The 72,089-nt window shown below is 33.1% G+C and overlaps 5 protein-coding genes and 1 pseudogene across 7 annotated transcripts; 5 read left to right on the forward strand and 1 right to left on the reverse strand.

The window, feature by feature from the left end:
* The first annotated feature begins 6,771 nt into the window (after positions 1-6,771).
* On the forward strand, positions 6,772-15,370 carry LOC145117469 (isoleucine--tRNA ligase, cytoplasmic-like). The gene is made up of 27 exons (XM_079053759.1): positions 6,772-7,442; positions 7,595-7,660; positions 7,740-7,883; positions 7,964-8,154; positions 8,296-8,461; positions 8,549-8,662; positions 8,751-8,848; positions 8,974-9,052; positions 9,637-9,795; positions 9,904-9,993; positions 10,081-10,214; positions 10,347-10,506; positions 10,629-10,712; positions 10,821-11,033; positions 11,121-11,246; positions 11,357-11,494; positions 11,763-11,866; positions 11,962-12,025; positions 12,322-12,410; positions 13,016-13,157; positions 13,350-13,413; positions 13,528-13,595; positions 14,035-14,157; positions 14,267-14,332; positions 14,638-14,749; positions 14,864-14,955; positions 15,039-15,370. Exons 1-27 carry the CDS (start codon positions 6,909-6,911, stop codon positions 15,147-15,149), a joined length of 3,531 nt encoding a protein of 1,176 aa, XP_078909885.1. The 5' UTR covers positions 6,772-6,908; the 3' UTR covers positions 15,150-15,370.
* Positions 15,371-18,323: 2,953 nt separating this feature from the next.
* On the forward strand, positions 18,324-30,505 carry LOC145114672 (isoleucine--tRNA ligase, cytoplasmic-like). Of its 2 annotated transcripts, XM_079050740.1 has the most exons (29): positions 18,324-19,384; positions 19,951-20,038; positions 20,488-21,045; positions 21,198-21,263; positions 21,344-21,487; positions 21,569-21,759; positions 21,864-22,029; positions 22,106-22,219; positions 22,308-22,405; positions 22,523-22,601; positions 25,163-25,321; positions 25,443-25,532; positions 25,609-25,742; positions 25,952-26,111; positions 26,245-26,328; positions 26,435-26,647; positions 26,725-26,850; positions 26,937-27,074; positions 27,408-27,511; positions 27,609-27,672; positions 27,959-28,047; positions 28,506-28,647; positions 28,881-28,944; positions 29,048-29,115; positions 29,278-29,400; positions 29,504-29,569; positions 29,756-29,867; positions 29,982-30,073; positions 30,165-30,505. In XM_079050740.1, the coding sequence occupies exons 3-29, from the start codon at positions 20,512-20,514 to the stop codon at positions 30,270-30,272; spliced, it is 3,528 nt and encodes a 1,175-aa protein (XP_078906866.1). In that variant the 5' UTR covers positions 18,324-19,384; positions 19,951-20,038; positions 20,488-20,511; the 3' UTR covers positions 30,273-30,505. The 2 variants fall into 2 exon arrangements, with proteins under 2 accessions (XP_078906866.1, XP_078906865.1); XM_079050739.1 differs by lacking the exons at positions 18,324-19,384; positions 19,951-20,038 and having other exon boundaries at positions 20,352-21,045.
* A 1,818-nt stretch (positions 30,506-32,323) lies between these two features.
* On the forward strand, positions 32,324-34,280 carry LOC145112491 (uncharacterized). Its single transcript, XM_079048659.1, has 3 exons — positions 32,324-33,145; positions 33,415-33,674; positions 33,827-34,280. Exons 1-3 carry the CDS (start codon positions 32,324-32,326, stop codon positions 34,278-34,280), a joined length of 1,536 nt encoding a protein of 511 aa, XP_078904785.1.
* Positions 34,281-38,488: 4,208 nt separating this feature from the next.
* On the reverse strand, positions 38,489-38,833 carry LOC145112492 (uncharacterized). Its single transcript, XM_079048660.1, has one exon. The coding sequence runs from the start codon at positions 38,831-38,833 to the stop codon at positions 38,489-38,491; it is 345 nt and encodes a 114-aa protein (XP_078904786.1).
* Positions 38,834-45,700: 6,867 nt separating this feature from the next.
* Positions 45,701-48,403, forward strand: LOC145116164 (isoleucine--tRNA ligase, cytoplasmic-like). Its single transcript, XM_079052511.1, has 9 exons — positions 45,701-45,811; positions 45,928-46,001; positions 46,638-46,678; positions 46,770-46,837; positions 47,254-47,376; positions 47,454-47,519; positions 47,649-47,760; positions 47,907-47,998; positions 48,093-48,403. Exons 3-9 carry the CDS (start codon positions 46,645-46,647, stop codon positions 48,255-48,257), a joined length of 660 nt encoding a protein of 219 aa, XP_078908637.1. The 5' UTR covers positions 45,701-45,811; positions 45,928-46,001; positions 46,638-46,644; the 3' UTR covers positions 48,258-48,403.
* Positions 48,404-55,908: 7,505 nt separating this feature from the next.
* Positions 55,909-62,649, forward strand: LOC145114671 (isoleucine--tRNA ligase, cytoplasmic-like; annotated as a pseudogene). The gene is made up of 27 exons (XR_013711138.1): positions 55,909-56,554; positions 56,662-56,727; positions 56,813-56,956; positions 57,043-57,251; positions 57,420-57,585; positions 57,673-57,786; positions 57,882-57,979; positions 58,112-58,190; positions 58,287-58,445; positions 58,525-58,614; positions 58,702-58,835; positions 58,968-59,127; positions 59,222-59,305; positions 59,408-59,620; positions 59,692-59,817; positions 59,901-60,038; positions 60,140-60,243; positions 60,332-60,395; positions 60,488-60,576; positions 60,668-60,809; positions 60,961-61,024; positions 61,122-61,189; positions 61,297-61,419; positions 61,506-61,571; positions 61,851-61,963; positions 62,219-62,310; positions 62,393-62,649. The product of XR_013711138.1 is annotated as an isoleucine--tRNA ligase, cytoplasmic-like (transcript).
* The last annotated feature ends 9,440 nt before the right edge of the window (positions 62,650-72,089 follow it).

The raw sequence follows: 72,089 nt of genomic DNA on the forward strand, positions 1-72,089 counted from the left end.
GTCAGATTTTGACGTTCTTTTTATGAAAGTTCTCGGTTTAACATAAACTACAACTTTTAGTTAGATTGTTAAGGCTAAAAAGCCTTTTATTGAAAATTCAGTTTTTATACTGAACAGTGTTTTGCCGGTTTTGTCGCGGATCTTCGATTGGTCATAACTTCTTCGTTATAACTCGGATTTTAGTGTTCTTTATGTTTTTGGAAACCTTGTTACAATCTCTATCACTTGGTTCATCCCAATCGAGATTGTTTAATAATTTATTTTTGATGGTCAATTATGTAAATATACACATTATGCTAAAATTTCTCTTTATTATTTAAAAAAAATACAAATTGACCTACATTATTACATAGGTTTGAAATAACGTTTTGTTACAGAGATGTGAGTCCATTTTTTTGTTTTATATTTTTAATTAATAAAAGATTAAAATGAATATGAAAAAAATACAAAAGAAGAAATAAAAATGACAAAATGGTCATTTTAAGTTTTTTAGAACCAAAACCATGAAAAATTCATGATTTTGGACCTTCCATGCAAGTTGAATTTTTTTTTTTGGACCTTATCCATAATTTTTACCAAATTACAAGGACCAATTTTACAGTTTTCTCTTAGGCTACGAGGAGTGGAGTCGATGCCATGCTCCTCAAGCTTCTCGCTAAAACAAGGAACACCTCCCCTGGCTCTCGCTAGGGGACTCGCCAAGGTAAAATCGCTACAGACGTAATGAGAGGAGAGAGAGGATGGATTGGTGGCTTTTGATTAGATCTTGGCTATTGTTTTCCCTTTTTCCTCCTCCGAAATCATCTCTATTAAATTAACACACAATCACTCCCTAACTTTTTTTTGTGAGACATGCTAAACCTACATAACATAAAAAAAGGGCAAAATACATAAAAGCACAACCATTTATCTATCAACATTCAGAAAAACCCTTATATTTTTTATATGCAGAAAAACCCTTACATTTTTAATTACCATTCATATTAACCTAAATATTCGGTTTTTTAAAGAAATTACCGGTTGTTTTGTGACATAACATTTATATTTTTGTTTTTAGGTTAACAAGGAAACATAAATAAACGAATTTGCCTCTTTTCTAAAGTAAAACGTGAGAAATACATAATTTACTCAACGACCACTTACTTAAGCAAATATAAGTTACATTGTTTATTTTTTCCATGTCAACCTAAAACTGAACAAGATAAATGTTATGTCAAAAACAACTCGATAACTTATAAAAAAACAGATATTTGGGTAAATCTGAATGGTAACTGAAAATGTAAGGGTTTTTCTAAATGCTAGTAGATAAATGGTTGTGCTTTTCTGTATTTTTCCAAAAAAAAACTAAAAAAACCTATGATAGCAACATGGTAAAATATGTTACCACTTCATTAAGCCTTCCTAAAATTTACTCATGTTTTAAAACAAGGGATAATATCACTGTAGCACATGAAACTTTTTACATTTGGCTAATTTGGTCATTAAAGTTTTTTTTTGGTACATTAGACCACTAAACTCCATTTTTACCTTTTAATTACACCATTATTTAAAAAATTAGAAGGTTTACCGGTTACAATGGTTATGTGGCAAGCTGATGTGTCCAATAAGCTTACGTGGGATACTGATGTGTCGAAGAAGTCGAGTTGTCGAACAAGCCTTATTAATTGAAACTTCATTTAAGTGTTTCTTACCCTTTTATGAAAAGTCAAATCCTCTCCCCCGACTTTTTCCGTCCTCAAGAACAATGTCTTCGAGCTCATCTACTTCAAGGAATCGGCTACAAGTGACTCATGTTCGGTCGCGAGAAGGGGTAAAGCTTTGTGATTGCGGCGTTCCAGCTAAAGAACGAACGTGTTGGAAGATAACAAACCCTGGGAGGCGTTTCTGGAATTATCAAAACAGTATGGTAGGTCTCGATACTCCTGATCTTGATAACTTAGTATTTTAGGGTTTACTGTGTTGTTTCTTCTTGTAAAGACGATCATGGTCGATTTGTATTTTGTAAAAAAAAAAACCTAATTTTACTTTCTTCTTGACGATTATTTGTGATTGTGAATCAAACCCATTTCGTTAGTACATTAAAGGTAGCTGATTTTCTTAATCTTTAATTACTATCCAAATCAAAGCATTTTCATTTATTGATGCATTGGCTTTTTACAGACTAGGTTGAAGAAATGTAGCTTCTTTGAATTGGAAAGACGAAGAACAAGCAGAATGGTACTACAAAAACCTTATATATTCTCTGAAGCAGAAACTGGATGCTAAAGAGGATCTGTTTGAGATGAACAATTTGAGGAGAAGGATTGCTGAAGTGGAGTTCCTGCTGTCACAGGAGCAGTATAAGGTGGCAAAGAGTGAGAAAGAAGTTTATGATGCAAGGATGGAAATAGGCAGGTACAGGATGATAGTTGCCTTGTTGTTTGCTTGCTTGGTCATTTGTGTTTTGAAGTTAGGGGTGATTGTACTTAGTTAGGTTGGTTGTTTTAAGCTTTTTGTATTTTTTGTAAAGGCAGAACAGAAAGTCAGTAATGATGGGCATTTTGTATGTTTTGAAGCTGCTTTTTAGTTACAAGTTGGGGCTATCAACCTTGATTTGTTGATGTTGTAAGGTGGTAAGTCCCTAATGAAAGGGCATATGATAACAAATGTAAAAAAATATTTAAAGTCCCAATTGTAGGGCATTTTGTATAATCAGATGTTGATGTTATTGAAACATATGCATGGCCTGTATTCCCAACAATTATATTTAATTAAATTGGTTGTTGTGCATGTTTTTATTTTAGGAACAAATTAGAAAGTGGTCCCTGTGGAAGTACGCTATATGTATGGGGACCATTTGTAGTTAGTAGTCAGTGGGTGTTTTTATAATGGAAAAATGGGACCTTTGAACCCGTTATAGAACCATATTCCTGACCATATAACACATTCACATGCATGCACATTATTCCAAATTTTCCCATGTAGAAATATTCAAAGCCATATGTCATGAGTTTACTTAAAAAGGAAACATACTTTCATAAGTGAGTAAAATATCATTTCATGTCATGAGTTAACTTAAAAAGGCACCATGCATACATAAATGACCAAAATACCCTTTTATGTCATGAGTGAACTTAAAAAGGCACCATGCATACATAAATGACCAAAATACTCTTTTATGTCATGAGTGAACTTAAAAGGCACCATACATACATAAATGATCACATCACATGTATCATCAACACCACATACTTTAAATCCAAATAACACAAAGTAAAAATTACCATCATCCTAACACACATACTTTAAATCCAAATTACCATCATCCTAACACACATACTTTAAATCCAAATAACACAAAGTACAAATCAACACTAATCAATTAGAAGAGCTTTTCTTTAGAATTTCCTGGATCATCAACACCACCAATTCTTTTGCCTAATTTCAGCTTCAAGATTCTCTCTGACTTTCTTCTCCTTATCCTCTTCAAAATATCTGAAATTGGCCTAACCCTTACCTGCTGAACCTGGATAACAGGAACAACCTCCTGAATTTGAACATTATTAACAACTTGGACATTAGGATTAACCTCATCATCATGAACATTACCACCCTCCTCAACTTCTTCACCCACAACAGTCTCCTCACCCACAACACCCTCATCACCTTCATAACTTCTAGGTGGAGTAAATTGCATAGTCTGACTAAAATCCCCTGCACTAATGGATTCAACATCAGTAGGGGTAACTTGCATATCATTTTGAGTAGTATCCATCTCAATTGGAGTCATTTCAACCTCTTCATGTTGTTGTGGTTCACTTGTACTACCCTATATGGCATGATATAATTATGTTAGTGGCAAATCATATGTAAATAAATTTAAATTTTAAATGGTTTTACCTGTCCTGCATTTTGCTTCACACAAACTTTTTGTTTCTTCTGTTTCTTCAAATTTAACTTTTGGGGCCTTCTCTATGGACAAGTGGCCTTGTTGTGACCTATCTCCTTGCATATACTACATCTAATTTTCTTTCCAGCCTTAGAAACCCTGTGTGTTCCTGTATTCTATGTAGTGGATTTCTTCCTCTTAGTAGCTGGCCTACTAGGCACCCTTATACTAATAGGAGGCAATGGTGGAGTCTAATTTGTCTCTGGCCACATGTCACTGCCATTCATGGGGGCAGTTTTGTAACTGTATGCCTTCCTAAATGTGGTTGTGCTAAACATGTTGTCTACATAGGCTTCTACATCCTATTAATAAAGGATATGCTAGCTACAGAATGAGCACATCCATATCCATTCAATTGCCACAACCTACATGAACATGTTTTCCTTTCTAAGTCCACCTCATATGCATCTGTTGCCCCCTTACCTCAAACTGGTTTAATCCACTAGGTAGTACATGATAATGCCTTTGAATTTTTTTAAGCAAATTCACCTTATCCCTTATCTCTGGACAAATATGATTTCCCCATTGCTGTCCCTTTAATTTCATGTTGTAGATTTTGTCCACCATGTATAATCTTAACTCCTCTAACATGGTTATTATGGGCTTCTTCCTAGCATCTACTATTACAACATTAAAACTTTCAGAGAAGCCATTTTCAATTGCATCACAACACCTTCCAACAGGATCTTTCTCCATGAGATATTGATGGGCATCTGGGTTCAATGTCTCAATTTCATTCATCACAACTTTAAAAGCATGCTCAGTTGTGGCTTTAGATGCTCTCCAAAACAAGGTATGATATATCGCACCAGTGAATCTCTTCTGCAAATTATGGCAAATATGTCTAGCACACCGCCTGTACTTTACATATGGAAGCAACTCTTTAACAGCCTCTATCAAACCCTGTATTAATAAAAAGGTTTAAATCAGATAGTATAAAATAAATATAAATGAATTTCTATGTAAATTACTAACGTTATGTTGGTCTAACATTAAACTGAAGCCATTGCCTAAATTCAAGTTTAGATCATCAATGAGAAGCTCTAAAAACCACTTTCAATTCTGCTTGTTCTCCACACTAACCACTGCCCAAGCAATAGGATATATCTTATCATTTGCATCCCTCCCAATAACACAAAGCAATTCCCCCTTACAAACACCTTTAAGAAAACATCCATCAAGACCTATTATCCTTCTACACCCTTCAATCTAACCTTGTTTAACTCCTTGAAAACAATCATAGAACTTGCTAAAATATTTCTTTCCATCTGGACCATCCTCCACATCTAGTTTCACAGTTGACCCAGGATTTGTCCTTAAAATCTCATGACCATATGACCATAGCTTACCATAATGTTCAACAAGGCTACCTTCAACAAGATTCCGTGCATACTTCTTTGCTCTCCTACACTGGCCCATACTAACTTAGATACCAAACTTGGTCGTTACCTTTACCCTAAGCTTCCTTACACTTATTTTCTGACTTTGTACAATCTCTTTGGTATAGTGACTCCCAATCCATGCATATGTCACCAATGATCCAAACTTGAAGTTCCTAGCACAATTATGATCAGCTTTTAGTGACTTGATTTGGAAACTCTCTTCATCACTCATCCAAGAAGTCCATAATCTAAATGTGCAAGCAACCCTGCTACACCTCACCAAAAGTCTTTTCCTATCATTTTTTTCAAAACACAATTGATATCCATTAGCTACAACATAGTTGCACAACATTGATTTTACTTGTCCTGGACCCTTAAATCTCATTCCTAGAATTGGTTTTTGTTTTTTCCAGTGTAATAGCTCATTAAATATGGAATGAGTTTGGATGTTAAGTTCAACTTCTCTCCCATTATCATCATCTACAATGTTGTTATCCTCCTCCTCATCAACACATAACTTACTCAAGAAATGAGCATTTGATGTCCTATTCATATGCACTACATCCTCATTAAATTCAAAGGCAACATTCCTAAGTTCATCTATGTTATCTTCATTTTCACCATCAATACAAGACTCATGTTCATCATCATCATTATCTTCATCATCAAGCCACCCATCAACACCAACCCCAATATGATCTACATAAACCGAAATTACACCATCTGTTCCATAAGCATCAAAAATAAAAGCAACATATTCCACATCTTCTGAAATGGGATTAAGCCCTTCCATCAGGGAATTGCCTGGTTCACAGTAGTAAAACTTTTTACACTCTTCATGCATGAAACGTTCGCAGAAGGTCACAAACTCAGAATAAGTCATAGAAGAAAAGTCGACATCAGTGAACATGGTTTTCACACCACCAGTGTAAGAGAAATGATTTCGATTAAATACCCCTTGGTAGTTGAGTTTCACCATCGCAAACACTCCATTAGGTTCCGATTGTGCCATTGCTGTGACTTCTTTTTTTCTTCAGCTCGATCACAGGAATGCTTCACAAACCCTAAATCAGTTTATTTTACAGCTGATAATGAAGACGAGTGAAGTTCGATAGCTGAAGACAAAAGGCTTTAAGCTTTGTATATCATTTATTGACGTGACATCTCACGTGGCATCGGATTAGCCAAAAAATATATATTAATTGATATATATAAAATGTCAATCGGGAAACCGTTTAAAAGTATGGAAAATGACTAAATTAATAGGTCATATACGAGTTTAGTGGTCTAATGTACAAAAAAAAAAAAACTTTAATGACCAAACGAGTTAAATATAAAAAGTCTCACATTATCCCTTAAAACAAATAGTCAAATACCAACCTTCTTAAAATTTCCTCATGTTTTAACAAAAATACCAAATTCGATGGTTTTTATGTGATTTTGGTATAAAGTCAAGTTACTACATCCTGTACCCTGGAACCAAAACCCTTAGCATACCACGCACACTTCTTCACAGTCCATCGTCTCTGTTGCCTTCTACCGATTACATTTCCCCTCATTTTTCTCTTCGGTAGGGTTTCGATCGCAATTCGCTAGCAATGGATGATGTATCCGAAGGCAAAGATTTCTCGTTCCCAAAACAAGAAGAGAAGATCTTAGAATGGTGGACTGAAGTCAAAGCATTTGAAACGCAGCTTGAAAAAACCAAAGACCTACCGGAATACATCTTCTACGATGGCCCTCCGTTTGCCACTGGTTTACCTCACTACGGCCACATCCTTGCTGGAACAATCAAGGACATCGTCACTCGGTACCAGACCATGACCGGCCACCACGTCACACGGCGGTTCGGTTGGGACTGCCATGGGTTGCCGGTGGAGCATGAGATTGACGTCAAGCTAGGGATTAAGACCAGAGAGGATGTGATTAAGATGGGGATTGGTAATTACAATGAGGAATGTAGGAGTATTGTTACTCGGTACGTTGGGGAATGGGAGAAGGTAATTACGAGGACGGGGAGGTGGATTGATTTTAAGAACGATTACAAAACGATGGATTTGAATTTCATGGAGAGTGTTTGGTGGGTGTTTTCTCAGTTATTTAAGAAAAACCTTGTTTACAGAGGGTTTAAGGTTAGTTCTTCATCAGATTTGTTTTGTTTATTTTACTTGCAAATAACTTCCTTCAATTCTGAATTTGGTAAACTGAACATTGTCAATTCGATACTCAATTTGCTCTACAAAATGTGTAATCCCTTGTTGTGGCGTTGCTGTTCATTTAACAGGTGATGCCCTACAGTACAGGTTGCAAGACTCCATTGTCAAATTTCGAGGCTAATTCCAACTACAAGGTTTGAATTGATTTTTTCCTCCTTGTTTCCATTTAAACCATTCTAAACTCTTTTGCATCACCTTTAATCTCTTGAGCAGGAAGTGCCTGATCCTGAAATAATGGTGACATTTCCAATCGTTGATGATCAAGATGGTGCTGCATTTGTTGCATGGACAACCACACCATGGACACTGCCTAGTAATCTTGCACTTTGTGTCAATTCTAATCTTGTATATGTGAAGGTTAGTCATCATAAAGTGTGGAGTTTTATTTGATTCATAAATTTAAATGACAAGTTGATGTTGAATCTAAATGGAACCAGGTGAAAAGCAAATCGAATGGAAAAATCTATGTAGTTGCCGAATCTCGATTATCAGAGCTTCCAGTAGAAAAGGCGAAAAAAGGAACACCTAATGGAGCTGTGGATGACAAGTCCAAGGGAAAAACTAAAAGCTCTGTTGTTGCTTATGAAGTGTTGGATAAATTTCCAGGATCTTCACTTGTGGGTAAAAAGTGAGTGTGTTTGTTCTCCCTTATCATGTGTGCAAAAGACGTAAATGTCCTCCTCATCCTTATCACCAAAGATTACCATATTCAATGTAGTCTTGTTTATTGGCACATTAATTAAATCTTGAATAATCCAATTTGTTGCAGGTATGTGCCATTATTTGATTATTTCAAAGAATTCTCAGATGTGGCATTCAGAGTTGTTGCGGATGATTATGTAACTTCAGATAGTGGAACTGGAATCGTGCACTGTGCTCCAGCATTTGGTGAAGACGATTATCGTGTTTGTTTGGAAAATCAAATTATTAATAAGGTCTGAAGTATGTTAATTACATATGCATTGTTTCTTTTATATATAATTTTTCAAATAACAAGATCTTACTTTTTCTTGTATATCCAGGGAGAAAATCTAGTTATGGCAGTTGATGATGATGGCTGCTTTACAGAAAGAATTACTGATTTCATTGGTCGATATGTCAAAGAGGCAGATAAAGATATCATTCAAGCAGTGAAGGCAAGAATAGTTGAATGTTATATGATTATAACACAGGGGCAAATGCGTAAAATAAATAATGATTCTTTTTGTTATGGATTTTGCACAGGACAAGGGCAGGCTGGTCAAGACTGGAAGCTTTACACATTCATATCCATTTTGTTGGAGATCTGATACCCCTCTTATCTACAGAGCAGTTCCCAGCTGGTACCCTATTTTTCCTTATCTCTTGTGCAAAAGACGTGAATGCCCTTCTCATCCTCATTATCTTTTTGGTTATTTAGTGGGATAAAGTGGTATCATGATTAGTTTATTCTTGTTTCGTGGTCAAGGTTTGTAGCAGTAGAGAAGTTGAAAGATCAATTGCTAGAGAACAATGAGAAAACAAAATGGGTTCCTGCTTTTGTGAAGGTATGTCAATTGTCTATTTTCAGTTGATTTTTTTGGAAAGAGCAAAAAAAAAAAATTTAATGTGTTCTAATGTGGTTAAAGGCATTGTTTTGTATGATGGAATCAAGTAATGAATGGAATTGCTCATTACATTGGAACTAATGGAATGAATTTGAATCCTTCCATTTTGTTACATTGCATTCCTTAGCCATGTGTTTTTCTTTCCATTCCATAATGGAATGAAAAATTGCAGTATGACCCATTTTTATTTATGTAATTTCTAATAACACATTTTTTTTGAAGGTATTTAACAATTTTAATTCAACTACTGTTTTATTATTCAAATTACTAGAAAATACATTTGAATTATAATCTAATTTCGGTTTTACATAGCTGTTACCATGTTCAACAGTTTATTTTTGTAATAAAAAAACTCATTAGATTTAGATATGATAATAAATAATTCATATGAACATTTATTTCATTTCTATATTCCAACCAAACATGATCATGGAATCATGGAATGTAACGACTAATTCCATTACCTTGCTTATTCCATAAGTCCATTCTGTTCATTTGTTATTCCATTCCATCTAATAATGCAGGAAAAAAGATTTCATAATTGGCTTGAAAATGCAAGAGATTGGGCCATTAGTAGAAGTAGATTTTGGGGCACTCCTCTTCCTATTTGGATCAGTGAAGATGGTGTAGATATTGAAGTTATTGGTTCAGTTGAAGAACTTGAAAAGCGTTCAGGGGTGAAAGTAAGTGCACATCTGTATTGGAATTTATATATATAATTGGAATGTACATTCCTTTCTTGTTTAAAGATGTTAAATTTCTGATTCCTCTTTCTGCTTCTCACATCACAGGTCATTGATTTACATCGTCACAAAATTGATCACATCACAATTCCTAGTCCACGTGGTGAAAAGTTTGGTGTGCTTCATCGTGTAGAAGATGTAAGAAAATCATAACAATAAAGAGCAATATTATTTTCTTGATTGATGAATTAATTGATCACAATATTATTTGTTGCATAAATTCAGGTATTTGACTGTTGGTTTGAGAGTGGGTCAATGCCATATGCATATATCCACTACCCATTTGAAAATGAAGAATTCTTCCAGAAGAATTTCCCTGGACATTTTGTTGCAGAGGGTTTAGATCAAACTCGTGGATGGTTTGTTTCTCTTCTCTTCTCTTCTTTCATTGTGATATAATTTCACTATATTTGAGAAACCTGTAACAAATGCTTCTTTCAAACAGACAAGCTCATTTCATGTCTCTTTATCTTTGAAACATAAAATGGCAGGTTTTACACTCTGATGGTGTTGTCAACTGCATTATTTGAGAAACCTGCATTTAGGAATCTGATCTGCAATGGCCTTGTTTTGGCTGAAGATGGTAAAAAGATGAGTAAAAGATTGAAGAACTATCCTTCTCCCATGGAAGTCATTGATGATTATGGAGCTGTAAGTTCTCCAATTTGGACTAGTTGAATATATATATATATATATATATATATATATATATATATATATAGATAGATAGATACAGAGATTATTTGACATTGTAATTTTGTATTGTTTAACAGGATGCACTACGATTATACATTATAAATTCTCCAGTAGTGCGTGCAGAACCTTTACGCTTCAAAAAGGAAGGAGTGTATGGTGTTGTGAGTAGACCTTAGTTACACCATAATATCTCTTAAACTTTCACCTTCCTTTTTTTTTTTTTTTTGTGATTTTGCTAATTTGAAAGCTGATTGATTACTTGTATGCAGGTGAAAGATGTATTTTTACCATGGTACAATGCGTATAGATTCCTTGTACAAAATGCAAAAAGACTTGAAGTTGAGGGGCTTCCACCATTAGTTCCTCATGATCCAGCCACTCTTCTCAACTCAGCTAATGTTCTTGATCAATGGATCAACTCAGCTACTCAGAGCCTTGTTCATTTTGTCAGACAAGAAATGGATGCTTATCGACTCTATACTGTAACCTTCCATTTCTCTTTAGTCTTTATATACACACATATTGTTACATATAAATATGTAAATACTTATATGATACTACTTTTGCAGGTGGTTCCTTATCTCTTAAAGTTCATTGACAATTTGACCAATATATACGTAAGATTTAATCGTAAAAGACTTAAAGGTCGCACTGGAGAAGATGACTGCAGAACTGCACTTTCAACTCTCTACCATGTATGCTTTTCATTTTAACATTCTTTCTTGTTTTTAAATGGTTTTTTGATTTAACATTTTTTTTTGTTTTTATTGGGTTTCTTAATTGGTTTATATTACATTCTTTTTAGGTGCTTTTAACTTCTTGTAAAGCAATGGCTCCATTTACACCCTTTTTCACTGAGGTTCTTTATCGTAACTTGCGTAAAGTATCGAATGGATCAGAGGAAAGCATTCACTTTTGCAGTTTCCCTCAAGTAGAAGGAAAGGTATTATTATTATTATTATTATTATTTTTGTTGCTTATGATAGCATCTTACTTTCAAATCATTTTATTACAACATTGTACTTTTAAACTTTTTCTTGATAAGCCATTGTACTTTGAAGTTTGAAAATTCTACCCTATTATAACAGTCTACTTTTTTCAAATAAAGGAAGAAATGAAAAGATTAATGCTATAATAAACAAATAAAGGAAAAGTACATTGCTTTTTCTTGCATTTTACTCTAAAACATTTGACAATTAATGATATTTCAGGGGGGAAGTCGTATTGAACAAAGTGTTAACAGAATGATGACAATTATCGATCTTGCACGTAATATTCGTGAACGCCACAATAAACCTCTCAAGACTCCACTTAGGTACACTGATTTTTTTTTTAACTCCTTTCTTTTATGACAATTTACATTATTGCCCTTTTCCTTGTAACTGAGACTGATTTATTACATGGTTTCAGGGAGATGATTGTTGTACACCCAGATGCCGAGTTTCTTAATGACATTGCTGGGAAACTGAAAGAGGTTAGTTTTGTATTATTTTGTTGATGTGGCATGTTTATTGAAATAAATTTATTAAGTAGTGGCCAAGTTTCAGTTTTTCTCCAATGTGAAGATACTGAAGGGATAATGTCACTAACTAGAGTAACCAAGTTTCAGAATTGTTTACTTGGATGGCAAATTGGGAATTAAATTAACCTTTCATCTTACACTTCAAACTTTTTGTTTTCTTCAGTGATAGAAAATGTCCTTTTCACCTTTGGATTTGCCATTTTTTGTTAATGTGATTAATTGGTTGAATTTGCATATGATAATGACAGTATGTGTTAGAGGAGCTGAATGTTAAATCTGTTGTTCCCTGCAATGATCCTTTGTTGTATGCTTCTTTACGCGCTGAACCTGATTTCAGGTACTTATATAAATCCTTCTATTATTTATTTATTTATTTATTTATATATTTATTTTTAGTTTTGTAGTGATCTCTTTTTTCTTGTTCTATTTTTCTTCTTGAAAGCACAACATACTTTTACCATCTTATTGGTTTAGCCACTTACGAATATTTCTTTTTGACCTTTTTAAAAAGAGCAAAATACAAAAAAGCACAGAATACTTTCAGTATTTTATCAATGTAGCCACTGAACTATTGATTATTTTACAAAACCGAGTAACTGGGGAAAATGTCTTTCTAAAAAGTCAAGAAAGCGTAATGGTTTAATTTTAACATTACAAAACTTAGTTAAGTGGCTTAATTGATAAAATGGTGAACATACTTTTTTTTTTCTTTCTGTATATTGCTTTAAAAAGTAAAGTCAAGTTGATGATAATGAAGAGGTAATAAATGGGCACCCAGTGTGTGGACTAATATAGACACATTAAGTAAAAACAACAGTATGATATAACTAGATTTTTTGCATTTTAGTGTGTATTTAATTATCTTTACATCTTCATTATGCATATTTTATCCTTACCTTTTAGTTTTAGATAGGTGCTTGATGTTGGTATTTAATTTTGTAGTGTGTTGGGAAAAAGACTGGGGAAGTCAATGCGAGTAGTTGCTGAAGCAGTGAAGGCAATGTCACAAGAAGAAATTTTAGCTTTTGAAAAATCAGGAGAAATTACTATTGCTACTCACTGCTTAAAGCTCTCTGATATCAAGGTAACTATTAAACAAACACACTGTTGCTATTAAGGGTAAATAAATGTAAGTAGGTTGTTGTTAACTTGTTATAGGTAAAATAAGAAAGTACATTAATGCCCATATTGTGATATTGGTAAAAAGACATTGCTATAATTATATATTTATTGTATTTTAAGTCACCATTTTTTAAATGGAATCTTGGCCTTGTAGATTGTGCGTGGCTTTAAACGACCCGATGGAGTGACTGAAGAGCAAATGGATGCATCTGGTGATGGTGAGGAAGCTCGACACCTTTTTTTTTTTTTTGTAATTATATTTTTGAATAAATAATTGTTTTTTTTTTTATTTTAATAACAAATTAATATTATTATTTATAACTTTTAATCAGGTGATGTGTTGGTAATATTGGACTTACGCCCTGATGACTCCTTGGTCGAAGCGGGTTTTGCACGTGAGGTATTATTAATTATCCTATTACAAATTAAAATTACAAGTACAACACTTTGCTTTTTTCAGACCCCCAATATTGAAAATTGAAATATACCATTTTTTATTGATTCAGCCTCTTAACTATGTTTCTGTAGTCATTAAACCGTTTTATACTTTTTTTTTTGACCCTTAAGAAGTCAATTCTTCCTGCTTGTCCTTTTTTCAAAAATCAAAACTGGGGAAGGAAATCATTTTCTTTTCAATGTTAAAAAAAAATATTATAATGGTTTAAGTAGTCAAATTAATCAATAAAATAGTGAAAGCATGTTGTCTTTTTCTATTTTTACTCTTAATTCAAACTCTGTTTACATGCCCAAGTAAAAGGGTATTTAAGTTTTAAGACATTTGGTAAATAACTATGCATTTAGAAATTATTTATTTGGTGATTTTGATTTTTTTTTTACAGGTGGTTAACCGTATCCAAAAATTACGTAAGAAATCTGCACTTGAGCCCACCGACATTGTGGAGGTCTACTTCAAGTCCTTGGATGAAGACAAATCAGTAACTGCCCAAATTTTAAAATCTCAGGTCAATTTTATTAAAAATATTATTATTATTATATTACACATCAGTATTGTATTGTATCGGATAAAATTAATTGTTGTTGTTTATGGTTTTTTATTTTCCTTTTATGCAGGAAGCATACATCAAAGAGGCGATAGGTTCTCCTTTACTAGACTCTACCCTCACTCCAGAACATGCTGTAAGATTTCACATACATGCTATATGTATTATCTATTGCTTGTGATGTTTTATTATAAATTAATTTGATATTAAACTATTATGTATATTGAATTCAATTTTTTTTATGTTTCAAATTTTTCTAAAAAAATGTAGCATAGCATTATTTAATAAGTATTTGTTTCTTGTGATGTTATATTGTAATTTTTTAAAAAGCTAATAAATAGAAAAAGGTTGTTATTGAAACTCTATAAAAGTTAAACAAAAAAAGGAATATTCCTTTTTTGTTTTCTAATAGTAATAGTATTTGTTGTTGGGAATTTGCAGGTAATGATTGCTGAGGAGACGTATCACAACATTTCAAATTGTGACTTTCAGATCACTTTGTCAAGACCAGCTTTAGCTTTTAACAATAAAGCAATTCTTGATTTATATTCAGGTTTGCTCCTTTTTTATATGAATTTCTTAGTAAACTTTTATATGTACTTTAAATATAATTATGAAACCATTTAAAAACAATGATAATAACAATATTAGTTTTTTTTGTGAATAGGGAATGCGAAATATGCAGAGGCGTTGAAGGTATATTTGTTGTCCAGGGACCACTTTAATCTCAAAACAGAATTTCTAGTGGGAATTAACCAGGTAGGTTTCTCTTCAAAAACACATTATTTTATTTAATTTTTATCAAATTCAAAAGAAATTGATCAGTTTTAATTGTGTTACAGATTAAAGTGGATTGCATTGAAAATCTGCCTACTGTTGATGTGGTGTTGGGAGAACACGTGTTCTTAACAGTTGGGGATTATTACTCCCAAACCACCGCCAACAATTCTTGAAGTAACTTTTACTATAATCATTAAGAGGTTTGTCAATTAAAAATGTTTTTTTTTTTAATGAAGAAAATGGAACAAGGAAGATAGACTTTATTATATAGACAGTTAGTATTGTTTGGTCCGTTTTTGTGAGTGATTTTGTTCATTGTATTTTTAGTAAGATGGTGTTTATTTTTATAGTTTATACACAATTTTTCATACAAAGCATTTCGTTTTTGGGTAAACCTAAACCAGTACCAGTAGTCATATAGTTGGTCATTATGTATCTGATGTTTATTTCAAATGTTTTCTTAGTTTAGAATTGCGTATGTTTATATGCTAAATCTTGTTTCACCTTCAAGAAAGGGGAAAACTAAAAAATATTGTTTTGATGTTTAAAAGTAGGATCTGATCCTGATGATGAATATTTTTTCATTTTTTGAATTCTGCCTATTCTACACATTTGTAGGATGTAGTTGTATGCCTACATAACCAAACATGTAGTTTACCCTACTTTTATCCATATGATGTTTTGCAAAGTAAGAGCATTTTGTGAATGGCCTTTATTTCATGTTTTTACATTCTTAAAGTATGTTATAGTTGGTTGATTATGTGTGTTTAGTTAATTAGGGTTATTTTTACAAGGCATCCCAAGACATCAAGAACAATATAGACATTGTATGCCATATATTTGATAAGTTAATGGCGATTAATGCTCATATGTGTTTGTTCATTGTCACAAGTTTTGCTATGTGGATGGATATCCAAAACTTTTTGTAAGATCCTCTAACATCTATACCCGAAAAAGGAGGAGATTTGGTTTTGTGTTGGAGTTTAGTCTTATTAGTTGATTTCGATTAAGTGGGGTTCCTAGATTAAGTGGGGTTCCTACATTAGACATTAGCCTGAATATGTTTTAAGACCCAAGTATTGCCTCATGGGGTTCCTACACTAGACTTTTATTAGGAGTATGTTAAAGACCTCAGTATTGCCTTGGATTCCTAAAGATAGGTCAATGAAGGCTCAATGAAGGCTTAGACTTACTTGATGTCGATGATTAGGATGTTTTGTCTAATATATTGGTAATTGAGTTTTTAGTTAGTACCTGGATTAAGTTTAGGAATTAGCAAGCTTTATGGACTCTTTTTATTTTCCAAGTCTCTTATTTAAATAGTATTTAGTGTTTGTTAAATTTTTATATTTTACCATTTTTCACGCTATGTACAAATTTTGAATTCTTAGTATATCATCAAAATCAAAGTATTTTTTTGCTTCAATCTATGGGCGTGTGTTACCTTGAAACAAGATACTGAGGCAATGGCAATGTTCCAAACCACACATCCCAAGATCTAATGGGATAATCCTGTAGAACTTTCTACGATCAAAAGAATATTAGAATGTTACAGAAATAGATGCACAATACCAACCAATAAAAAGAGAGAGAGAGACCCTTTATATATTAAATAATTATATTTAATTTTTTTTAAGTAAGACAAAACATCATAAATGGTCCATGTGGTAGTGAAATGACGAAAATGCCCTTCAATTAACAGACAAAACTTAACGGAGTTATCAAAAATGACCAATCGTCAAAAGTTTTGAAAGCACAGGGACCATCTATGATGTTTTTAAACCATGGGGACTAAACTTCAGATCTGAAGAAACCATAGAGACAATTTATGATGTTTTTTTCTATATTTTATCTTCTTTAACTTCCCTTGTAAGTACTTATGTTTTTCTATTGCTTGGTGAACATTTAAATAGAGAAAAACATCTTGAAAAATTTAAAGTTATAAGAGATGATAAAGTGAGTCAAAGCGTTGTTCATTTTGATACTTGGTTTATAAAGATATGTTCTTTTATTTTGGTTTCTTAACAAACATGAGAATGTGGTGATTTATTATTATTTTTTTAATTTTTAACTTTTTTTTTACTTTATTGTCTATGAGAATAAAGTATGAACTGTTGAACGTTTTAAATTTCATGATTATAGTTACGATTTTTAATATTTTTCAAATATTAAAAAATACAACAAACTTAATCATTTTTGTTAACAGTCTTATTATTAATGGTTATTTTAGGTAATATCTCTTAAAATAAACATAATTACATTTTGACTTAAATCAACTGTATGTCTAATTCTTTTTTTTTTTGGCAAATTTTTTTTCATCATTTTTAAATAAAGATAGATACCCAAATTTCTTAAAGTTGTAATCAAGATAAAACCATTTGTTCATAAACCGAAATCCAAGATCAAAAATATAAATAAACATAACGAAATCTCAAATCATAAACTGCTGATGTGTGTGTACAGTCGCACCTTCACCTTCCCACAATTCGAAGAAGTGTCTGAAATAATTTAATCTACAACGGTAAACCAAAACTTGGTGAGTTCCCCAAAATACCCCACATAACAATACACATACAATACATGCACACCAGACCTCTAACACAAGGTTGGACCGCCACCGGAGCCTACAACATCCAAGTCGGGCCGCTCCCCTTGGGCCTACAGGATAGACTGGACCACCTAGTCTCTTGACCTTCAACATACAGCCGGACCGCTTCAACCCAAACCGCCATATGTCAACACATGCAAATAAACAATAACAAGCAACCATATGTAATGATAGCAAATCTACTTGTCTAACATATCATTACAACATATAAACATCCTAAAAATCAAATGATACATACTGCAGTACAAAAATATAGCAAGAAATCTCATTTGAAACAACAAAACACATAATGAAACTACTGAAGTGGCTAAGATGGATTCCCAAATCTGTGTACACCTATAAGCATATTAATAATTATTACTTAGACCTCATCCTCCATGTTCTTATGTGATAAAACATATAAAATGATTGTGTGATCTATAAGAATTGATATCACAACTCTCCATATTTAACCATAGTCTTGACCAACAGTAAAACGTATCTCTTAAAACATAATTATTTAATCTCTAATTATACATTGTTATGTCTAATTAACCGTTCTTAATATAATTTACTATTCTTAAAGAAGCCCCACATTTGAATATTTCAAATCAATAGTTAATGTTTAAGTCGATATGATTGACTTCTCAATCTCATTTTGTCCAATAAGAAAATAAAATGCTTAAGTCCATCTAATTTAAAAGCCCAAATAATTCAGCCCCAACTATGTGACCTAATAGAAAGTCATGAGTACGCAAAATCAAAACTGATACCTCCTTCCAGATGTATCACGCCGACGTTGCACTTCCAGCCACCGGACTCAACATTGTCATCTCTTCCGACCAACAAGATTATACGTTGCTAAGCTAACACCACACGAGTTTAAATTGATGTCCGACTCTTACTCTGCCATCACCAGAAAAGCAACCTCCAAACAAATCCTGCTGGAGATGAAGCCATCAGATACTTCGGAAAATCCAATGAGAATCTCTCCATTTTCTCATTTTCGTTTCTCTTTCTAAAATCCCGTTTAATCTCGCTGGATATGCACGTCTAGCAACCTTCGTTGCTCACTGGTTCCTCCTGGTCTTAACCATTCTCATAACCTTCTTGCCATTTGGTTTCCACCCTTAGCTTTTCAATCAAATCTGAATACACTAAACTGAGATTATACTTTGTCTTTCATTCACTCACTGCATCAAGACCTAATCAGCTCTTTTTCGTATCCTCACAATCGACAAGCATTATAACATAACTACACTCTTAACATCTCATCAGAAATACAATGACATTTAACATCTCAACCATCTCTCTCTCTCTCTCTCTCTCTCTCTATTAGACATAGAAATGTACCTTTGGTTATTTTATGTACTTCTGTAATAGTTGAGGGTTAGATATGCAACTATGCTTCGGGTAGTTACTAGTCGTTATGAGTTGGTTAGAAGCTTGTATATAGCTGTAAGAGCTAAGGCTCATTTTCTTAATGAAATGATTCTTTCTTTCACTCATAATATGGTATCTTTTCTCCGATCAGCCATTCCTTTTGTGTCTTGACTGATTGTGCTGTTTCATCATGTCAACCAATTCTGGTTTTAGTTGTGCATCTATTCTATCACCCATCGATGATATAACACATCCTTATTATCTTCATCATTTCTAGTTTCACAATTGCTTACCGGTGAGAATTACAATTCTTGGAGCCAAGAAATGCAGATCGCCTTATCTGTGAAGAACAAAACCGGCTTTATCCATGGAACTCTTCCAAAACCAAGCTTATCTGAAGTTTCTAATCTCAATGCCTGGATGTGCAACAATAAATTGGTAATTTCTTGGATTTTGAATTTTGTTTCTATATATATATATATATATATATATATATATATATATATATATATATATATATATATGCCAGTATCATGTTTACTGAAACTGCTTTTTGGCGTTCTCCTTGTTTGTATAATCTGGTAGCAAAGAACATAGGTGTTTGGGATTTGCGTTATATATATATATATATATATATATATATATATATATATATATATATATATATATATATATATATGTGTGTGTGTCTTGGGGTTGCTGCTAAGAACCTAGAAAATCGAAGCTTTTTCATCCCAATAAGTGTGTTTGTCAGTGTTTTGTTGCATTGAGTGTTTATGTGTGGGTTTTGTTATTTTGGGTCACTCTTTGTATAAGATGAAAAGGAGAGAGAAAAAAAAAAAAGGCAATTGCCAAAATAGCAAAATGGTCATTTTAAGTTTTTGAGTACCAAAACCATGAAAAATTCCTAATTTTGGACCTTCCATGTAAGTTGAAATTTTTTTTTGGACCTTATCCATAATTTTTACGATATCACAAGGACTAATTTTGCAGTTTTCTCTTAGGCTATGAGAGTGGAGTCGTTACCATGCACACAAAGCTTCTCGAGACAATGAACACCACCCCCTAGCTCTTGCTAGGAGACTCGCCAAGGTAAGACCACTATAGACATAGCAAGAGGAGAGAGATGGTGGATTGGTGGCTTCTGATTGGTTGTTGGCTATTGTTTTCCTTTATTTTTTCCCGCCAAAATCGTATCTATTAAATTAGCACATTACCATTCTTTATCTTTTTTTGTGCCAGAGGTGCTAAACCTACGTGACATATAAAAAAAACTAAAAAAACCTACATGACAATATGCTAGAAGAATGTTACCGATCCTCTAGGCTTAAAATTTAATCATGTTTTAACAAAAATATACCAAAATCGATGGTTTTGATTGATGGAGTTTGGCCTCGAGGGTAATTTTGGTATAAAGTCAGTTTACTACATACTGTACACTGGAACCAAAACCCTTAGCATACCACGCACACTTCTTCACAGTTCATCCCTCTCTGTTGCCTTCTACCGATTACATTTCCCCTCATTTTTCTCTTCGGTAGGGTTTCGATCGCAATTCGCTAGCAATGGATGATGTATCCGAAGGCAAAGATTTCTCGTTCCCAAAACAAGAAGAGAAGATCTTAGAATGGTGGACTGAAGTCAAAGCATTTGAAACGCAGCTTGAAAAAACCAAAGACCTACCGGAATACATCTTCTACGATGGCCCTCCGTTTGCCACTGGTTTACCTCACTACGGCCACATCCTTGCTGGAACAATCAAGGACATCGTCACTCGGTACCAGACCATGACCGGCCACCACGTCACACGGCGGTTCGGTTGGGACTGCCATGGGTTGCCGGTGGAGCATGAGATTGACGTCAAGCTAGGGATTAAGACCAGAGAGGATGTGATTAAGATGGGGATTGGTAATTACAATGAGGAATGTAGGAGTATTGTTACTCGGTACGTTGGGGAATGGGAGAAGGTAATTACGAGGACGGGGAGGTGGATTGATTTTAAGAACGATTACAAAACGATGGATTTGAATTTCATGGAGAGTGTTTGGTGGGTGTTTTCTCAGTTATTTAAGAAAAACCTTGTTTACAGAGGGTTTAAGGTTAGTTCTTCATCAGATTTGTTTTGTTTATTTTACTTGCAAACAACTTCCTTCGATTGAGCATTTGGTAAACTGAACATTGTCAATTCAATACTCCATTTGCTCTAAAAAATGTGTAATACCTGCTTGTGGCGTTGCTATTAATTTAACAGGTGATGCCCTACAGTACAGGCTGCAAGACTCCATTGTCTAATTTCGAGACTAATTTAAACTACAAGGTTCGAATTGAATTTTTCTCTTGTTTTCCATTCAAACTATTCTAAACCCTTTTGCATCACCTTTAATCTGTTGAGATCAGGAAGTGCCTGATCCTGAAATAATGGTGACATTTCCAATCGTTGATGACCAAGATGGTGCTGCATTTGTTGCATGGACAACCACACCATGGACACTGCCTAGTAATCTTGCACTTTGTGTCAACTCTAATCTCGTATATTTCAAGGTTAGTCATCAGAAAGTGTGAAGTTTTATTTGATTTGATAAAGTTAAATGAATAGTTGATGTTGAATCTAAATACAACCAGGTGAAGAGCAAATCCAATGGAAAAATCTATGTAGTTGCTGAATCTCGATTATCAGAGCTTCCAGTAGAAAAGGCGAAAAAAGGAACACATAATGGAGCTGTGGATGACAAGTCCAAGAGAAAAACTAAAAACTCTGTGGTGGCTTATGAAGTGTTGGATAAATTTTCAGGATCTTCACTTGTGGGTAAAAAGTGAGTGTATTTGTCCTCATTCTTATCACCAAAGATTACCATACTCAATGTAGTCTTGTTTATTGGTACATTAATTAAATCTTGAATAATCCAATTTGTTGTAGATATGTGCCATTATTTGATTATTTCAAAGAATTCTCAGATGTGGCATTCAGAGTTGTTGCGGATGATTATGTAACTTCAGATAGTGGAACTGGAATTGTGCACTGTGCTCCAGCATTTGGTGAAGATGATTATCGTGTTTGTATGGAAAATCAAATCATTCATAAGGTCTGAAATATGTTGATCACATATGCATTGTAGCTTTTTTCCTATAACCAAATCATACTTTTTCTTGTATATCCAGGGAGAAAATCTAGTTATGGCAGTTGATGATGATGGCTGTTTTACAGAAAGAATTACTGATTTCATTGGTCGATATGTCAAAGAGGCAGATAAAGATATCATTCAAGCAGTGAAGGCAAGAATAGTTGAATGTTATATGATTATAAACAGGGGCAAATGCGTAAAATAAATAATGATTCTTTTTTGTTATGGATGGTGTACAGGATAAGGGCAGACTGGTCAAATCTGGAAGCTTTACACATTCATATCCTTTTTGTTGGAGATCTGATACCCCTCTTATTTACAGAGCAGTTCCCAGCTGGTACCCTATTTTTCCTTATCTCTTGTGCAAAAGACGTGAATGCCCTTCTTATCCTCATTATCTTTTTGGTTGGATAAAGTGGTATCATCATTAGTTTATCCTTGTTTCTTGGTCAAGGTTTGTAGCAGTAGAGAAGTTGAAAGATCAATTGCTAGAAAACAATGAGAAAACAAAATGGGTTCCTGCTTTTGTGAAGGTATATCATTTGTCTATTTTCAGTTGAGTTTTTTGGAAAGAGCAAAAAATGTTTCACTTGTTTCCTTACACCTAGATTGGTATAGGGACCCTTTTGAAGAGATCCAATATATTTAATGTATTCCAATCGCACCTAGTCTTCTGCTTCTCATCTCACCTGTTCTTCTTCCTAGCATTGCATCTGGTAATTCTTCCTCAATTGATGAAATTGATGTTCCATACATTCAATTGAGTCTACCAGATGTTGTTTGGACTTTGGATATCCAATTTCTTGATTCCGATACACATTCTGGCATAAATTGGAAGCATCGGACCAGAATTTGTAAAAATATATGTATATATGTTTGGACTCTTGGAGATTCAATTATATATTATTGTTGTTTCAATTATATGTTTAGTATTTTATTTTTTGTAAAATTTATAATTTTATGCTCGATTCCGTTCTTTTAAACTTTGCTAAGCGCTAAGTGAAAGCGCTTGCTTAGAGCACACGAATCTCCCGAATACATACATAAAACATTAACATGCAAGAGGTTACAAGCCAACATCAATTTAGCTTTGATTACATTGAATCTGTTTCATCTATATGTATTCATGATTTTCAGCTGCAATACATGAATGCATACTGATAAGCCCCATGGACTCTATTAGTTCAACTGCTCTGATACCAATTGATAGGCACTGATACATTCTTGAACAGAAAATCAAACTATGATAATATTAAGATAATGATACCATTCATTCGAGAGGAATGGAGCTCTCCAAGAAAGAATGGTATCATTATCTTAGCAAGGTGATATCCCCACTACTCTGTCTCACCACTAACTCTAAACTGCAAAATAAATAAAAGACCAAACTGCCCTCCATACACCAATTCTGGAAGTAGGCTGCAGAAGATTAGACTTTGGGTTTCCAAGCCCTTATACCATAAACTAATAGAGTCCATGGGGCTTATCACATACATAAACAAGAGAATCAAGATTAACATTTCACAAATAATACATGTTAGATACACATATTACATACAACATGTAACAAGAGAAGAGTAGAAGAAGAAGATCAGAATAGCAGAATTGGTGAAGTAGAATAAAGAACGTATCTAACTAGCGTGAATGAGAGAAGAGTAGAATTGGAGAATGATTTTACTCTTCATTTCTAAAGTTAACATTTAATTAAACCTACGTATTAATTAATTAAAACTAATCTAAACTTGGCCCATCAAAACTAATAGCCCATTATTCTTAATATCCCCTAAGCGTGATTCTAATGTGGTTAAGATAGTGTTTGGTATGATGGAATTAAGGAACGAATGGAATTGTTCATTGAACTAATGGAATGAATATGAATCCTTCCATTTTGTTACATTGCATTCCTTAGCCATGTGTTTTTCTTTCAATTCCATAATGGAATGAAAAATTGCAGTATGACCCATTTTTATTTATGTAATTTCTAATAATACAATTTTTTTTCTAGGTATTTAACAATTTTAATTTAACTACTGTTTTATTATTCAAATTACTAGAAAATACATTTGAATTATAATCTTACTAGTTGTGAGACCCATGTATTACATGGGTTAATTTAAAAAAAAGTTAAATATAAAGGTCAAAATATTTGAAAACTTTGAATTTATAAGAAAATAAGAAAAATAATGAATTATTATAATTGAAATGTTTTTTATCTTTTAAATTTAAACAAGTAATTTAAATAAAGAAAAGAAACTAATGAGCTTTAATTCTAGGAATTTTGAAATTAAAAGGTAAGTTTATTAATGAAATTGATATCTATTTATTAGTACATTTATTGCAATTGTTACATTAAAATATTATGTAGAATTTAATAAAATAGAAAACCTCATAAATTGACATGTGGAAAAAAAATTAATTCAAAATAACCATAAAATGACATTTGGCAAATTGAATGAGAGTGTGACAAGTGGCAAAAAAAACCTTCATTTATTAGAGAGAACTAGTTGTGAGACCCATGTATTACATTAGTTAATTTAAAAAAAAAGTTAAATAATGAGTTATTATAATGGAAATGTTTTTTATCTTTTAAATTTAAACAAATAATTTAAATAAATAAAAGAATCTAACGAGTTTTAATTTTGAAAAATTTGAAATTAAAAGGTAAATTCATTAATGAAATTGATATCAATTTATTAATAAGTTTATTACAATTATTACATTAAAATATTATGTGGAATTTAATAAAATAGAAAAACTCATAAAATGACATGTGGAAAAAAAATTAATTCAAAATAACCACAAAATTACATTTGGCAAATTGAATTAGAGTGTGACAAGTGGCAAAAAAAACCTTCATTTATTAGAGTAGATTTGGGTTTTAAATAGCTGTTACCATGTTCAACAGTTTATTTTTGTAATAAAAGAACTCATTAGATTTAGATATGATAATAAATAATTCATATGAACATTCATTTCATTTCTATATTTCAACCAAACATGATCATGGAATGTAACAACCCATTCCATTACCTTGCTTATTCCATAACCCTGTCCACTCTTTCATTCATTATTCCATTCCATCTTAAAAATACAGGAAAAACGGTTTCACAATTGGCTGGAAAATGCAAGAGATTGGGCCATTAGTAGAAGTAGATTTTGGGGTACTCCTCTTCCTATTTGGATCAGTGAAGATGGTGTAGATATTCAAGTTATTGGTTCTGTTGAACAACTTGAAAGACTTTCAGGGATCAAAGTAAGTGCACCTCATGTATTATATATATATATATATATATATATATATATATATATATACACACACACACACACACGCACACACACACACACATTCTGATTCCTCTTTCTCCTTCTCACAGGTCAGTGATTTACATCGCCACAAAATTGATCACATCACAATTCCTAGCCCACGTGGTGAAAAGTTTGGTGTGCTTCATCGTGTAGAAGATGTAAGAAAATCGTAACAATAAAGAGCAATATTATTTTCTTGATTGATGAATTAATTTATTTGTTGCATGATTTCAGGTATTTGATTGTTGGTTTGAGAGTGGGTCAATGCCATATGCATATATCCACTACCCGTTTGAAAATGAGGAAATTTTCCAGAAGAACTTCCCTGGACATTTTGTTGCAGAGGGCTTAGATCAAACTCGTGGATGGTTTGTTTCTCTTCTTTCATCTACTTTTATTGTGATATAAATTCACAATAAAGATCTATATTATATTCTTGATTCACCCTTCATCTAAAATAGCCCTACAAAGCAAAAATAAGTGTAACAAATGTTTTTTTCAAACAGAAAAGTTCCTTTGATGTCTCTTTATCTTTGAAATAAAAAGGGCAGGTTTTACAAAATGGTGAATGATGCAGGTTTTACACTCTGATGGTGTTGTCAACTGCATTATTTGAGAAACCTGCGTTTAGGAATCTGATCTGCAATGGCCTTGTTTTGGCTGAAGATGGTAAAAAGATGAGTAAAAGTCTGAAGAACTATCCTTCTCCTATGGAAGTCATTGATGATTATGGAGCTGTAAGTTCTCCAATTTGGACTAGTTGAATAACATATATATATATATATATATATATATATATATATATATATATATATATATATATATATATACAGAGATTATTGGACATTGTAATTTTGTATTGTTTAACAGGATGCACTACGATTATACATTATAAATTCTCCAGTAGTGCGTGCAGAACCTTTACGCTTCAAAAAGGAAGGAGTGTATGGTGTTGTGAGTAGACCTTAGTTACACCATAATATCTCTTAAACTTTCATCTTCCTTTTTTTTTTTTTTGTGATTTTGCTAATTTGAAAGCTGATTGATTACTTGTATGCAGGTGAAAGATGTATTTTTACCATGGTACAATGCGTATAGATTCCTTGTACAAAATGCAAAAAGACTTGAAGTTGAGGGGCTTCCACCATTAGTTCCTCATGATCCAGCCACTCTTCTCAACTCAGCTAATGTTCTTGATCAATGGATCAACTCAGCTACTCAGAGCCTTGTTCATTTTGTCAGACAAGAAATGGATGCTTATCGACTCTATACTGTAACCTTCCATTTCTCTTTATATATAATCCATATACATATACATATATGGATACTTATTTGTGAGTACTTTTGCAGGTGGTTCCTTATCTGTTGAAGTTCATTGACAATTTGACCAATATATATGTCAGATTCAATCGTAAGAGACTTAAAGGTCGCACTGGAGAAGAAGACTGCAGAATTGCACTTTCAACTCTCTACCATGTATGCTTTTGATTTAACATTCTTTTTTTTTTTTTTTAGTTTTTAATTGGGTTTCTTAATTGTGGTTTATATTACATTCTTTTTAGGTGCTTTTAACTTGTTGTAAAGCAATGGCTCCATTCACACCCTTCTTCACTGAGGTTCTTTATCGTAACTTGCGAAAAGTATCAAATGGTTCAGAGGAAAGCATTCACTTTTGCAGTTTCCCTCAAGTAGAAGGAAAGGTACTTTTTTTTTTGCTTGTGATAGCATTTTCTTTTTAAATCATTTTATTACAACATTGTACTTTCAAACTTTTTCTTGATAAGCCATTGTACCCTATTATAACAGTCTACTTTCATTTATTTTTCTTATTAGGACATTGTACTCTGAAAAATCTACCAAGTTATAGTAGTGAATACAGCTTATTGCTATAAGTTGGTAGATTTTTTGAAGTACAGTGTTTTAACAGGAAGAAATGAAAGCAGATTCATGCTATAATAAACAAATAAAGGAAAAGTACATTGCTGTTTCTTGCATTTTTACTCTAAAACATTTGACAATTAATGATGTTTCAGGGGGGAAGTCGTATCGAACAAAGTGTTAACAGAATGATGACAATTATCGATCTTGCACGTAATATTCGCGAACGCCACAATAAACCTCTCAAGACTCCACTTAGGTAGACTGATTTTTTTGATCTCTCTTTTATGACAATTTACAAGATTGCCCTTTTCTTTATAACTGAGAACTGAGACCGAGTTATTGCATGGTTTCAGGGAGATGATTGTTGTACATCCAGATGCCGAGTTTCTTGATGACATTGCTGGGAAACTGAAAGAGGTTAGTTTTGTAATTTTTTTTGATGTGGCATGTTTATTGAAACAAATTTATTAAATAATGACCAAGTTTCAGTTTTCTCCAATGTTAAAACACTAAAGGGATAGTGTCACTAACTAGAGTAACCAAGTTTCAAAATTGTTACCTGGATTCATGTCTTACTTGTATTCATATGTTTTATCTTCAAACTTTTTGTTTTCTTCAGTGATAGAAAATGTCCTTTTCACCTTTGGATTTGCTATTTTTGTTAATGTGATTAATTGGTTGAATTTGCATATGATAATGACAGTATGTGTTAGAGGAGCTGAATGTTAAATCTGTTGTTCCCTGTAATGATCCTTTGTTGTATGCTTCATTACGTGCTGAACCTGATTTCAGGTACTTATATATACCCTTCTATTATTTATATATTTATTTATTTATTTTTAGTTTTGTAGCAATCTCTTTTTTTCTTCACGTTCTCTGTGCGTTATGCATAATACCTTGGAAGGACATGTGCTACCATCTTTTCTTGAAAGGACAAAATACTTGTATTATCTTATTGGTTTAGCCACTTACCACTCTACCTTTTTGACCTTGTAAAGCTGGTCAAATTTTTTGCTTTAAAAACTAAACTCAAGTTGATGATTTTGAAGAGGTAATACACGGCTAGTCTCTGTGTGGAATAATATGGACACATTAAGTAAAAACAACAATAAGTAAGAACTAGGTTTTTGCATTTAGTGTGTATTTTATTATCTGTACATCTTCATTATGCAAACACACAGATAAATGCATATTTTATCCTTACCTTTTAGTTTTAGATAGGTGCTTGATGTTGGTATTTAATTTTGTAGTGTGTTGGGAAAAAGACTGGGGAAGTCAATGCGAGTAGTTGCTGAAGCAGTGAAGGCAATGTCACAAGAAGAAATTTTAGCTTTTGAAAAATCAGGAGAAATTACTATTGCTACTCACTGCTTAAAGCTCTCTGATATCAAGGTAACTATTAAACAAACACACTGTTGCTATTAAGGGTAAATAAATGTAAGTAAGTTGTTGTTAACTTGTTATAGGTAAAATAAGAAAGTACATTAATGCCCATATTGTGATATTGGTATAATTGTATATTTTTCAAAATAAAGTAGAATGGATTTTTCAAAATAAAGTACAATGGAAGTAGGTTACTATTTATTGTATTTCCCACTTTTTAAAATGGAATATTGGCCATGTAGATTGTGCATGGCTTTAAACGCCCTGATGGTGTGACTGAAGAGCAAATGGATGCATCTGGTGATGGTGAGGAAACTCCACACCTTTTTTGTAATTCCTTTTTTATTTTTATTTTAAATAAATAATGGGTTTTATTTAATAAGAAATATTATTTATAACTTTTAATCAGGTGATGTATTGGTAATATTGGACTTACGCCCTGATGACTCTTTGTTTGAGGCTGGTTTTGCACGTGAGGTATTATTAATTATCCTATTACAAATTCAAATTACAACTCTTTGCTTTTTTCAGACCCCTAATATTGAAAATTGTTATATACCATTTTTTTTTGATTTGGCCTCTTAACTATGCATTTTAAGTTATCTGTTTGGTGATTGATAAATAATTAAATATTAATAGGTGGTTAACCGTATCCAAAAATTACGTAAAAAATCTGCACTTGAGCCCACCGACATTGTGGAGGTTTACTTTAAGTCCTTGGATGAAGACACATCAGTAACTGCCCAAATCTTAAAATCTCAGGTCAATTCATTATTAAAATTATTATTGTATTGTATCGGAAAAAAAATACTAATTGTTATTGTTTATGGTTATTTATATCACATGCGATTTTCATTTTATGCAGGAAGCATACATCAAAGAGGCGATAGGTTCTCCTTTACTAGACTCTACCCTCACTCCAGAACATGCTGTAAGTAATATTTATGCTTCAAATCTTTCTATAAAAATGTAGCATGATTTTGATAAATATTAGTTTCTTGTGATGCTATATTGTAATTTGTACAAAGCTAATAAAAAAAGGAATATGCCTACTAGAATATTCCTTTTTTGTATCCAAATAGTAATAGTAATAGTATTTGTTGTTGGGAATTTGCAGGTAATGATTGCTGAGGAGACGTATCACAACATTTCAAATTGTGACTTTCAGATCACTTTGTCAAGACCAGCTTTAGCTTTTAACAATAAAGCAATTCTTGATTTATATTCAGGTTTGCTCCTTTTTTATATGAATTTCTTAGTAAACTTTTATATGTACTTTAAATATAATTATGAAACCATTTAAAAACAATGATAATAACAATATTAGTTTTTTTTGTGAATAGGGAATGCGAAATATGCAGAGGCGTTGAAGGTATATTTGTTGTCCAGGGACCACTTTAATCTCAAAACAGAATTTCTAGTGGGAATTAACCAGGTAGGTTTCTCTTCAAAAACACATTATTTTATTTATCTATTTTTTTTTTTCTAAATTTAAAAGCAATTAATCAGTTTTAATTGTGTTACAGATTAAAGTGGATTGCATTGACAATCAGCCCGCTGTCGATGTGGTGTTGGGAGAACATGTGTTCTTGACAGTTGGGGATTATTACTCCGCACCCACCAACAGTTCTTGAAATAACTATTAATTACTACAAATGATTAAGAGGTTTGTCAATTAAAAATGTTGTTTTTTTTTTTTTAATAAAGAAAATGGAACAAGGAAGATAGACTTTATTATATAGACAGTTAGTGTTGTTTGAACTGTTTTTGTGAGTGTTTTTGTTCATTGTATTTTTAGTAAGATGGTGTTTGTTTTTATAGCTTTATACAAAAATTTTCATACTAAAACATTTCCTTTTTGGGTAAACCTAAACCAGTATCAGTAGTCATATAGTTGGTCCTTATGTATCTGATGTTTATTTCAAATGTTTCTTAGTTTAGAATTGCGTATGTTTATATGCTAAATTTATTTTTGTTTCACCTTCAAGAAAGGGGAAAACTAAAAAATATTGTTTTGGGTTCTCAAGGTTTTGATGTTGATAATAAAAGTAGGATCTGATCCTGATGATGAAGATTTCACTAAATCCTAAGTCCGGTGCTTTTCATTTTTTGAATTCTGCCTATTCTACACATTTGTAGGATGTGGTCGTATGCCTAATTAACCAAACATGTAGTTTACGCTACTTTTATCTTTATGATGTTTTGGAAACTAAGAGCATTTCGTCAATGGCCTTTATTTCATGTTTTTACATTCTTAAAGTATGTTATAGTTGGTTGACTATGTGTGTTTAGTTGATTCGGGTTATTTTTACAAGGCATCCTTGAAGATCAAGCACAATATAGATATGTGTTTGTTCATTGACACAAGTTTTGCTATGTGGATGGATATCCAAAACTTTTTGTAAGATCCTCTAACATCTATACCCGAAAAATGAGAAGGAGATTTGGTTGTGTTGTAGTTTTGTCTTATTAGATTAAGTGGGGTTCCTACATTAGACATCACCATGAGTATGTTAAAGACCCAAGTATTGCCTTGGATTCCTAAAGATTGGTCAATGAAGGCTTAGACTTACTTGATGTCGATGATTAGGATGTTTTATCTAATATATTATTTGGTAATTGAGTTTTTAGTTAGTTTTCTGGATTAAATTTAGGGGTTGGCAAGTTTTTTTTTTTTTTTTTTTTTTTTTTTTTTTTTTTTTTTTTGACTCTTTCTATTTTCCAAGTCTTTAGTGTTTGTTAAATTTTAATATTTTACCATTTTTCAAGCTATGTACAAATTTTGAATTCTTAGTATATCATCAAAATCAAAGTATTTCATGCTTCAATCTATCAATGTGTGTTGCCTAGAAACAAAAAATATGGTATAAAAGGCTTCATTAAATCTGAACCTATGTATGTGTGTGTGAGGGGAGAAAAGCAAACAAGTGAAACTAGACAAGATAGTGAGACACATTGGCGGAATTAGCTGGTTGGTAGGGGTAGCGTGTGCTACCCCTCAATTAATCTCTAGAAATGTAAAAATAAAATTATATACCTAAGTGTAACTCTAAATAAATATGTGTAATACTCTTATATCCAACCTCAAGCACAAACCCCCGTTTACATTTAAAAGCAAAGTCCAATAGCCCACTAACTGGTAAAACTTGGCCCATTTACATATGACTGTTTTATGTAATTATATACAATATTACTTACGACATCAAACAAAAAAAAATGTTTTGAGTTTTCATCATCTCCTACGCCCCCTGCTTCACACCTTCTTAGTTTCAAGAGATGTCTAGTATCAATTTGGCTTTCTTCACCCATAGGCTCACTTGCGCATTCACATACTCATGAAACAATAATATTTTATATTTTATGATTTTGTTTAATTTAGTTGTCAATTTGAAAACCTAATTAGCCAATTAATTGTTTACTTGTGTTAGGTTTATATTTTCAATTATGAATTTTAAATATTTAATTGTGTTTGTAGGGTTTAATTGGAATTTTGTTTAAAAGAGCATTGGATGTTGGTAGTAGTGATGAAAGTGGTGGATGAAAAAGACCTCATCCTCATCCACAACCACAACCACAACCACAACCACAACTTATTCCACCAAGTTTTGATATTAATAATCTTCCTTTGGACCCGGCGGATAGACCAAGACTTACATCCTATCATCCAAATCAAAGGGATGAAATAATGAGAACATATTGGATTAAAGGACAATATCAACCAAAAGGTCATGATTTTCCATCAATAAAAATTGGTGATAAGAATACACGTTTTGTAAAGGAATGGTTTGATGAATTTAATTGGTTGAGTATAGCACAAAAGAAAACAAAGCTTATTGTTTATGTTGTTACTTGTTTGGAGACACTGTGGGGGCAACAAGGGGGGAGAGATGTATTTGTGACGGGAGGCTTTGACACTTGGAGTAAAAAGAAATCATTGAAAGATCATGTGGGTAAAGTTGATATTCATTACAACAAAGCAAAACAAAAGTGTGAAAATCTAGTACAGAAAAACCAATCTATTAGTGAAGCTTTTCATAAGCAAACTGAAGTTGAAGCGAGTAACTATCAAATTCGATTACGTGCTACAGTTGATACTTGTAGATTTTTATTGAAAAATATGTTACCATTTTGTGGCCATGATGAGTCAGACGAATCTCTTTCTAGGGGTCTTTTCATTGAACAATTATCATTCATTCGGGACCATAATGAAAGCATTTATAACGTTACTTTAGAAAATGCTCCAAAAAATGAAAAATTGACGTCTCCGAAGATTCAAAAAGAAATTGTTCAATGCTTTTCAAAAGAGATAATTAAGTCCATTTGTGAAGAAATTGGTAAGGATGTGTTTGCTATATTAGTAGACGAGTCTAGTGATGTATCAAAAAAGGAACAAAGGGCTATGGTTTTGCGATATGTTAATATCCTTGGAATTGTGAAGGAAAGATTTGTTGGAGTTGTTCACGTGAAGGATACAACTTCTTTAACTCTAAAAGAAGCCATTGATTCGGTATTTACCAACAATAACTTGAGTATATCTCAGGTGCGAAATCATGAATTCCTTTATTAGTATTTGAATTTTATCTATTTAATTTCTTATATATATATATATATATATATATATATATATATATATATATATATATATTGAAATAAGTAAGAGGGCAAGGATATGATGGAGCAAGTAATATGCACGGTGCATTTAACGGTTTGAAAGCATTGATATTGAAAGATAACCCTTCGGCATATTATATACATTGTTTTGCACACCAACTTCAGTTAGTGATTGTGGCTGTAGCAAAGAACCACGATGGTGCTGAAGATTTCTTTGAGCAATTAGCTTTGGTGGTTAATGTGGTGTGCGCTTCTTGTAAAAGAAAAGATATCATACAGGAGAGTTACAAGGAAAGGGTTCAAAAAGAAATTGTTAATGGTGAAACTGACACCAGAAGAGGTTTAAATCAAGAGATTTCTCTTGTTCGAGCCGGAGATACAAGATGGATCTCACATTATAAAACAATAACAAGTCTGAAGAATCTGTTTCCGGAGGTTGTCAAGGTTCTTAATTATGTTGAAGAGGAGGGATCTAGTTTACATAACCGAAATCAAGCGTACGGTATTTTTTCATATTTCAAGACGCTTGATTTTGCGTTTTATTTACACTTGATGTTGGAGATTTTTGGTATCACAGATACCTTGTCAAGACATCTTCAAAGAAAGGATCGAGATATTTTGGAAGCGGCTTCTTTGGTGAAAATGAAAATGAAAACGCTGAAACCGTAGGACCAAGATTACTAATCAACATCACTTTGAAGTTGATTTTTTTCAACACGGTTTTGGATATGCAAATTCAAGAGTTTGGGAACCGTTTTAGTGAAGTGAGCACTGATTTGCTAGAATACATGTCGGCTTTGAGTCCTTGTAATTTATTTTCTATGTTTGACAAATCAAAGTTGGTGAAGCTAAGTGAGTTGTATAAAACGAATTTTACTGATTTGGAAAGGGTGTATCTGGATGATCATCTTGAAACCCATTATCACTCTTTGATTGATGATGAGAAATTTGCTAATTTGAAGGGCATTACGGAACTTTCTCGTTTTGATGGTGGAAACTGGAAAACGTCGTTCTTTTCCTTTGGTTTATAGGTTATTAAAGTTGACTTTGGTTTTGCCCGTCGCAACTGTAACCGTTAAAAGATGTTTTTCCACAATGAAGCTCTTGAAAACCGACTTGCGTAATAAAATAGGTGATGATTTTATGAATGACGCTTTGATTTGTAGTGTAGAAAAAGAAACATTTGTGGATGTTAAGATCGAACGGGTGATGGAGCGCTTTCAAAAAATGGGTAAACGAAGAGGTCAACTTTGAAATGTAAGACTTTTGCAGTAGTTTGTTATTTCTATTAAAATTGTAATTTTTAAAAACTTATCTTAGTATCTTTTATCGAAGATTTTATTTTGTGTTACCCCTTGCAAAAGTTTATGGTTCCACCACTGATGAGACAATGTCGATGTGCCAATGTACAACTACACATCCCAAAATTTAATGGGATATTATCATCATTGGAGCCTAATCATGGAGAACTTTCTACCATCAAAATAATACCAACCAATAAGGATACGTAGTATGTACCACAAAAGAAAATCCTTTATAGACGGATGACCACAACAAAATTCACACATTCATGCACCACATGCACCATATATACCTAAGGGGCAAGTGCCCCCAACCTTTAACTTTAGGAAGCAAATACATTCTAAAATCACCACTTTTCAACCTTCTACTTTTAACTATGTTTCTAGACCTCAAAATTCAATTCACCCGCCCATACTACTAGGGGTGAGCGCGGTGCGGTTCGGTGCGGTTATTAGCCAAAACCTCACCACTAACCGCAAATGCGGTTAATCCATTTTTAAAACCGTTTGGTGCGGTTATTTTTGCGGTGCGGTTAGGCGGTTATTTTTGTGGTGCGGTTTTGTTTTTTCTGTGCTGCGGTTATTAACCGCATGTATTTGGTGTGGTTTTTAACCACAGTTTGGAGCTCAAACGGCTTTAAGAGTTCAAACATATTACTTGTAATAATAAAAAAACCGTAAGGTATAAGACAATTAACTTAAATCACAAACAACTAATATCTTAAAAACGTCAAATCAATAGTAATTAACAATAAATATCTTAAAAATGTCTAATTTCACCATTTTTCAAATTTAAACATCACAAAAAGCAACATTTTTGTCTTCTAGTATTTTATCAATCTTTCATCCATGAAACTTGTCTTATTTTTAATATTTAATATATTAATAATTAATAAAAAAATTGTATATAATATATGCGGTGCGGTGCGTTTTTTTGCGGTTTTTTGAAAACTAATAACCGCACCGCACCGCAAATTTGTGGTTTTTGAAAAACAGAAAACCTCAACATCGGTTTTTATTGCGGTTGCGGTTAATCGGTTGCGGTTTATACGGTTTTTGCGGTTAATTTTAGGTGCGGTGCGGTTTTTGCTCACCCCTACATACTACATACGAATGAATATGAAGTATGTAGAACTTTCCAACTTGGACATGCAACATGGACGACTTGTGCAATTCAACCTTTTCAACTTTAAATCTATGCAACATCTCAAATTTGATTTTACTTTAAATCAACCTAACAACGTTTCAACTTAAAATCAAAATGACAATGTTTCAACTAAAAAAATCAATATAACAATATTTGCACTTTCAAGCTAACATAATATTTCAAGTTTAAATGAAGATAACAACTTTATAATATTTCATCTTTAAAATAAGGGGTATTAAGTAAACTAACCATTGAAAAAGGTTGTTAAAAAAATAACTAAGCTTGCGTTTAGTTACGGAAAATCAGATTTTATTTTCCGTTTTTAGTTTTCATAAAAATGAAATATGTTTTCTTTTCAGTTTACTTTAGAAAATTTAGAAAACGTATTAAAATTTAGAAAACGCATTTAGTTAAAATTTATTCATATTTTATATTCTATTTTAGAAAATAAGAAAAAATGTGTTTAATTGTGTATATTTCCTATCGCTTTTCATTTTTATAAAACGGTAATGGTGATAAAGTGGGTCAAAGCGTTGTTGATTTTGATACTTGATTTATGAAGAATTGAAGATACGTTGTTTTATTTTGGTTTCTTAACAAACATGAGAATATGGTGACTTTTTTTTTAATCGTCTATAAGAATGAAGTATGTACTGTTGAACGTTTTAATTTTTATGATTATTGTTATGATTTTTTTTTATATTTTTCAAATATTAAAAAAACACAACAAACTTGGTCATTTTTGTTAACAACCTTATTCTTAATGGTTAGTTTAGGTAATATCATAATAACATTTTAACTTAAATCAACTTAACAATGTTTCATCTTTTAAATCAACATAATGACATTTTAACCTTTAAAATTCGCTATAACAATGTTTTGACATAGTTCAATTTCACAACGTTTCACTTTAGAACCGATACCCCATTTAAGCACTTTAAAATCAACTACATGCTTTGACTTTAAGTAAACTCGACATTTAAAGTTAAAGTCAACCCAACATATCAACTTAGTATATGTATGATCTTCATATTTTTAATATTTTTCAACTTACAAAATACATTGTTTAAGAGATAAATGTTCATAAAAAAACTACATACTATGTAACACCCGTTTCTTTTGGTACATGCGTTAAATAATAACGAATTTTATTTTGCGGCCTTTCTACAATAAAAATGTACTTTAGGTATATAACTAATAAATAAATAAATTAAGAGAGCTTGTTTGATATTTAAATTATTTAATGGTACTATTTGCCAAAACAAAAAACTTAAACACAATTTTTTTATTAGAACTGAAATATGATAAGTTGAGTAGGATGTAAATTTGATCCACATGTGCATGTACTCGACGCTAATGGGGCGGGTATTCCATGTCTTTTTTTTTTTTTGGAGCGGCGGAATATTATAAGCTAGCAAGACGCTAGAAAAAGAATTACATCAACTTAGTAGTAGTAATAGCATTATGAAGCCAAGAGGACCAACTAATCTTGGCTTTACTACACCTACTAGAAATCCAAACATAAGATTTATGAACAACATCATCAAAAATCAAAGATTTCTTAGGCATTTTCGCTCTGAAAATCACACCGTTCCTGAAATTCCAAATGCACCAAAAAGTAGTCAAGATAACTGCATTGAAAGCTTTACGCTGACCAATTTTCCATGTAGTAGAATCAGCCCAATTGAAAAGAGAATCCAACGTCAACTGAGAAGGACAATTAACACCACACCAGATCGCAATACGGGACCAAAGAGCAATCAAATCCGAGCAATTAGCAAAAATATGATCCACAGTCTCCACTGTAGACGAGCAGACAGGACAAATGATGGAATCCACCGACCACCATAATACCCCTATAAGAAAGTCGCTCTCTAGTAGGGATACTAGATAATCTAATCCTCCAGATAAGAATATTAATCTTAATTGGAACCCAATTATTCCAATGAGTAGAAATACCTCCGTTGCTAAGCGTAAAACCATCCAATAAATTTCGAGCCGAGGAAACGGAAAAAGTATCTGACACATCATTAACCCAACCCAGTCTATCTGGGACCGGTCTGAGTTGGAAGTCCTGCAAAAGGCAAGTAAAGTTATTCCATTGCTCTTGTTCCACTCCACCTCTAGGGCCCCGTCTAAGAGTATTAACCACCAATCCCATGGACAGCCTGTCTGTGATAGAGACATGTTTATGCAAATCCAGCGCATAAATTCTAGGGAAAGAAGCAGAAAGAGGCTTATCATCCCTCCAAACATCATGCCAAAAAGAAGTGCGAGTACCGTCTCCAACTCTTATAGGACAAAGAGATTGAAGATCAATATCCTTCTGGCGTAAGTGAAAGAGCATACGAATAACCCCACCCCAAGGACTATGACCAGAATTGGGATATCTCAAATTCATACAAGCACCATCCAAACCATATATAGAATTTATCACTCTAACCTATAGAAGGTTAGGGCAATGAAAAAACCTGCACCACCACCGAAAAACCATAGCCCTATTGAAAGAGAAAAGGCCGCCGATCCCCAATCTACCTTCATCCATGGAGGTTAACACTCTATCCCATCTAACCCAATGCATACGCCGATCATCCCTGTCTGCACCCCAAAAAAATCTCGCCCTCATTCCTTCAAGCTCCTTCAAAACCGATATAGGAGTAAGGAAAACAGACATCCAGTAACTCCCTAACGATCCCAAGACAGACTTTACCAACGTTAGGCGACCTCCAAACGAAAGACACTAGGCCTTCCAAGTAGATAACTTAGAACGAAATCTATCAATCAAAGAAACCTAAAAGGACTTTCGCGACATAGCCTGACCCACCGGGATACCAAGATGAAAAAAAGGAAGCATGGAAGCAGCACAACCAATCCTGTTAGCCACCACAAGCAATTGGGAATAGGAAATTCCCACACCAATCAATTTACTTTTAAGTAAATTGATTTTAAGCCCTGAAGCCAAGTAAAAACATCTAAGGATACGAAGAAGACAATTAGCATTCTCAGGATCCCAAGGAGTGACCAACATAACATCATCCGCATACAGGAGATGAGAAATCTCAGTCCCAGAAATAGAAAGCCCTCTGAAAGCATTCCCAGCTCGGGCCCTCATCAAAGCAATATGGAGACCCTCCATAGCCAGAATAAAAAGAAAAGGCGAAAGCGGATCACCCTGTCTCAATCCACGATGAATTTGAAACTCATCAGTTGGGGAACCATTAATCAACACAGAAGCCCTAGCTGTCGACAAAAACTCATTAATCTACCGACACCACTTAGACCCAAATCCCATAATAGACATGATTTCCAATAAGTAATCCCAAGATAAGGAGTCATAAGCCTTCTCAAAATCCATCTTAAGAAACATGAGAGGATTTTTGGAAGATTTGCTCCAAGCAACCAATTCATTAAGAAGAAAAGGACCATCCATGATCTATCTACCTTTAATAAAAGGCGGGTATTCCATGTCTTAACGGGTAGTGGGATGGGGATGAGTCTTGATTTTCATACCTGAAGCGAAGACAGAGCAAGGACGAATATGGTATTATCTGCACTGTTGGGTCGAGTACCCACAACTATGGGATAAGAAATTAGGTATGATTTTCTATATTATAACCCTTTTATATTATATTATATATTTTTTCTATATGTAACCCTTTTATATTATATTATATTTTCTTTAGAGTATATTACACGAATTATCCCTATGGTTTGGAGTAATTTGCGTGCTTGGTCACTAATTAATTTTATAACTCGGAAGGTCCCTACTGTTTGTTTTTGTTATGCGCTTGGTCCCTACTATTTGTTTTTGTTACACGCTTGGTCCCTACTGTTTGTTTTTGTTACGCGCTTTGTCACGTCCGCAGATTCGGGTTAGTCAGTTTAGAGATAATAAGCGTTAAAAATGACTTTTTGATAGAAGATTATGTAGAGTAAATAATCTCAACTTATATTATATGTCAAAAGGATTCCGTACATATTAACAACGCTGAAATCTGACTTATAACGAAGAAGTTATGACTCGTCGAAGATTTACGGCCAAACCGGCATGGCACCGCGTTACGTAAAAAGTGAATTTTTGATAAACTAATTTTTAGCCTTAGCGATCTAAACAAAAGTCGTAGTATATGTTAAACCAAGAGCGTGCATATAGAGAACGTCCAAATCTGACTTTGTATGAGGAAGTTATGATTTTTCTAAGATTTTGTATAGTAGTGCACAGCCCGGAAACCGAATTTTAGATCGATCGATTTTTAGCCGACACGACCTAAATTATAATTGAAGATCTCATTAATAGGAGTTCAACGATAAAAATACAGCCGAAAACGGAGTTCGTATGTAGAAGTTATGAATTTTACACAGGCGTTAATAGTTTAATCTTCTCATACTGTTAAATTTAAAATCTGTTGAGAATTAGCCGATGGAATCCAAATGAGAGTTGTAGATCTTGTCAATACCTACGCGTGGATATAAAGAACGTCAAAAACAGAGCTCGTATGCGAAAGTTACGGATTTTAGAAGATAATTACTTTTTGGGATAATCTGCGAGTGACATGTAGCGCGATCTGAGCCGTTGCTTCCTCCCCACGCCTTGCCACCATATGGTGACATTTGGCACCTCAATACGACGTGTTGGGGGCTCAGAAAATGCCGCGTTGGCCATTTTCAGCCTATAAATAGAGCCGTAATTCACCTCATTTTCTCATACATTCACCCTTCTTTCTCTCTCAAACTTCTCTCTAAACCCCTAGCACTTCCCAAGTGTTATAGGCGAGTCCCGAAGAGCCAGAAGACTCCGAGAAGAAGAGATTTCGGCTCAGAAGTTTTGCCCTCACAGAGCCCGGTTCCTAACCAAACCCCCCTGTAAGTGAGTTATGCTTACCCTACTCTAAGTATAACTTATGTAAAAAATTATTATCGTTATTAGGAACCTATAATCAATATATGAGACAAATATTATGAATTATAGTGTTGTAATGTTGTTATAATACCTTTTTAACTGCTCACAGTATGGGGAATTCGGTTTGGAGGGCCACTTGGGTTGTTGGATTTCAGAAGTGCTTAAATGCCAAAATGGTCATGCCCTCTGCTGTTTCATGTTTGACCATGTCTGTACATAGTAGTTAGAAAGTATTGTTTAACACTTATATAATACAAGAAAAACAATATTGCTCGTAATTAGTCGCAATGAAAATAGACTAAAATCTAGTAATAATGATACTAGGTTTCGTCGAAGGAAAATGAAATTGTTAGAAGCGAAGCGTTGCCCGAGTTTCGAGTCATCACTTTGACAAGTGAGTGCATAGTCCCTTTCATGAACATGACTTTAATAGAAGTATTAATTAAAGTATTAAATATATGTTGATGTGTGAAATATTTGATATTACCTGAAATACGTGTTAAGAGTATATCTGATAATATATGATGATTTAGGGTACAAAGTAAGCCTAAATGAACTAAGATGAATATTGGGTAGTATCTTCTTATGAGTTCGGGTGAGATATACACGGAGGGTAGAACTTTTAAATATGTCATTAATCCGAGAACATGGATTAGACATAGTCATTTGTCCCTAGTCCGAGAGTATGGATTGGACATAGTCATCTGTCATTGATCCGAGAGCATTAATCAGACATAGTCATTTGTCCCTAGTCCAAGAGTATGGATTGGGCATAGTCATTGGTCATTGATCCGAGAGCATGGATTAGACGTAGTCGTTCTTTTCTGATCCGGGAGTATGGATTAGGTAAAGTCGTTCATTTCTGATCCGGGAGTATGGATTAGGTAAAACGGTTAATTTTAGATCCGAGAGTATGGATTAGGTAAAACGGTTATATATATATATATATATATATATATATATATATATATATATATATATATATATATATATATATATATAAAAGCATCATGGGATTGAAATCTCTATGTACTCACCAGGTTCCCCAACCTAACCCACTCAGTTTATTTGCTTATATGAGGTGAAATTGCTTATATGAGTTGAAATTGTATATTATGAGTTATAATATATATATATATATATATATATATATATATATATATATACATACATACATATTAAAGTATTGTGGGATTGAAATCTCTATGTACTCACCAGGTTTCCCAACCTGACCCACTCAGTTTATTTGTATCACAGATATCAATGCGAAGATACATTACACTGAGTGATTGAAGGATATGTAAATCATTAGTATAAATAAATGTAAGGTCTGTTTATGCTTATGTTTTTGTATTGACGATGATATCCCAATGTTTTAAAATGAATAAAATACATTTTTTTGGAAATGCTTTGATAATATATTTATCATGTTTCCCGGGAACAAATTCCGCAATACTATCCTTCAAAAAGGATATTCTGATTTTAAAATAATCATAAATAAAATTTTTAAAATGACCGCAAATTTGGGGATGTCACACGCTTGGTCACTGTCTTACCTAAAAGGACTATTACTTAAATAGGGAAAAATAGTGGGGTAGGTAACAGGGGCGGATCCAAGGGGATCCCCGGATACCCCTCAAATTTTTTTTTCGGTAGTGTAATTTTTGTTTACGTATCTCTAAAAAAAAAATTCGGTATAGTGTATATATACGCATCCCACCACTTATAAACACAAACAAACAATTGGTCTATTGGTTAAGGTGTTGGCTTATTGAAGCAAAGGTCTCAGGATCAATTCTTGCTTCTTACATAACCTTTGTTTACTTTTATTTTATTTTCTCAACTATTCTATCCCATATCGCTAAACACATGTAAACTCAACCATTGTTTTCTATTATATAAACCTATTATGTTCATGCTTTATTTGATATCTACTTTGAGTATACTTCAACTTCATGTTTATATAACAAGACTTGAGTTTAGCTTAGGATTCGTTTAAGATTTGGGTTTAAAACTGAAACTGAACCGGGGAAACCCAAGTACCCCGGAAAAAAAAATTAGGTTACCCTAAAATTTTTTTGGGATACCCATTTACTTTGATCCTGGCTCCGCTGGTAGATAAGGTAAGGTGAAGGGGGGGGGGGTTGAGGTGTGTTAATTTAAATAAATTAAACAATCAAGGGCAAAATAGTCATTTTAGGTAAGACAAGGACCACTCGCGTAACAAAAAAAACAGTAGGGACCTTCCGAGTTACAAAAATAAGTTAGGGACCAAACACACAAACTACCCCAAACCATAGCGATCATTCGTGTAATTTACTATTTTCTTTAACATCATATATTTTTTAAATGTACTTATCTTATTATTATTATTATTATTATTTACGTCTTGAAGTTATGCCTTAGGAAGTCGATTTATTAGAGAAGCCATTTGCCTTCATATCACACTTCCTGCTTAAAGTGGATCGGAAGAAATTGAAGGTTGAGAAAGAAGGATCAGATGTGTGCAAACAGAATGAACCCCAGATAGAGAAAACATCATTGAGAACAAGAGATTAGAAGATTTGGTGGTGGATAAAGTCAAAAGTGAACCAACACTGGGATCTGATCATAGCCGCCGACTTAAGTTTCGTTCTAGAGTTCGAGCGTTGAAAGTTAGTTCGAGCGGGGACACATTCAAATAGAGAGAAACATCTTGTAAAATCTGAAGTTGTAAGAGATGATTAAACAGTTCCAAGCATTATGGATTTTGATACTTAGTTTATAAAGATTTGTCTTTTTTATTTTGGTTTCTTAACAAAGATGAGAATTAATGTTTGTTTATCATTTTTACTTAGTTGTCTATGAGAATGAAGTATGAGCTGTTGAATGTTTTAATTGTGGTGATTATTGTTATGTTTTTGTTTAATATTTATGAAATTTAATAAAAAAATTGGATATTTTTTACACAACGGGTATCCATTGGTTCTCTATATCCGAGGAGGATTTCTATACTCGAACCAGTCGGAGATTTAACGAGCCGGGGGAAAGTAAGAGTGTGGGGATTGGAGTTCGGGTATAGTTGTCCGGGGACAAGGATTGTAATCCCCACCAATATCCGCCCCGTTTGCATCTCTAAAGTTGAGGGGGTATTTTGCCATTTCCAGAAAGTATCATTAAATTCATGAAAAACGTGTTTGGGGTAGTTTATGTCGTAAGATCAAAATACAAGGACGGAAGGTAAAAATGTAGATTGTAAGCTTCTTGCCCACGTAACGGACGATTCCGACATTCCTACTCCCATAAAACCTCTACCTAAAATCCCGTTTCCCCTTTAACCGATACAGCTCTCTCTCTCTCTCTCTCTCTCTCGCTCGATTTCTCAGGCGATTTTCTTCTCGACGGCGCCACCACTTCGACCAGGTAACCGCCATCGCCCTTGTTCCTCCGTCTACTCCTTCAACCTTTCTATCCGACGTTTTCCTTATGTCGATCCAGCTACGATCGATTGAGTTTTCTCAATCTGTCATCGTCAATAGCAGGTGCTTTCATCACCGGTCTACCCTCTCACTTCCGGTTAAGGTGTTGGCTTATTGAAGCAAAGGTCTCAGGATCAATTCTTGCTTCTTACATAACCTTTGTTTACTTTTATTTTATTTTCTCAACTATTCTATCCCATATCGCTAAACACATGTAAACTCAACCATTGTTTTCTATTATATAAACCTATTATGTTCATGCTTTATTTGATATCTACTTTGAGTATACTTCAACTTCATGTTTATATAACAAGACTTGAGTTTAGCTTAGGATTCGTTTAAGATTTGGGTTTAAAACTGAAACTGAACCGGGGAAACCCAAGTACCCCGGAAAAAAAAATTAGGTTACCCTAAAATTTTTTTGGGATACCCATTTACTTTGATCCTGGCTCCGCTGGTAGATAAGGTAAGGTGAAGGGGGGGGGGGGTTGAGGTGTGTTAATTTAAATAAATTAAACAATCAAGGGCAAAATAGTCATTTTAGGTAAGACAAGGACCACTCGCGTAACAAAAAAAACAGTAGGGACCTTCCGAGTTACAAAAATAAGTTAGGGACCAAACACACAAACTACCCCAAACCATAGCGATCATTCGTGTAATTTACTATTTTCTTTAACATCATATATTTTTTAAATGTACTTATCTTATTATTATTATTATTATTATTTACGTCTTGAAGTTATGCCTTAGGAAGTCGATTTATTAGAGAAGCCATTTGCCTTCATATCACACTTCCTGCTTAAAGTGGATCGGAAGAAATTGAAGGTTGAGAAAGAAGGATCAGATGTGTGCAAACAGAATGAACCCCAGATAGAGAAAACATCATTGAGAACAAGAGATTAGAAGATTTGGTGGTGGATAAAGTCAAAAGTGAACCAACACTGGGATCTGATCATAGCCGCCGACTTAAGTTTCGTTCTAGAGTTCGAGCGTTGAAAGTTAGTTCGAGCGGGGACACATTCAAATAGAGAGAAACATCTTGTAAAATCTGAAGTTGTAAGAGATGATTAAACAGTTCCAAGCATTATGGATTTTGATACTTAGTTTATAAAGATTTGTCTTTTTTATTTTGGTTTCTTAACAAAGATGAGAATTAATGTTTGTTTATCATTTTTACTTAGTTGTCTATGAGAATGAAGTATGAGCTGTTGAATGTTTTAATTGTGGTGATTATTGTTATGTTTTTGTTTAATATTTATGAAATTTAATAAAAAAATTGGATATTTTTTACACAACGGGTATCCATTGGTTCTCTATATCCGAGGAGGATTTCTATACTCGAACCAGTCGGAGATTTAACGAGCCGGGGGAAAGTAAGAGTGTGGGGATTGGAGTTCGGGTATAGTTGTCCGGGGACAAGGATTGTAATCCCCACCAATATCCGCCCCGTTTGCATCTCTAAAGTTGAGGGGGTATTTTGCCATTTCCAGAAAGTATCATTAAATTCATGAAAAACGTGTTTGGGGTAGTTTATGTCGTAAGATCAAAATACAAGGACGGAAGGTAAAAATGTAGATTGTAAGCTTCTTGCCCACGTAACGGACGATTCCGACATTCCTACTCCCATAAAACCTCTACCTAAAATCCCGTTTCCCCTTTAACCGATACAGCTCTCTCTCTCTCTCTCTCTCTCTCTCTCTCTCTCGCTCGATTTCTCAGGCGATTTTCTTCTCGACGGCGCCACCACTTCGACCAGGTAACCGCCATCGCCCTTGTTCCTCCGTCTACTCCTTCAACCTTTCTATCCGACGTTTTCCTTATGTCGATCCAGCTACGATCGATTGAGTTTTCTCAATCTGTCATCGTCAATAGCAGGTGCTTTCATCACCGGTCTACCCTCTCACTTCCGGTAAACGGTGGTCCGGCGTTCTCTACTTCTTCAACAGGTATGAATGTTATTTGTGTACTGTGAAATTTGATGAATATGATTTGTGTACCGTGAATCAGATTTCTGGTGATTTGGCTGTATTTTTTCGTAAATATTTTGTCTAAATGTGTTTGAACTTTGAAGCTTTGTGATACTTTAGGGTTATGTTTAGGGTTATTGATTTGTGTACATAGAAGCTGTGAAGTTCTTGGTTGTGTATGATTTTGTTAATCTGGATAGTAACTATGCTATCAATTGTTTGATTTTGTTGAACTTGAAAATTATTGTGTTTCAAGCATGTTAATGACTTAATGTGGATGTATAGGATTCTAGTTTTGTCCCTCTTTTGTCTGAAACAGAAGTATAATACTATAAAAAGTAAAACCAATACAAGTAGGCCAATTGATTTGTGTATATACAAGCTGTGAAATAGAAGTAGAATGCTTGAAACTTTAGGGTTGTGTACATAGAAGCTGTGAAGTTCTTGGTTGTGTATGATTTTGTTAATCTGGATAATATTTATTCTATTACCTGTTTGATTTTGTTAAACTGGAATATTATTGTGTTTCAAGCATGTTAATGTAGATGTTCTAGTTTTGTCTATAATTTTTTTGGGAATTTAACAAATCACTGGAAAATTTTCTTGGCCTTCTAGATTTTGCATGGCCAAAGAGCAAATGGATGCATCTGGTGATGGTGAGAAAACTCGACACCTGTTTTTTTTATTTCTATTTTTAAATAAATAATGGTTTTATTTTAATAACAAATATTATTTATAACTTTTTAGGTGATGTAAAGGTAGTCCTGGACTTATTCCATGATGACTCCTTGTCCAAAGCTGGTTTTGCACATGAGGTATTTATTCTATTACAAATTAAAATTACATCACTTTGCTTTTTGAGATGCTTAATAATGAAAATTGAAATATACCATTTGATTAATTTAGGTGGAAAGTATGCTGTGTTTTGATTTATCTATTATTTATTTCAACTACTTACAAAACTGGGGAAGAAAGTTGTTACGTTTTAAAATGTTAAAAATAATATATAATGGTTTAAGTGGCCAAATCAATAAAATGGTCAGAGCTTTTTGTCTTTTTCTTTTTATCCCCTTAATTCAAACATTTTTACATGCCCAAAGTCATCATTACAAAGAATTAATTATTTTTCCCCTGTTAACAAAGGTTATTTAAGACATTTGGCAAGTAATTATGCATTTTTAGTTATTTGTTTGGGGATTGATAAATAATTAAATATTAATGTTATATATAGGTGGTTAACTGTATTCAAGAATTACGTGAAATATCTGAACTTGAACCCAACTACCCAGTGGAGGTCTACTTCAAGTCCTTGGATGATGACACATCAGCATCTGCCCAAATTTTAAAATCTCAGGTCAATTTTATCATCTCATTATTAAAAATATTATGTTTATGGTTATTTATAACACATGTAATTTTCATATTATGCAGGAAGCATACATCAAAGAGGCCATAGGTTCTCCTTTACTAGACTCTACCCTCATTTCCGAACATGCTGTAAGATTTCACACACACACATGCTATATGTAATATTTATTATTTGTGATGTTATATTATAAATTAAATTGATATTTTAATATATTATGAATATTGAATTTAATACTAGTTATTCTTGGGAATATGCAGGTAGTGATTGCTGAGAAGACGTATCGCAACATTTCAAATTGTGATTTTCAGATCACTTTGACAAGACAAACATTAACATTTAACGATAAAGCAATCCTTGATTTATATTCAGGTCATCTCGTTTTCTCCTTTTTTATATGAGTTTCTTAATAAACTTTAATATTATTATAATATATGTACTTTAAATATGATTATGAAACCATTTAACAACAATGACAATAAGTCAATAAGAATAACAGTTACGTTTGTTGTGTATAGGAAATGCGAAATATGCAAATGCATTGGAGGTGTATTTGTTGTCGAGGGACCACTTCAATCTCAAAACAGAATTTCTTGTGGGAATTAATCAGGTAGGTTTCTCTTCAAAAACAAAAATGCGTTATTTTGTTTATTATTTTTATTTCCTAATTTAAAAGCAATTAATCAGTTTTTATTGTGTGACAGATTAAAGTGGATTGCATTGAAGATCTGCCTGATGTTGATGTGGTGTTGGGAGAGCACGTGTTCTTAAACAGTTGGGGATTATTACTCCCAAACCACCAACAACAACCCTTGACATTCTTTTGGTTAAAAAATGTTGCTTTTTATGAAATGGAACAAGGAAGATAGAATTTAGGGAAAATGACTTATGAGGGTAACTAAGTATTAAAATTGTTCAAAAAATATCATTTACATTTAGTAAGTAAGTATAAAAAATATCAGTCAACTATTGCTTTTATACACATAATACCATCCAAGTACATTATTTTGTCAAATTACATCTTATGGTAACCGGTACTTTGGGTTAGTAAATAACTTGACATATATATTGCTGAGATGGAAGTAAACTGGTAAAAAGGTAATTCCATGTTGGAAAAGAATTAGACCAAACATTCCTCTTTGATTTTGAAGGACTAATGACCTTTACAAGATACTGTTTGTGATTATAAGTAGAAAAAAGTTTGGTTTTTTTTTTTTATTGGGGTGCCATAGTGTGACATCCGTCAACACTCAGGTTAATATCCAATTTGAACCTCACAACTTTCATGTGTAAACATAGCTAATTCTAGATGTTATATTAGAATTTTGACATGGATATGTGAATACATCAACTATGTTATAAAGTGTCAAAGTTTAGTCTTAAAACTAAACACAAAAATGTTGGTAGATCAAAGTTCAAGGATAAGTTAAATACCCTAATTACCCCATTGGAACCTATGAAGTGCTTACCTAGTTTAAGACTTTAAGTATTTAACAAACTCAAATTAATTAAATCATAATATGATTTAGTTACAAGTTGGAATTATTGTCCACACAACATAATTCAAACATTCATGTAATCAAACATTCTCATTTTATAAACTCTTATATCATTATATGAAATATAATATTTATGTTTATAAAATATAAATTATAAGTTAAATAATTGTCAAAATAATGAAACAGAATACAAGAATTTATAGACTTATTTATAAAAACAAAAATACATAAATAAAAACCAGCACAAATGACCCTTGAAAATTTATAAAATTATACTTAGAATTTTATAAAAGTTAAAAGCCAAATCTTATAAAAATGAAAGAAGGCCTTTATGAATATGTCAAGTACCAAGAACACACTCTTCTCTCTCCCTCTTTTCCTTCAAAATTTGGCAATTCCCTAGGCCCTCTCCCTCTTTCCATTTAGTCACCCTCACTTCACTCATTAACACTCTTTCTTCACTCCATCTCCTTCCTCCAAGAAACTATTTCCCTCTCTCAAAACACACTCAAACTCAGTCACTAACAACCCTAAACCCATGAAATTTTGAAGATTCTTGGGTGTTCTTGAAGCCCAAAATCGAATCTAGGTAAGGGACTTCATTCTATCCTTCATCCTCTTCATTTAGATGCAAGTTCTAACATGTTTTCTCTTCTTAAACTCGGATTCTATGCCCTTTTAATGGCTAGAATATTTTCTTTCATCTTAGTGTTTGTAGATTTTCACCAAAACACATTGCATGTGTCAACAATGGTGAAAATTCGGGATCAAACCTATGCTAAGAATGAGAGGAAGCATGAATGTTCTTATAACTTTAAAAACCGGGTTCAACACCTTCATCTTCTTATTTTTATGTTTTCATATGATAAAACCATTTCTAAGACATCTTGGGTGTGTTTACATTCCATGCATATGTTAGAAATCAGATTTTTCGGTGCAAGATCCTAGTACATGATTCGGTTTCAAGGAGTTCTTCACTAGTGAGAACAAAACACCTATTTTTAGGTCTTGGAAAACCTAAATCCATGACTTGGCTTCCTGCACATAATAGTTCTTTGTTCCTCTGTAAATATTGGTATATTATATTTTCATTTTCAAGCAAAAAGAATAAGCCATTTGTTCTTGTGAAAATATGGCTAAAAAAGGCACTTTAAACAAACAAAATACAACCTGCAATCTGCCAGATTTCTTCATTTGACTTTGAATCGCCATATCTTACTCATTTCTTAACCAAAAATCGAGATTTTTTTTTTGAGATATGGTATTTTGAGTTAACTTTCGAACCCAAGTGGTTTCACTAAAAACATTAAGATTTCGACATTCAAACAATTTTTACAAAAAACAACACTTCTTTTGTGAGTACTAGTTTTGTGTTGCATGTTCAAGAGAGTTAATCATCACTAAAAATCCTTGAAAAATTATTTTGAACTCCTAACATGTTAAAACATTATTCTTATATTTCATGGGATGTAAATATACTATTAAAACATTATTGAAATGTTGGTACAAAATCTCAAACTTTCAACTCAATTTTTTTAGTTCAAACACTAATAAACATTTATTCTTATATTTCATGGGATGTAAATATACTATTAAGCACCAAATAAAACAAAAATCATTTTTTTTTCAAAGAGCTTATGATATGATTAAGTTTTATGTAAAGTTTCAAGTGCTAAAACTATTTTCTTATTATTATTATTTTTTTTTTACAAAAATAAGTATTTTAGAACCATAAATGCCAAATAAATACTTCCAGTGGTCAATAAATTCTAGGAACATTCCTAGACGATCTATACTGAGAATAAGCAATCCATGTAAAATAAAAATTCATGTAGACTAAACAATCCATGTAAAATAAAAATTTATGTAGATTAAGCAATCCATGTAAAATAAAAATTGGTTTGTGTTCAGTAATTATTTCGATTTTCTTAGAATTAAACATGGGTAATTTATAAAACCAAAGTTCCACTGTTTCAAATGATATTTTAATATTTTCCAACTTCATGACATTGTAAAATAGATAAATAAATATTTTGATAATTTTTCATGAACATTTGCTATTTTTCCCTAATTTAATGAATTAAATGGTGGAAAAATAGCTAGACTTGCCCAAAAATTAAGAAAATTTACATGGAAGATCATGACTACTGTTAGAACCACGAAATAAAGTTTCATAATTTTTGGAACTGTTTTGGATGTATTTTTAAAATTTTAATAATTAAAACAACCAATAAAATTATAAATTCTATTACTAATCACATAACCAAAAATTAGGAATTATCAATTGAAATTCTTACTAAACTAAAGGGTTCTTAAAATCATCATATTTCAGAAAGTTAGTTACAATTTATGTGAAATTTAATCCTATTATAACCTTGACATTTTATAAAGTATAAGTTTAGTACATTTAGCATTAGAATTAATCAAGAAACTCACTAGAAACTTATTGTTCCATAGGACGCTAGTAGGAGTTGATCCCATAATCATCAAATCGCAACGCTTCGAACATCAAACTCTCCCTAGTGAGTATTCACGACCTTTTATTATTATTATTATTATTATTATTATTATTATTATTATTATTATTATTATTTTTTTTTTTTACTTTTTTGGGGGAAAAGCATGTTATCATTTATTTAAAACTGTTGTACAAATTGTTGAGCTTTTAACGCTTTTATACTTAAATTGTGTGTATGTAAATGTTGATACATGAGGCCTTATCGCGGTTATGTCCCCGAAACATTTCACAACTTATTAACTCTTTGAGTCGATAGTCATTATTGATAGTGCTATTAGGATTTGACAACTCCTCACTCACCCCGAACATGGAGTGCATATTACCATGTACTATCTATGTTAGCGATAAACATAGATCTTGATAGGGCGTGTTATAGTCGTAGGCTTAGTTGTGAACTCATTGTGTTATACATAACACACATATAAACTGAATTACTCATTTTAGTAACGAACTTTTATCTATGGAAACTTTTATCAATAATTGGTTTTTGACTTAAAATCTTATATGTTGAAAACCTGTGAACTCACCAACTATTTTTGTAGTTGACCTCTTATTTTACATGATTTTCAGGAACTAAGATGACACTTAGAGACACAACACTCATAGATGCATTTTGCATGTTTTCGCATGAAGTGTAACGAATTATTTTTGAACGATGCTTTTGAAACTATTTTAAATTCTAATGTTTTTATATACCATGGTTGATATTTTCTTTAACTTTTTCAATAAGACCTTTTGTAATGTTGTACCCCGTGTTTCCGCTTTAGCTGGATGTGACAGATAGGGAGGATGATGAATCAAAGAAGTTTATAGGTTGGTCACCCCCTTAAACAAACGTGTGAGACTACATGGTTTTAGATATGGTTTCTCAGAGTCTTCCATGTGGAGAAAAAAAACCACAAAATACAAAAGAATCCATCAAATCTCAGTCTATCTTTGATGAAATAAACCAAATATGTATGCAAACCCTATAAAAAAACCCCAGATGCCTAGCATTTCGATTTTGTAAGAACTGAAATGATATGAATAAAAGAAGCTATTTCTAAGGGTTGTATATGAATATAATGCAATAAGGGTGAAAAGATGAGCCAACTTGTTAAATCTTGAGGAAAAAAATGTTTCTTAATACAATGAGAGAACCAAAATCGTTAAGGGCTTTCACAAGATCTAACCCTTGATCTCTGTTCGAACATCCTTCCATAGAGATCTTAACGAACTTGTCGTCATACGAAACGTGATTTTTATGAGAGCTTCTGAACTTTGTTTGCAACATTTTGATTTGCGAAACCCTAAGGATCTTCTTAGCGTGTGCCACCACCAACTCACCATCTCAGGGTTTCTCCACCGGATGAGAGAGCATGTTGAGACGAATTCGGCCGCCGCTGGATAAATTTCCAAAATATCGTCTCGTCTCCTCTGGTCGGGATTATGTATTTACGTGGCATCAAAACTAGGGTTGTTCACTATTTGGATAAAACTGAATTGTCCAATTGGAAAATTTGGATTGGACTATTTGGTTCGTATATTCAGATTTTTGGAGTGGTTTTCACTAAAACCGAATTATTATTTTGGATTTCAGATTGGTTTTGGTTTATAAAATAAGAACCGGATAATCCAAAAAGACCGAATAACAATTTATTATTTATTTATTTTTAATATATCTATAATTATTTATTAATTTTATAATTTATGTTTTTCAAAAAAGTTCAAAACGTTTCGCCTGATAAAAAAAATTAATATGCATTTTCTCTCAAAAGTTTTTTATATATTAAATATTAAATTATAATATATCTTCTTAGTAGTTATTTTATAAATTTTAATCACAACTAAATAATGTATTTCTGCTTCTTCTATAAAAATTAGATAATATTATAATTATACGTCGTTTAGAATGTTCTAGTTTTTGAAAACCGAATTATAAAAACGGATTCAACCGAATTGTAATTGGATTAGATCGGATCGGATTTGAATTTAGTTTGGATAATTCGGATCCATGTTTTGAAAATCGAAATCAATTTGGATTTATTTAATTGGATCGGATCGAACCGATCCATCCAAACGAACACCCCTAAATTCAAAACTAGACCTTGCCAAGCCACGTAATTCGCATTCTCCATTTTCTTTTAACCAGTAATTCATGTAATATTTATTCATTTACCTGAATTTGCCGATGACCCTAAGTTCTGATTTGAATAAACCTTATAGTTAGATGGTATTATATGTACAAACACATTAGTTGATTGGTATTTTTTGTACCTAGTATAGTGAATGGTGTTTTTTGAACATTCTTTTACTTAGTACATTTTTTAGTCATTTTCACTAGAATTTATGTAGTCGGTTAGTGTTGTTTTTGTTGTTTGGTCCATTTTGGTCATTGTCTTTTTATTAAGATTATTTATAATAGTTTTGAAACATTTTGGTTCAATTTATAGTTTTATACACAATGTTTCATACAAAGCATTTCCTTTTTGGGTAAACCAATACCAGTGTCATATAGTTGGTCATTATGCATCTGGTGTTTATTTCAAATGTTCTTGAGGTGAGCTACAATTAAAAGACTTACGAATGTTATATGCTAAATTTTGTTTTTCGTCTTCAAGAACTTGGAAAACTGAAAAATCAATGAGTAATGATTCTATTTACACTTCTTATTGACATTTAATTTTGAATTTCATGTTACGGTTTGATTTTGAAAATAAAAATGATTTGGGTTCTCAAGGTTTTGACGATGACAAAAAAGCAGGGTGAACTATGGCTGAGATAACTAAGCTATTAATTGTTATATAGTGGACATGTGATGTGTGGATGGAGTTAATTCTTGGATCAAGACCAAGTGACCAAAACTATTTTGGGACTCTTTGACGGGGTTTGGATATCCGAATTGGAGATTGTCAAAAGTGAGTTTTTTGAACACTTCGAGGTTCGTTTCTTAGCTAGTGGGCACTTTCGGCCAACCATGCCCAAATTTTATATTTTTAGGCCTAATTTGTATAAAATTATGGACTACTTATAACCAAAAAATCAAAAGGGTGGGGTGGGGGGTGGGGGGTGGGGGGTTGGGCACAACCGCTTCTTAAATTGCTCAAAAGTTCTAGCCCAAAACACCAAGTGTTACATATATAAACCACTATTTCATGTGCTAGGCAAGATAGCTTTCGAAGGCATAATCCGGTTTTTGAGTTTGTTCTGTATAGGCTTTACTTGACCCAAAAACCAAGTATTTTATTTGAGTAGATATCAGTTCACATAGGTTGAGATCGGTTTAGCCGTCTCTGGACTGACTTTTATATGTTGGACACCATGACCCTAATAACACAACATGACCCTAAGGCCTAGACTTGTAAGTCGGAGTACTCGAAAAAGGGAAAACCTGAAGAGTACAAATGTGCATACATACACATTTGAATGTAGCACACATTCATATTCAAATGGGGACATTCAAATATGCATATATGCTCGTTACAAAACAACAACAACAAAAAAAAAAGGCAAAACGTTTTTTGTAATTTTTATGGAACGAATTGCCTAGACAAGGCCTTAGGGGTCTGGTGGTGCTGTTAGTTTTGAAAAACTTTAAAAGATTTTTAGTTCTTTAGTTCTCACACAACTTTAAGTTCTAAAAAAAAAACTTTCCTCTATATATCCATCAAACACCTACAAACATAAATTATAAATACATGCCATATTTTACCTTTCTTCTCACCCATGAGCCTTCGACGAACTCCTGCGAATTTCTCTATTGTTGTTTTTAGATCTTTATCAAGTAAATGTTTCATTTTATTAATTTCGTTCTCTCCTCTGCGTGTTTACTCTAGTTGTTTATTTTCTATATCTCTTCATTACTTTGCCATGGGTAGGTCCTTCATATAAGGCATAACTTATATACAAAAGGGATAGTGTACATATTTGGAAAAAAAAAAGAATTTTTTGCTATGCATAAAATCCTCCGTAATTATTTTTGTTATTGTGTGTTCTATATTTTGCTTTGCTACTTTTGTTATAATGTTTTTATAATATTTTTTGTGTTCTGCATTATTTGTTTAAATCTTTATGGGTCGTTAATTAGTTCATATTGCATATAATAAGTTGGAATAATTCTTTATTTGAAGGGCTAATTTTAGCTTATTCAGTTATTTGTATTCAATTTATTTTGAGTTTTTTTTTGGGTTTTACAGACAATGGATGATCTTTGACTGTTTTTTTTAGACATCACACAAGGTTCACATTGTTTTATATAATTGTTTTGCATGTAAATCTATGCTTAACTTAAAACGTATTTTTATGAAATGTTAGTAAAAAACAATTTTGTTACGAGTCACTATTTAAATTTCAAATTCTTTTACAAAACAAACATCAAATTGAAAAAAAAAAAATGAAATTTAAATCTACCAACCAAATCCTTTGAAATCGACGAGAATGGGAAAGGAACAATTAAGACTTAAACGTGGGGAATACGTTATGTTTGTCATTAGCCTGTATTTTTGGCAAGTTACCATCTTCTACACTGGAACCAAAACCCTGCATGCACATTACTTACTACCTTCTACCCTCACATTGTCCCTCATTCACTCTCTGTTTTCCTAACGATTAGGGTTTTGATTGCAGTTCGCAATCAATGGATGATGTATGTGAAGACGAAGCTTTCTCGTTCCCAGAACAAGAAGAGAAGATCTTACAATGGTGGACTCAAGTCAAAGCATTCGAAACGCAACTCGAGAAAACCAAACACCTACCGGAATACGTCTTCTACGATGGGCCTCCGTTTGCCACTGGTCTCCCTCACTACGGCCACATCCTTGCCGGAACAATCAAGGACATCGTCACTCGGTACCAGACCATGACCGGCCACCACGTTACACGGCGGTTCGGTTGGGACTGCCACGGGTTGCCGGTGGAGCACGAGATTGACGTCAAGCTTGGGATTAAGAGCAGAGAGGATGTGATTAAGATGGGGATTGACAATTATAATGAGGAATGTAGGAGTATTGTGACTCGGTACGTTGGGGAGTGGGAGAAGGTAATTACAAGAACAGGGAGGTGGATTGATTTTAAGAATGATTATAAAACGATGGATCTGAATTTCATGGAGAGTGTTTGGTGGGTTTTTTCTCAGTTATTTAAGAAAAACCTTGTTTACAGAGGGTTTAAGGTTAGTTCTTCAATTCAGCGTTTCGTGATCTGTTCATTGTCAATTCAATACACTATCTACTCTACAAAACGTTTAATTGTCTTCCTGTATTATCAATTGTGTAACAGGTGATGCCGTACAGTACAGGTTGCAAGACTCCATTGTCCAATTTCGAGGCTAATTCAAATTACAAGGTTTGAATTGATGTTTTCCTGTTTGCTAATTGCCATTCAAACAATTCTAAACCCTTTTGTATCACCTTTAATTTGTTGAGAGCAGGAAGTGCCTGATCCTGAAATAATGGTGACCTTTCCAATCGTTGATGATGAAGATGGTGCTGCATTTGTTGCATGGACAACCACACCATGGACACTCCCTAGCAATCTTGCACTTTGTGTCAACTCAAATTTTGTATATGTCAAGGTTAGTAGTGTAGAGTTGATCTATACTTCCATTTTGATTTTTGGAGTTAAAGAAATAGTTGATGTTAAGTCTATAAATGAAACCAGGTGAAGAGCAAATCGAATGGAAAAATCTATGTAGTTGCTGAATCTCGATTACCAGAGCTTCCAGTAGAAAAGGCTAAAAAAGGAACACCTAATGGAGCTGTGGATGACAAAACCAAGGGATCTAGTTCTAATGGTGGAAAGGCTAAAAACTCTGTGGTTGCTTATGAAGTGTTGGATAAATTTCAAGGATCTTCACTTGTGGGTAAAAAGTAAGTGTGTTTGTTCTCCCTTATTCAATGTGTAAAAATATCCCTAGAAATTTTGTCTAGATAAACACAACCTAAATGACTTTGAGAAGGAATACTTTATCTTGCTTCTACTCAACTTAATCTTGTTTATTGGTAAATTGGTTAAATTTTCTAAATCATTTGTTGCAGGTATGTGCCATTATTTGATTATTTGAAAGAATTCTCAGATGTGGCATTCAGAGTTGTTGCGGATGATTATGTAACTTCAGATAGTGGAACTGGAATTGTGCACTGTGCTCCAGCATTTGGTGAAGATGATTATCGTGTTTGTATGGAAAATCAAATCATTAATAAGGTCTGAAGTATGTTAATTACATATGCATTGTTTCTTTTATATATAATTTTTCAAATAACAAGATCTTACTTTTTCTTGTATATCCAGGGAGAAAATCTAGTTATGGCAGTTGATGATGATGGCTGCTTTACAGAAAGAGTTACTGATTTCAGTGGTCGATATGTCAAAGAGGCAGATAAAGATATCATTCAAGCAGTGAAGGCAAGAATAGTTGAATATTATATAATTATCAACAGGGGTATTTATGTAAAATGATTATTCCAGTATTCCTTACCTTTTGTTATGGATGTATGCAGGATAAGGGCAGACTGGTCAAATCTGGAAGCTTTACACATTCATATCCATTTTGTTGGAGATCTGATACCCCTCTTATCTACAGAGCAGTTCCCAGCTGGTACCCTATTTTTCTTTATCTCTTGTGCAAAAGACGCGAATGCCCTTCTCATCCTCATTATCTTTTTGGTTATTTAGTGGGATAAAGTGGTATCATAAATCATAATTAGTTTAATCTTGTTTCTTGGTCAAGGTTTGTAGCAGTGGAAAAGTTGAAAGATCAACTGCTTGAAAACAATGAGAAAACAAAATGGGTTCCTGCTTTTGTTAAGGTAGGTCATTTATAGTGTTTGGTATGATTTAGTCAACGAAGGAATGGAATGACTCATTCCATTATATTTGCAATTCCATTCCATCTAATAATGCAGGAAAAAAGATTTCATAATTGGCTTGAAAATGCAAGAGATTGGGCCATTAGTAGAAGTAGATTTTGGGGCACTCCTCTTCCTATTTGGATCAGTGAAGATGGTGTGGATATTAAAGTTATTGGTTCAGTTGAAGAACTTGAAAGACTTTCAGGGATCAAAGTAAGTATAATATTCTTTTTGTAATTACAATATACTTTTGTAGTTGTTTTAAAATATATAATATTCTTTCTTCACACAGGTTACTGATTTACATCGCCACAAAATTGATCACATCACAATTCCTAGTCCACGTGGTGAAAAGTTTGGTGTGCTTCATCGTGTAGAAGATGTAAGAAAATCATAACAATAAAGAGCAATATTATTTTCTTGATTGATGAATTAATTGATCACAATATTATTTGTTGCATAAATTCAGGTATTTGACTGTTGGTTTGAGAGTGGGTCAATGCCATATGCATATATCCACTACCCATTTGAAAATGAAGAATTCTTCCAGAAGAATTTCCCTGGACATTTTGTTGCAGAGGGTTTAGATCAAACTCGTGGATGGTTTGTTTCTCTTCTCTTCTCTTCTTTCATTGTGATATAATTTCACTATATTTGAGAAACCTGTAACAAATGCTTCTTTCAAACAGACAAGCTCATTTCATGTCTCTTTATCTTTGAAACATAAAATGGCAGGTTTTACACTCTGATGGTGTTGTCAACTGCATTATTTGAGAAACCTGCATTTAGGAATCTGATCTGCAATGGCCTTGTTTTGGCTGAAGATGGTAAAAAGATGAGTAAAAGATTGAAGAACTATCCTTCTCCTATGGAAGTTATTGATGAATATGGAGCTGTAAGTTCTCTATAAATTTTAATCTTGAACCCTAACATATATAATAATCATTTTCAGAAATTATTACAGGAATTATAAATTTGTTTGTTTACAGGATGCACTAAGGTTATACATTATAAATTCTCCAGTAGTGCGTGCAGAGCCTTTACGTTTCAGAAAAGATGGAGTTTATAATGTTGTATGTAATCTTTATTACCTTATTATAAAATTATAAGCACTCATAACTTCTATTTTTTTCTGTACTTTTGCTAATTTGAAAGCTGATTGATTACATATGCAGAAGAAAGATGTACTTTTACCATGGTACAATGCATACAGATTCCTTATCCAAAATGCAAAAAGACTTGAAGTTGAGGGTCTTCCACCTTTTATTCCTCATGATCCAACCACTCTTCTCAATTCCCTTAATTCCCTTGATAAGTGGATCAACTCAGCCATTCAAAGCCTTGTTCATTTTGTCACACAAGAAATGGATTCCTATCGACTCTATACAGTAATATATCTATACACACACATATTGTTACATATAAATATGTAAATACTTATATGATACTACTTTTGCAGGTTGTTCCTTATCTCTTAAAGTTCATTGACAATTTGACCAATATATACGTAAGATTTAATCGTAAGATATTTAAAGGTCGCACTGGAGAAGAAGACTGCAGAATTGCACTTTCAACTCTCTACCATGTATGCTTTTCATTATTCTATTTTAATCATCACACATAATAATCTAATATTACTTAATTGGTTTTTATATTATATTACAATAGGTGCTTTTAACTTGTTGTAAAGTAATGGCTCCTTTCACACCCTTCTTCACTGAGGTTCTTTATCAAAACATGCGAAAAGTATCCAGTGGATCAGAGGAAAGCATTCACTTTTGTAGTTTCCCTCAAGTGGAAAGAAAGGTATATACAAATCTTTTCTCCTTATTCATTTTATTTTTCTTATTAAAACATTCTTCATGTTGCTAATTCTTGCATTCTAATGATTAATAATATTGTTTCAGGTAGGGAGTCGTATTGAACAAAGTGTTGAAAGAATGATGAAAGTTATTGATCTTGCACGTAATATTCGTGAGCTACACAATAAATCTCTCAAAATTCCACTCAGGTAATTTCCATGACATTTCTCTTTTTACAACTATTTACGTAATTACCCTTTTCTTTATAACCGAGACTAAATTATTAAATTGTTTCAGAGAAATGATTGTTGCACATACAGATGCTGAGTTTCTTGATGACATTACTGGAAAACTGGGAGAGGTCAGTCAGTGGGTTTTAATTTTGTTTTTCTTGAATGGCAAAATGGTAATTAATTAACCCTTCATTTTATTTGTTTGAATTTTCACAAACAGTATTTGTTAGAAGAGCTCAATGTTTTATCTGTTGTGCCATGTAATGATACTTTGATGTATGCTTATTTACGTGCTGAACCTAATTTCAGGTACTTGTATTTTTTTTTTTTTTCTCCTTTTCTTTTACCACAATTTTATTTTCAAAAATATTTTGAGCTTTATTTATGTTTAATTTTGTAGTGTGTTGGGAAAAAGACTGGGGAAGTCAATGCGAGTAGTTGCTGAAGCAGTGAAGGCAATGTCACAAGAAGAAATTTTAGCTTTTGAAAAATCAGGAGAAATTACTATTGCTAATCATTGCTTAAAGCTCTCTGATATCAAGGTACTTTGATACATTTGTTTATTTTTCACTCTTCCTTAGGTGGATTTTTCAAAGTACAAAATGTTAATAAAAGAGATAAAAAAAAAGTACATGAATATTTTTAAAATGGAATTTTGGTCTACTTAAAGACGTATGTATCTTGGCCTTGTAGATCATACGTGAGTTTAAACTCCCTGATGGGGTGACTGAAGAGGAAATGGGTGGATATGCTGATGGTGAGGAAACGTGACATCTTTTTTATAATTCTTTTTAAAAAAATAATAAAAAAAAAAGTTTAATATTTTTGTTAAAATATTATTTATAATTTTTTAGGTGATGTAACGGTGGTACTGGACTTACGCCCTGATGACTCCTTGTTTGAAGCTGGTTTTGCACGTCTGGTATTTTACTAAATCGATAATTACATTTGGTAGATAATTATGGTTTATAATTTATTTAATTTGAGACATTTAATTTCTGATGAAAATTCTTCTTATTATATTTATAGGTTGTTAATCGTATCCAAAAGTTAAGGAAAGATTCTAAACTTAAACCCACCGACATTGTGGAGGTCTACTTCAAGTCATTGGATGAAGACACATCACTCTCTTCCAAAATTTTAAAATCTCAGGTGATTAAATTTATTTCTTGATGATAATTATAATTATAATTATTGTTATGATTATGATTTTTATTATTATTTGTACCTTTTTGCAGGAAGCATACATCATAGAGGCGATAGGTTCTCCTTTACTTGATTATCATCTGTGTCCTGACAATGCTGTAAGATTTAACACATACATTATTATATGTAATAATTATTGCTTTTGATGGTATATTTAGAATTAAATTGATACTAGTTTATGATGTATGTTGAATTAAATTTTTATTTTTCAAAATTATTTAAAAAAAGTAAATAGTGTTATATTGTAAAAAGCCAATAGATAAACGGGTTGTTATTGGAAACCTTTAAAAGTTCAAAAATGGAATATGTCTAGAATATTGGTGTAATACGTTGGAGAGAATTACTATTTACACTTTTTTTTAATTATTATTTTGCAGGTAATTGTTGTTAAGGAGACGTACGACAATATTTCAAAATTGTGACTTTGAGATCATTTTGTCAACACCAACTTTAACATTCAACGATAATGCAATCCTTCATTTATGTACAGGTCAACTCTCTCTCTTTTGCTCCTTTTTTATGAATTTCATGATTAACTAATATATTATATTAATTATAATATAAAAGTATTACGAAAGATGCAAATGCGTGTTTGGTTAAGGTGATAAAATAAAACCACACCTTTTTTGTCTTACACAAATTGCAATCCACTCTCCTTTTAACAAATTTCATAAAAAAAAATGCAGCGTATTGCACAAATTATAATAATTATTTAATAAAGCACAAATCTATTTCTTTAAAACAGGGAATGCGAAATATGCAGAGGCATTGAAGGTATATTTGTTATCGAGGGACCACTCCAATCTGAAATTAGAATTTCGACGAGGAAATTGCAAGGTTTTGTTTTCAAAAAGTTTTTTTAATTATTATTTATTTTCCAAATTTAAAAGGCGATTAATTAGTTTTCATTGTGTTATAGATTAAAGTGGATTGCATTGAAAATCAGCCAGCTGTCGATGTGGTGTTGGGAGAACATGTGTTCTTGACAGTTGGGGATTATTACTCCCCAACCACCAACAACAATTGATGAATATAATAGTATGATGGTGTTGTTTTTATAGATTTGGCAGTTTTTTGGTTTAATTTATATACACAACTTGTTTCATAGAAACCATACCCCTTTTTTAAACCAAGGGGTCAATAGATTTTGCTTAATTTTAGTTCTAATTTGATAAAGATTTCGTTTTGTGTTCTTAAGATTTTTGCAAACCAATATTCACAATTACCTCAATACGCCCATACAGAATTCATACAAATATTTGTGTCTATCCAAGTATTAACAATATTTTAATATCTCCATGCTCAACATGAAAGTACAAGAAGAATTTGATGAGTCAAAAAAAAAAAAAAAACGAATACAGGAAGAATAAGCAAAAAAATGGAATGAGGGCGCAGATCAACTTTTCAAAATAAGTAATATTTTGAGGACATCAATATAGAGGAAGAGGAATAACACGTTCATAAAGCTGCAAAATACCTCAATGGAAAGGAAAGAAACTATTATCCTTAAGGAAGCAGATTTTGAAGAACATCTACAAAAGATCATTTCAGAATCTATCGAATTTAGTAGTTGTGAAAAAGATGAAGGCGATGAACCAAAAAATGCGTATCATGGATGAAAAGTTTTGCTAAAGATTTATGTCGTGCATGCATGATTATTTGAATGCGTTGAATGTGATTCTGTGTTGAATGCGAATTTCAAATCGTATGAATGAAATCACAAAGTAAAGTTAGGAATGAAATGTATTTATGTATTTTATATTTAGTTTTGTTTTTTATTTTTCATTAATGGAATTTTATTTTAATTATAGTTTTATATTTTTTAATTAGTTTCTATTTATTTTAAATATATCCTCATCTAATAAAAAATCAATCTTTTGCGGCATCACATCTCCTCAGCCCTCACTCAGCTTTTTTCCCACCTAGATTTTCAATGTGAACTATCGAAACTACCATTATCCTTATATAAACTCCGTGACCATCAAATCCAATAATCTCATATTTCGGCCTCTTTTTCAACCTCTCACTAAACCATAAAAATCAAGAGATCCAAAATTTTCAAATTTTAAACTCTCAACGTTTCCTATTACCAAATTTAAAGAATAAGGAATGATCTAAATTTTTTAGGAAATCTCCACTAAAGTCTTAATATGAGTAAATTACTGAAGTCGTCTCTATGGTTTGGTCAAAATTGCATGTTTGGTCCCTAACGTTTTTTTGCACTTGGATCGTACCCGTGGTTTGATTTTATTGCACTTTTCGTCCCTTACGTACATAAAGTTAGGGACCAAACGTGCAATTTTGACAAAATCATAGGGACGAAAAACGCAACAAAATCAAACCACGGGGACGATCCGAGTGCAAAAAAATAGTTAGGGACCAAACGTGCAATTTTGACCAAACCATAGGGACGATTTCAGTAATTTACTCTCTTAATATTTTGGTCTAGTTTTTGAAAAAATCCCAAATTTTATTTTAATAAAAAAGTCCCGATTACCGGTTAAAAAAATCAAACCAGTAATTTTTACCGGTAAACTATTTTTTTACCCAGTCACCTATAGAAAAATCCAATTATTTTGGTATAGTTTATGAAAAAAGTCCCATTTTTTTTACTTCTATATCTCTTACTATTTTAAACAATTTATTTAATCTACTATATAAACAAAAAAAAAAAAATCATACAAATAGGAGTTGTACTCTACAAATGAATATAACTACACTATATATAAATATAAAGGAGCTACAACCCACATAAGTCATAAAATATTTTACCTACATGTCATAAATGAGTATTTTAAGCCATCAAATCATGCTCCATGGAAAGCTTTCCACCCAACAATTTAAAATAAAGATGTGTTTTAGATGGCATATCAATGTATAACATTATTATTTTATACTATGCCAATTGATGCAATGATGAACTTGCTCTCGACATAGTTTGCACGAAAGACAAGAAAATTGATCACATCACACTTCCTAGCCCACATGGTCCAAAGTTTGGTGTGCTTCATAGTGTAGAAGATGTAAGAAAATCAATTTTAATTCATTTGTTTGATTAGTTTTAAGGAGCTTGTATATATACCTAGTTGATTTTTTTGCTAATCGGATAAACAACTAAAAAACCGGAATGTAGTATCATAAAATGACCAAAATTTCAACTTTTATCACCTATTTTGTGATATAATTTTTTGTTTTTGATTAAATTGCTTTATTAGTAAAACCCACTAAAAAAATAAGTATTCGTTTCAATGAAAATGTTATCATTTTCCAGAAAATTGTTGCCATTTTTGTGAAAAGAAAAAAAATCAATTTCTTTTTATGTGAAAAAGGTAGTGGAACTGCTAAGGTAACAATTTTGTTAATCCATTTGGAATATCTTGTCATTTTGTGATTGGTTTTAGAAGACATGTGTGGCTATTTGTGTGATTATTATTATTATTATTATTATTATTATTATTATTATTATTTTGGTATTTGATTTAATCTTCAACAAATTCTTCTTTTCTATTCGACCATCTATCATCCCATATTTTAGCATAACAAATTGTACTGTGTTTGACGTGCATAGGACTAAGACTGATTTCAATAGGACATAAATTGCAACTTTTTGTCTCACACAAAATGGTGTGACAAGGACTTGGCTTGTGCGAATACCTTGAATGTCCTCATCTTCATCATTTTTCCAAAATAGCCCTAGAAAAATTTCCATGTGTAACAAACACATCCGCAAAATATTTTGTTAAATTTGTTGCATGATTTCAGGTATATATTTGACTGGTATGTATTTTACTATTGGTTTGAGAGTGGATCGATGCCATCCACTACCCGTTTGAAAATGAGGAATTCTTCTAAAAGAACTTCCCTGGACATTTTTTTGCAGAGGGTTTAGATCAAACTCGTGCATGGTTTGTTTCTTTTCCCTCCTTTAACCTAATGCCATTCTTTTGCAATCAATGACACAATAACTTGCAACTTTTTGCCCCACCCAGAAAGGTTGAACTTGGGACAGAGACCCACACTCGATATTTCATATGTACAAAAAACGTAAATGCCCTCCTTGTCCTTATAATCTAAAATATCCCTACAAAGCTTGTCCATCCCCGTGTAACAACCACACTCATTAGAATAGAAAAAAGGAAAAAAAAATAACACTAGAGGAATCTATTCGTGTGTCGACGACAATTTTTAATCCTATACTGATGACAAGTCGTCGGGATAGCTTATACTGATGACAAGTCATCGAGATAGCCTCTACCAGCGAAAAGTCGTCAGTGCAGAATCGTTAGAATAGCCTTTTCGTTGTAGGTGGATATCGTCGTCGGGATTGGTACCACCTATACCTACTACAATTCGTCTACACAAGGTCTGTTGAGACCGATTTTCGGGGGAAAAATGTTTTATTATTTACTTTTTCCGACGACTTGTCATCGTTATAGTGTCAACCTATACCGACGACATGCTTCAGGTATATATAGTATATATATAGGTTGACACAATAGCGACAACAAGTCGACACAAGTTTGTAACCGTTTTTATATATTGAGCTATAGCGACGACTTGTCGTCGGTATAGGTCAAAACCGTTTTTACAGTTAATACCTATACCGATGACATGTCGTTGGTATAGCCACAATATGTTTTTTTTTTAGTTTTTATAGATTATGTTATTTACCATTTCTTTTTGTTTAACAAATGCAGACAATTTGCAACATATATCCATAATATACAAACATTCAATAAATATTACCAACACACATTGTTCAAATTCAAGTATAATACATACCAAAATGAGATACAATAAACTAATATTGTTCAAAATAACACAAAAAATCAATCATCATAATCTTCTTCCATCTCCTCGGTTTCCTCGGTCTCGTTAGTTTGTTCAGGGGTCTTTCGTCGAAATATATTGGGATTGAATTGAAAGTTAGGAATTGGTGGTGGTTAGAAGTTAGGAATTACGGTCGTCAATGAGTCATTATGCCCTTTTTGCTTTTGTTGCAAGTATTCTTGCATTTCTTGGGTTAATGTGAAAAATTGGGAATCACTCGTATTTTGGGGTTGAGATCGGGAAGATTTGAAAGCCCGTTGATTTGTAAATAAACCTATGTTGGTGGTTGGTTTCTTTCCCACTCCATGAGTATGTCCGTATCTCGTCCCAAGGGCACGATTGAGACATTCAAGCTCATTTATATCTTCTCCCTTTGCGACCTTGTAACAACCTAAAATTTTGAAAGATTTGACTTTTAGCCAAATATTGAGCAAAAGGGCAATTTGTTCATTTACGATAAAAAGATGAGATTATGAAGTTGTGACTTCATGTAAATGTACAATAAGTGTTTAAGTCACTAAGAAGAGGTTATATAAGTAAGTTCAAGAGAAAGAATGTATGAGAAGATGCATTTTTGAACTCACTTAACAGGGGCTGACACTTGTTTCATTTCTCTTTTGTGCCTTATGATTGGCGCAGGCAGCTTAGGAGTTTGGCCTTGGTGAGAGGGGTTGATTATGGGTAGTTATGCTAAATATATGATACCATTTGGAGACGTTTGATGTTTTATCAAAATTGAACATTCACTTTTGTTATGTTAAAAATGGTTTGAATTTATGATTTCGATTTTGAAGTAACTTGGTGATTTGAAAATGTTTTGAAATAAATGACCAAGTCTTCCACTAACGTATTCTGTTAAAGTTTGTTTTAAAAAAAATTATGGCAAAAATCATGACATTACAACATGAGTATATTTTCTTTGGGAATGAGATTGAGACTAAGTAGAGATGAGATATACAAAGAGTATGAGATTGAGTAGAGATAGGATATAATAAAGTATACAAGACTGAGTAGAGATGAGATATACATAGTGTATGAGATTGAGTAGAGATTGAATATAACAAAGTATATGAGACTAAGTAGAGATGAGATATACATAGTATATGAAACTGAGTAGAGATGAGATATAATATGGTTACATGAGATAGAGCAGAGACGAAAGATACCATAGCATATGAGAGAGAGTAGAGATGAAATTTAACAGAATATAAAAGACAGATAAAAGATGATATATATTAGAGCATGAGGGACCGAGAAAAAATGATATAGATTTGAGTTTAAGAAATAAAGTAATGATTAGATTGAACAAAGTATAAGAGATAGAGTCAGAGAGAAAGTTACGATATGTGCAGAGAATGAGATTAGTTGGAGAAGTAACTATAAGGAAAAGTATGAAAGAAGAGAAAGATAAAAAGAATAACTCACCATACACATTGTGTTTGATACTGCATATACTTTTATGTTTTTTGCAGGTTCAGGTGCCGTGGTACCAGAGGAGAAGACATGAGCACAAGAGCAATATTTAAATAGTAGGATGCTGCTATTATATTCTTCATTTTTATATAAATAGATAAAAAAATGTTCTCACTTGATTTAACCTGGGATGTAAAAGTTTTAAATTTGAGTAGATTTCCGCATTTGTAAATAAAACTTTGAAAATTCTTATAATTAGATGTTTAAGATCAAGGGTGCCACATACCCATTCTTTCAGTTTGGTATACTCTTCTTGAATCTTTTACTAAAATAAAAAAAAACAATAAACATACATTAATTAAAAAAACAACTAAATTTAAACCCTAAAATAATAATAATATAACTTAAACAAAAAACGATAATAATAATACCATATTTATACAACGTATTAATTTTGTTCATTACTTACACAATCTTCTTGTGGTCAACGCGTACACCGTGCTCAATGTATACACCAACCTGAGCCTTCCTTGAAGCACATCTGTCTCCAACTCTCAATATGTTGTGGCTTTTGTCATTTTTGTTCCTATAATAAGCCAAAAACAATACATATATTTATATGAATTAGTAAAATTTTATATAATACAAATAAATTTTATTACCTCTAATTGACGTTTTTGAGCATATGACTTACAACCATAAGCACTTGTATGTGGAAGTTTCGTCCTAGTACCTTTTTTTTGACATACGTCTATATCCTGAGGTTAAAAGAACAAATCAATCATGTCATTCCAAGTATCGACGTTCCAATTATTCGGTGGATGTCTTCATGCAGTTTCCACATCCGCATATCCACCGATCCTGTAAAAATGAGACTTTATATCATGCTTGCGATCACTATATGCTATTTGGTTATCAGCTTAGATACCCGCTCAAACAGGTTTCCACCAATCTGTACCCCGAAGCCTATTAAGATCAAAATAGGTCTACAAAAAAACATATTTGATTAGTAAAAGACATATTTAATAAGTGTAACACCCGATTCCTGGTACACAGTTAATTCAAGCATTTCTTGTGTTTTTCTCTGTGACTCGATGAGTTGGAGGCCCGACTCGTCGAGTAGAGTCAAGATTCGCGGACAGTTTAAGTGACCTACTCGACGAGTCGGGATACTGACTCGGCGAGTAGGTGCTGGTTGAGTGAAACCCTAAATCTAAGGGTTTGCACCCTATTTAAACACCTTATCTCAGCCTCCATCACCCTTATCACTCCCAGAAAGCTATGTAACGAAACCCTAGCCGTTTTTGTGTGTTTTAAGGCCATTTTGGTACATTTGGTGGTTTGTGTAGCTTGGAGAAGAAGAAAGAAGCTTGAGAGTTCGAGTTGGGGCTTAGAGATTCAGGGATCTAGTTCCATTTTCAGCTCAATCAAGGTAAAATGCCCCTGTGTTGGTCTTTTATGTGTTTATTCATCTTTGGACTTGGGTTTTGGGCACATTTAGGGCTTTCCAAGCCATATTCAAATTTGCGGAGTGTTATATGAGGTCTTGACTTCATATCTGAGTCATTGGAAGGGTCTCATGGCATAAAGGTGCCAACTTTATGGCCATGAGAGCCCCATGCACCTTGTAGAGCACCTTTTATGGCTTTCTGAGCCAAAGCCGCCATGCATGCACTCCAAGTTTGGAGCTTTACGTATAAAATGGACATTAGGGGGCCAGATCTATGGTTTTGGCGTGTTAAGACCCATTTAAATCGACTGTATAGTGTTGGTCAAGGATGGACTTGACGAGTTGTTCTTGGGACTCGGCTAGTCGAGGTGTATTGACCACCAAATCCTTTCTGTGGATGGACCAGTTGTTAGGGAGGATGTCTCGTGGATGTTTAGACACAAAAAGGGACCTGGGAATCATGGGAATCGACGAGTGTATGAACAGACTCGGCGAGTCCAAGGCAATCTCCCAATCTTTGAAGATGGACTCGACGAGTTGTTCATACAATTCGGCGAGTCGTAGACCGGACACATTCTTATGAGGGAGATGAGCTCGCCGAGTTGAATGAGGAACTCGACGAGTCGGATGAAGATGGTCCCGATGTTTTGGATGAAGGAGAACCCATCGAGTTCTTGCTAGACTCGACGAGTGAAGTCAGGGTTGGATCGGGTTAGTGGGGCATGGACTCGACAAGTTTGTAGAACAACTCGGCGAGTCAGGTCAACTGGGTGTTGACTTTGACCAATGTTGACTTTGCCTGTGTTGAGGTTAATGCGCTTTAGATCGATAGATTCCAAACAGAAAAACAATATTTGACTATGCAAAGAACACATGAATGGATCAAAGATGTCGAATGATTAATAACTCACACCTCAGAAGAGCTCGATGAAGAACTTCGACTGTAGAGGTGTGCTAGGGTTACAATGCAAGTTAATAATAATCACGATCGTACTAAAAGCTATACATGCATGCAATATATATATATATATATATATATATATATATATATATATATATATATATATATATATATATATATGCTAACCCTAATGATTATCCACGGTTGGACAAGCCCAAACCGGGTAAAGTGAATGGACTTATGACCGAGCCCAAAGACGCACCACCAAGACCGAACAATCTTGTGACAACCCGAAATTTTCATTTGTATAAACTCCGCAGTCAAGCACATCAAAAAAAAAAAAAAAGTCAAATTCACCCCAGTACATTTTTGGCCAGTTTTAAGTCCGTTTGGGTGTTTTTATTTTAATTTTCGTCAAACGATCAAATAAATGGAAGTACCCGTTAGGAGTGTTGTGAAACAAATAAACGATTAACACCTTGACTAGGTGTTTACGGCCAAACAAGGGAGTTTGGGCCGTAAACTCCCTTTGACCCTGGACTCATGCATATAGCATGAGTTTACCCTTCATTCTTTCACTTTTCACTTCCTAGTTCAAGAACACCCAAGTTTTTCTCTCAACTATCATAAGATCATCTCTTCAAATCCGCCAAAATGTAAGTGTTTCTTTCCTAGATTCGAACATGCAACACTTAATCTAGTGTTTTTACATCATTTTATCCATGGATTCTTCATTTTTTTCTTAGATCTTCAAGTGTTCTTCAAAACACCAAGAACACCAAGAACACACACTAGTGTTCTTGGCCCTTAAACACTCTTACAAGCCTCATATAAGTAAGTATACTCCTCCTAGCTAGTTATTTGCGTAGTATACTTGTTAACCCATGGTAAAATCATCAAGATCCCCAAGAACATATGTGTTTACGGTTTGGGGATCTCCCAAAACCGTAAACACCCCCAAATGGGGTTTAGGTGCCCCTAACACCTTCTATGGCTTGTATAAAGGACTAGAACCTTGCATGCATGAGCTAGAAACACCAAAACACGGAATGGTTGGGTAACCATGAGTTTACGGCCGTAAACTCGTGGGTTTACGACCATAAACTCCCAAGGAGTGGTCCAAGGACCGTAAACTCCAACAAAGGGGCATTTCGAGCCCTAGTCACTTCCTAAGCCTTGGATTCGAGTCTAGCTTACTTCCTTGTGTGGTGTAGGACCTTAAAACACCCAATGACACCATTGCCATGAGTTTACGGCCGTAAACTCATGGGGGAAATGGTCCCAGAACCGTAAACCCATATGGTGCTACCATATGGGGAGTAAACTCCAATGTGAGGCCATACTCTCTTAAGATGCAACCCTTAGCACTCCTAGCACTTGAAACAAAGTGTTTTCATGTATTTGAGTGTCTTTACTTGCTTAATTAGTTATTAAATGACTAATTAGATACATAAATGTATCATTTCATGCTCAATAGGATCTGCGTGTGTGTTCAAGTCCTCACTTGACACTTAGCATCCTATACCACCCGTTCATCCGAATCACCCACTTTAGGTGAGTTCATACCCCTTAATCAACCTTTTAAATGATTTTAAATGCTTTTATGGGGGGGGGGGAATACAAGTTGAATTGATAAGTTATTATATCAATCCATGTGATTAATAACTGTCAATCAAATAGATTTTTGCATGTTAAACTGTTTTATCCAGCTAAAGGTTTTCATATCTTGTTTTCAAATCTCTTTTAAAGTACCAAAACCTCTTTTTAAATTACCAAGCTTTTATCAAAGTCTTTTAAACTTATATTCTTGATAGATTCATGTCTATATAGATATAGTTATATAAGTAGGGTTTGAAGGACTTAGGACTGATAGCCCACTTTATTTCCTGTTCCTTGTTTGGTTGTGGACTTAGAACATCCGGTTATTGGTCCGAGTGTCGTTGAAGTCCTAGTTATATATTATGTATATCTGGTTAGATATTAAAACTCTTATTCTAGTTCAACACCTTTGGGTAGCAAAGG

Source organism: Lactuca virosa, chromosome 5 (genome assembly GCF_052849685.1).
Source record: "Lactuca virosa cultivar CGN04683 chromosome 5, Lactuca_virosa_CGN04683_v6, whole genome shotgun sequence".
NCBI lineage: Eukaryota > Viridiplantae > Streptophyta > Magnoliopsida > Asterales > Asteraceae > Lactuca > Lactuca virosa.

Coding starts and splice junctions, on each gene's coding strand:
- LOC145114672 (XM_079050740.1), top strand. CDS start 20,512: ATGGATGATGTATCCGAAGGCAAAGATTTCTCGTTCCCAAAACAAGAA. Junction 29,116..29,277: donor AGGCTGGTTTTGCACGTGAG/GTATTATTAATT, acceptor AAATATTAATAG/GTGGTTAACCGTATCCAAAA. Junction 29,401..29,503: donor CCCAAATCTTAAAATCTCAG/GTCAATTCATTA, acceptor CATTTTATGCAG/GAAGCATACATCAAAGAGGC.
- LOC145117469 (XM_079053759.1), top strand. CDS start 6,909: ATGGATGATGTATCCGAAGGCAAAGATTTCTCGTTCCCAAAACAAGAA. Junction 8,155..8,295: donor TCTTCACTTGTGGGTAAAAA/GTGAGTGTGTTT, acceptor AATTTGTTGCAG/GTATGTGCCATTATTTGATT. Junction 8,849..8,973: donor TACAGAGCAGTTCCCAGCTG/GTACCCTATTTT, acceptor TTCGTGGTCAAG/GTTTGTAGCAGTAGAGAAGT.
- LOC145112491 (XM_079048659.1), top strand. CDS start 32,324: ATGAGAACATATTGGATTAAAGGACAATATCAACCAAAAGGTCATGAT. Junction 33,146..33,414: donor TAAAAGAAGCCATTGATTCG/GTATTTACCAAC, acceptor CACCAACTTCAG/TTAGTGATTGTGGCTGTAGC. Junction 33,675..33,826: donor ATAACAAGTCTGAAGAATCT/GTTTCCGGAGGT, acceptor TTGGTATCACAG/ATACCTTGTCAAGACATCTT.
- LOC145112492 (XM_079048660.1), bottom strand. CDS start 38,833: ATGGAGGGTCTCCATATTGCTTTGATGAGGGCCCGAGCTGGGAATGCT.
- LOC145116164 (XM_079052511.1), top strand. CDS start 46,645: ATGGCCAAAGAGCAAATGGATGCATCTGGTGATG. Junction 46,838..47,253: donor AAGCTGGTTTTGCACATGAG/GTATTTATTCTA, acceptor TGTTATATATAG/GTGGTTAACTGTATTCAAGA. Junction 47,999..48,092: donor TTCTTGTGGGAATTAATCAG/GTAGGTTTCTCT, acceptor ATTGTGTGACAG/ATTAAAGTGGATTGCATTGA.